This window comes from Neoarius graeffei, chromosome 26 (genome assembly GCF_027579695.1).
Source record: "Neoarius graeffei isolate fNeoGra1 chromosome 26, fNeoGra1.pri, whole genome shotgun sequence".
In the NCBI taxonomy this organism is placed as follows: domain Eukaryota; kingdom Metazoa; phylum Chordata; class Actinopteri; order Siluriformes; family Ariidae; genus Neoarius; species Neoarius graeffei.
Genome location: NC_083594.1, coordinates 6,786,702 through 6,858,790, shown reverse-complemented (window position 1 = coordinate 6,858,790; position 72,089 = coordinate 6,786,702). Strand labels below are relative to the sequence as shown.

The window sequence follows — 72,089 nt, the reverse complement described above, 5'->3', positions numbered from 1 at the left end:
GATATCTTAGTAGTAGAATAACCAATCAGAGTGTGCGATTGCTCATATCCAGTGAATGTGAATAGAATAAAACTCGATGTAATGTTAGCCTACTATAAGGCAGGCCGGCTATTAGGAATATGGACAGGGGACAAAATTTGGACCTCTCTTCCACACCCACTCCAGCACCACCAGTAGACCACAGACCTTTGCATGCTTTAAAAAATAATAATCTTAAAATTTTAACTCCTTTTAGTTGATTTGTATGTTGTACAGTAGCAGCGCTAACAGTTTTCTCTACTTACAGTAGTTTTGTTTGTGTGTGTGAAAATTTTGATTGCTGTTGGCCTGGACATAAACACTACCAGTTAAAAATGTGGTCATATAAGAATCAAAGTATATTTTGATAAAGACTTATAGTTGAAATTTACTTCTTAGGCAAATATAAATACAGAAATGCCCGTGTATATTTTACAGGTCAGGTGGAATTTTTCAACTGAGGTCCCTGTATGACCGGAGCAGGAGTTTGGTTCGCATTGCCGGCAGTAAGTCGGACTCATTCCCGATGCATGTTGGACTCCACCAGGGCTGTCCTTTGTCACCAGTTTTGTTCATAACTTTTATGGACAGAATTTCTAGGCACAGCCAAGGGGCGGAGGGTGTCTGGTTTGGTGGCATCAGGGTCACATCTCTGCTTTTTGCGGATGATGTGGTCCTGTTGGCTTCATGAATCTGTGACTTACAGCGTGCGCTGGGACGGTTTGCAGCTGGGTGCGAAGCAACTGGGATGAGGATCAGCACCTCCAAGTCCATTGCCATGGCGCTCAGCCAGAAACAGGTGGAGTGCCTACTCCAGGTCAGGGGGGAGTTGCTACCTAAAGTGGAGGAGTTTAAGTATTTCGGGGTTTTGTTCACGAGTGAGGGTAAGGGGGAGCGGGAGTTGGACAGAAGGATCGGGGCAGCGTCAGCAGTGATGCAGATGCTAAACCGGTCTGTTGTGGTAAAGAGAGAGCTGAGCCAAAAGGCAAAGCTCTCAATTTACTGGTCCATCTACGTTCCCATGCTCACCTATGGTCACGAGCTATTGGTAGTGACCGAAAGAATAAGATCGCGGATACAAGTGGTAGAAATGAGTTTTCTCCACAGGGTGACTGGGCTCTCCCTTAGAGACAGGGTGAGAAGCTTGGTCATTCTGGAGAGACTCGGAGTAGAGCCGCTGCTCCTCCACATTGAAAGGAGTCAGTTGAGGTGGTCCGGGCACCTTATTAGGATGCCCCCTGGACCAGGGCCGGCTCTAAGTCTTTGGCTGCCCTAGGCGAGATTGAGTTTTGCCCCCCCCCAAGAAAAAAAACCCTCTAATAACATCTAAATAACACTTTAATCTAATCACTCTATTCTCTTACTATTAAACAATGTACGGTGCATGGACAATAAACAAGAAGCCATTTTTATCTTTTTCGTCTCGTCTCGTCTCGTCTTCTTCCGCTTATCCAGGACCGGGTCGCGGAGGCAGCAGTCTAAGCATGGAAGCCCAAACTTCCCTTTCCCCAGACACCTCGGCCAGCTCCTCGGGAAGAACACCGAGGCGTTCCCAGGCCAGCCGAGAGACATAGTCCCTCCAGCGTGTCCTGGGTCTTCCCCGGGGCCTCCTCCCGGGGGGACATGCCTGGAACACCTCCCCAGGGAGGCGTCCAGGAGGCATCCGAAAAAGATGCCCGAGCCACCTCAGCTGGTTCCTCTCGATGTGGAGGAGCAGCGGCTCTACTCTGAGCTCCTCCCGAGTGACTGTGCTTCTCACCCTATCTCTAAGGGAGCGCCCAGCCACCCTGCGAAGGAAACTCATTTCAGCCGCTTGTATCCGCGATCTTGTTCTTTCTGTCATTACCCAAAGCTCATGACCATAGGTGAGAGTCGGAACGTAGATCGACTGGTAAATTGAGAGCTTCGCCTTTTGGCTCAGCTCCTTCTTCACCACGACGGACCGGTAAAGCGACCGCATCACTGCGGAGGCTGCACCGATCCGCCTGTCGATCTCACGCTCCATCCTTCCCTCACTCGTGAACAAGATCCCAAGATACTTAAACTCCTCCACTTGAGGCAGGACTTCTCCACCAACCTGGAGAGGGCAAGCCACCCTTTTCCGGTCGAGAACCATGGCCTCGGACTTGGAGGTGCTGATTCTCATCCCAGCCGCTTCACACTCGACTGCAAACCGCCCCAGTGCATGCTGAAGGTCCTGGTTTGAAGAAGCCAACAGGACAACATCATCCGCAAAAAGCAGAGATGAAATCCTGTGGTTCCCAAACAGGATTCCTTCCGGCCCCTGGCTGCGCCTAGAAATTCTGTCCATAAAAATTATGAACAGAACCGGTGACAACGGGCAGCCCTGACGGAGTCCAACATGCACTGGGAACAGGTCTGACTTACTGCCGGCAATGCGAACCAGACTCCTGCTCTGTTCATACAGGGACCGGACAGCCCTTAGCAAAGAGCCCCGAACCCCATACTCCCGAAGCACCCCCCACAGAATACCACGGGGGACACGGTCGAATGCCTTCTCCAGATCCACAAAGCACATGTGGACTGGTTGGGCAAACTCCCATGAACCCTCGAGCACCCTATGAAGGGTATAGAGCTGGTCCAGTGTTCCGCGACCAGGACGAAAACCGCATTGTTCCTCCTGGATCTGAGGTTCGACTATTGGTCGAATTCTCCTCTCCAGTACCCTGGAGTAAACTTTCCCTGGGAGGCTGAGAAGTGTGATTCCCCTGTAATTGGAGCACACTCTCCGGTCCCCTTTCTTAAAAAGAGGGACCACCACCCCAGTCTGCCACTCCAGAGGCACTGTCCCCGACCGCCACGCGATGTTGCAGAGGCGTGTCAACCAAGACAGCCCCACAACATCCAGAGACTTGAGATACTCAGGGCGGATCTCATCCACCCCCGGTGCCTTGCCACCGAGGAGCTTGCAAACTACCTCAGTGACTTCGGCTTGGGTAATGGACGAGTCCACCTCTGAGTCATCAGCCTCAGTCTCCTCAGTGGAAGACATGACGGTGGGATTGAGGAGATCCTCAAAGTATTCCTTCCACCGCCCGACAATGTCCCCAGTCGAGGTCAACAGCTCCCCACCCGCACTGTAAACAGTGTAGGCAGAGTACTGCTTCCCCCTCCTGAGGCGCCGGACGGTCTGCCAGAATTTCTTCGAAGCCGACCGATAGTCCTTCTCCATGGCCTCCCCGAACTCCTCCCAGTTCCGAGTTTTTGCCTCCGCAACTGCCCGAGCTGCAGCGCGCCTGGCCTGCCGATACCCGTCGGCTGCCTCAGGAGTCCCGGAGGTCAACATGGCCCGATAGGACTCCTTCTTCAGCTTGACGGCATCCCTTACTTCCGGTGTCCACCACCGGGTTCGGGGATTGCCGCCACGACAGGCACCGGAGACCTTGCGGCCACAGCTCCGAACAGCTGCATCCACAATGGAGGTAGAGAACATGGTCCACTCAGACTCAATGTCCCCCGCCTCCCTCGGAAGCTGGGAAAAGCTCTCCCGGAGGTGGGAGTTAAAGACCTCCCCAACAGAGTGCTCGGCCAGACGTTCCCAGCAGACCCTCACCATACGTTTGGGCCTGCCAGGTCTGTCCAGCTTCCTCCTCCGCCAGCGGATCCAACTCACCACCAGGTGGTGATCAGTTGACAACTCAGCCCCTCTCTTCACCCGAGTGTCCAAGACATAGGGTCGGAGATCAGATGACACGACTACAAAGTCGATCATCGACCTCCGACCTAAGGTGTCCTGGTGCCACGTGCACTTATGGACACCCCTATGCTCGAACATGGTGTTCGTTATGGACAAACTGTGACTAGCACAGAAGTCCAATAACAAAACACCACTCGGGTTCAGATCGGGGAGGCCGTTCCTCCCAACCACGCCCCTCCAGGTGTCACTGTCATCGCCCACGTGAGCATTGAAGTCCCCCAGTAGCACAATGGAGTCCCCAGTCTGAGCACCCCTCAGTACCTCTCCCAGGGACTCCAAGAAGGCCGGATACTCTATACTGCTATTTGGCCCGTAGGCACAAACAACAGCAAGAGCCCTCTCCCCAATCCGAAGGCGCAGAGAGGCGACCCTCTCGTTCACTGGGGTAAACTCCAACACATGGCGGCTGAGCTGGGGAGCTATAAGGAAGCCCACACCAGCCCGCCGCCGCTCACCACGGGCGACTCCAGAGAAGTGGAAAGTCCAGCCCCTCTCGAGGAGCTGGGTTCCAGAGCCCAAGCTGTGCGTGGAGGTGAGCCCGACTATCTCTAGCCGGTACCTCTCAACCTCCCGCACAAGCTCAGGCTCCTTCCCCCCCAGCGAAGTGACATTCCATGTCCCAACAGCCAGCCGCTGTGTCCGGGGATCAGGTCGTCGAGGCCCCTGCCTTCGACTGCCACCCAATCCACACTGCACCAAACCCCTACTGCTACCTCTGTGGGTGGTGAACCCACAGGAGGTCGGGCCCACGTCACCTCTTCGGGCTGAGCCCGGCCGGGCCCCATGGGCAAAGGCCCGGCCACCAAGCGCTCGCATACGAGCCCCAACCCCGGGCCTGGCTCCAGGGTGGGGCCCCGGCTGCGTCCTACCGGGCGACGTCACGGTCCTGGATTTTTTCTCCATAGGGGTTTTTTGGTGAACTGCTCTTGGTCTGGCCTGTCACCTAGGACCTGTCTGCCTTGGGAAACCCTAACAGGGGCATAATGCCCCCGACAACATAGCTCCTAGGATCATTCAAGCACACAAACCCCTCCACCACAATAAGGTGGCAGTTCTAGGAGGGGATCTTTTTCATTATTGTTATTATTGTTATCATTATTAACATAAAGTGTCACAAAGTAAAATGACCACACAAATTCAATACATATCTCCATATAATGGGCAAAAAAAAACTCTTCCGCACCCTGTTCAAAGTGTAGTGCATGGACAATAAACAAGAAATTATTTTTAGTTTCTTTTTTGCTATTAAAAGTTAAGTCATCTCTGAAGAATTAACAAATTAAATGAATAAAAAATTCTACAATTCTAAATTGTGCAAACTTAAGCACCCTGTTAGGACATCAATGGGCTGTATTTTCAAACAAAAGTGCTATTATGGGTACTTTGTTATTGAAGTCTATTGCTGTTTGCATCTAGTTAGCTAGGCAGACATTGATTCAGGTGTCTAAAATATTAATTTGCCACTATAATGGTTGATATGAGAGATTAGATCAGACTTACCTCTATACTTGGCTCTATTTGTTTCTTCCTGTAGCCTTCGTTTGCGCCCTTGCGCACCCGAGAGTTTGGATTTCTTCATTTAAGCACTTGTAGTCTGGGCTACTATTTGCAGTGGATAGCCATTCTCATTCCCCGATGAACACCGCTCCCCCCGCCCCCCTTATAACCTATCATTGTGCATTTTTAGTAGGCATAAGGAAATCACCGACCACTACTGCGTAGGCTACACTTGTTTTTCAACCTTTTTGAGCCAGGGCGCACTTTTTTCAATGAAAAAATCTCAAGGCACATCACCAATAGAAAATGTTGACTGAAACTAAAACGCTGTTGCCAATATTTACAATATACAGTCATTCTATAATTTTCCACGGTACACTTGGTGATCTCTCATGGCACACTAGTGTTCCGCGGTACTAGAGTTCGGCAGCACAGTGGTTGAAAACACTGTACACCACTGATGCACTTGGTAACATCTCCATTCAATAACTCCATCCCTCCTTTTTGGTGGGGTTTTGGTCGCCCTTGGCGCCCCTGGGCACACTTTGCGCTCTAGGCAATTGCCTAGGTCGCCTATAGCAATCGCCGGCTATGATTACATGGCCAAAACAGAGAATAGCCGCGGATGCGCACTTGCGCGCCCGAAGACACACTATAGACAGGGCGAACCACTGTTGAGCGCTTATTGTTTCATGATTAACAACCATCACCCCACCCCACCCCGCTTTTTTTGACAAATCGCACCCTGACTACATGCTTTGCTGTACAATTAAATTAGGCTAAGACATTATAATGCTGACTCATTTTCAGAATAGTGGAAGTCATAATTTTTCTCCCCCCATTTCTGCACCCCTGGATGGACGCAGCGCCCTTAGCATTTGCCTATATTGCCTATGCCACGGGCCGGCTCTGCCCTGGACACCTCCCAAGGGAGGTTTTCTGGGCATGCCCCACCGGAAGGAGACCCCGGGGCAGACCCAGGACACGCTGGAGGGATTACATCTCTCGGCTGGCCTGGGAACACCTCGGTATTCCCCCGGAAGAGCTGGTGGAGGTGGCCAGAAGATGGATGGATGGATGGTTAGAATTTTTAACCCACATCATAATTTGTTACTTGTATTAGGGAGACTTACTATATGTAGGGTTAGGATTTGGGAAGACTTATTACTTGATGTAATAAGACTGGACTCATTAATAAATTCAAAATATATATCACGTGCAATCTCCATTGCAATCTGTAGCGGTTCACTATTGGTGGGTGGAGCACAGAGGACGGCAGGACAGAGATCAGGTTCACAATAGCGTTTATTGCTCGACTTTTCAGTTTCGCAAACACACTCTCCCAGCCACACGCATACACACACATGCAAGTCATCTGGTGCGGGAGAGAGCTCCCTCTGCTCTCGCTCTCCCTCCTCATATAGGGCGCGGTCACTGGGAAGACACACAAACACAGGTTAATTGCTCTCAGGTGTAGTGATTCTTGCCACTTACCTTCCCTGACTCCGCCCTCCTGTCACAGACCAGCGCTTGACCACGCCCCCGCTGCCACACAATCATTGCTGGTTTAGTGGTTAAGGTATTAGGTTAAGCCTCAGTAGGTTCTGAGTTCAAGTCCTGGTTAAGTATGAAAAAAAGATATGTAGAAAAGTGCTAATGAGGTAGATAGGAGTAAGTAGACAGACAAGAGGAAATACTAGGTAGGTGTCATACATGTCAACCTTTGGTCAATCAAACCTGTATAACCAACCTCCAAAATCCGTATTTCCCTTATAAAATCCGTATAAGATGCAAATTAAAATAATTTACCTAAAATTTGAATGATAATTAACAATGATATATCCCAGTTACTTTTTATTCAATATTAATAACAATAAACCTTCAGAATGAATACAAAGCTCCAATGTTTGACAAAAACACAAAGTGTTATCACCGTAGTTACGAAGGAAATACTTCGTTGTTTGGAGACAGGTTTCACCGAGCGGCTATTATGCACGAGACTTCATATTAGCCACAAAGTCAGGAAAATCTGTTTGTAAAATTACGTTATAATGACCAAATACAATGAAAAGTATTTTTCCAGTCTCACCTGTGAAAGGTAATCCCATGTGATCTCGTTTGGACGGTAAACCTGTTGGTACAGTTAAACGCAGCACATGAATGAGGCATCTTTATTCTCGGCTACTGTCTAGACGCTATACTAGAGACGATTGAAGAATCTCCACTTTGCCACATCCAATATGGCGGCGAGGATGACGTATGATTCTACGCAGAAGGCGGCGTCTATGTTTATATGTCTATGACTTCACGGTTGGCGGGATTCTTGCAATGCGGTGTGCGCATGATCAAAAGTGGAACGAAGTCTCGCTACCACAAGATAACGCGTGATTTCATAAAACTCTTTACTGGCTGGCTGTTGTGTACAGTACGTTTGTAAATGTTATGCGCTCTTTTATCATCGTGGGAATTGATTATAGCTCTAAATAAATATTGAAGTTTTTTTTAAAGAATCCGTATAACTTTATTTATACGCCCGTATACTACGTTTATTGAATCAAATCCGTATAAAATACGGACATTCCGTATAGGTTGACATGTATGAGGTGTAGATAGAGAGGAAGTAGATGGAAGAAAGAGAGACAAAAGAAGTGATGGAAAATCCCTTTTAAGAAGCTTCAATAATCAAAATTTTACCTAGGTTGGAAATTATGAACTAGGTTAAAATTTTAAGCCAGGTCAAAAAAAAAATCACCTAGGTTGAAATCTTTTGACCTGTAACGTGTATATTACGTAACTACTGATATCAAAGTGTATTTTTAAGAAGTAGTTTTTACTGAAGATTAAATCATTTCCCTAAACATGTTGCTTTTATTAAGAACTTGTCTTATTTGGGAAGTTTAAGAAAAGCCTTCTAAGTGAAGCTCCTCATGAAGCTGGTTGAGAAGATGCTGAGAGTACGCAAGGCATAGACAAGAAAACCGCTGAGAATTAGTATCAAGTATAAACCCTTTTTCTTAAACACAGCATATGTGTTATTCCAAATCAGTAGTAGGAAATAGTGAAGAGTAGAAAATGCTAAATCTGACATTTACAAAAGTGTCATTTTTCTTTTCTAGATTTGACCAGCCTTTTTTTTTTTTTTTTTGCTCGATCTGTTATTTGCTTTCTAGTCTTCCTTTTTTCCCTTCTTCTTCTTCTTTTCTAGATTTGGCCTTTAAAAATTGTTTTCTAGATTTTGAGCTTAAATTGAAACAGACTCATGTAATGCTGAGTGCAAAAGTTTGCATCCCCCTTTTTTCATGGTGAAAGAAATTGTAAATATACCTCTATTTCGCACTTTATTAATTCAAACATTAGTTCATTTCTGTAATTACAGACTAAAACCGATGCAAAATCTACAGCGTTTCTTTTCATTATCACACTCCCTTGATGGCATGTCACTGATTCTATCTTGATTTGTTCACTTAAAACTGTTACACTCACCAGCCACTTTAATAGGAACTTGTTCTTGATTCTAAGATTCCTGTTCTTGGCTGCAGGAGTGGAACCCAATGTGTTCTTCTGCTATTACATGCTGAGATGCTTTTCTGCTCATCACGGTTGTAAAGAGTTGCTATGAGTTGCTATATCCTTCCTGGCAAAAAAGCTTGAACCAATCTGTCCATTTTCCTCTGACCTCTCTTATCAACAAGGTATTTGTTTCCACCCACAGAACTGTCGCTCACTCAATTTTTTTTGTTGTTTGTTTTTCGCACCACTCTATAGACTGATGTGTGTGTGTGTGTGTGTGTGTGTGTGTGTGTGTGTGTGTGTGTGTGTGTGTGTGTGTGTGTGTGAAAACCCCAGAAGATCAGGAGCAGTTTCTGAAATACTCAAACCAGTCCATCCGGCACCAAGAAAGTCACACTTTGAGATCACAGTTTTTTTCCCATTCTGATGTTTGAACATTGTGAGCATTAACTGAAGGTCTTGATTTGTATCTGCATGATTTGATGCATTGTGCTGCTGTCAAGGGATCAGCTGATTAGAGAACGACATCAAACCGCTGCAGGTGTATGGGTGTATCTAATAAAGTGGCCGGTGAGCGTGCACTTTTGTCCAGATTTTTTTAATAAGCAAGGAACGTCTGTAAAACCCTGCATTAGCTGCTTTGTCGGCAAACCTTTGCTCTCATCTCTAGATCTAGTCAATATTTTCTTGAACTTTGCAGAAGGTACGCAAAATCTTCATCCCTAAAACCTATACAAGCCCGATATTAGCACAAGAGCACAGAGAGTGCTGCATGCAGAGTTTGGCTCCTGTTAGTGTGTCTCGGCTTCTTTTTCTATTATCAACACCAGAGGCAGGAACAAGAGACGAGATGCGGAGAAATGTCTGATAACACATAGTATTTACTGCCTTACATTGTTGGACATGGAGTGGAAAATATAGGAACGTTCTGCTGTACTGGGCGTTTGGAGTTGGCGTACTGTTATTCAGTAGCATTGTTTATATCAGGGGCGATTTCTCAGAGACAACAAGGGAAGCCGAGCTTCCCCTAAAATTCTCTCCCCAAACTGCAGCATCTATGACGTTGAATTCTCATTAAAACAATAACTTGCATAACATAATATATGCCCAAGATTGTATTTACGTTCATAACTATCCTGTAACTTATTTGAGTGATGTCTGACGAACTTGCAGTTCGCTACGAGAATCACCTTTGCTGCCAGGCTGTAACCAGTGTTGCCAGATACTGCTGACGTTTTCCAGCCAAAATATGTTCAAAACCCGCCAAAATGCACTTAAAACCGCCCAATCTGTCAACACTGACTGTAACCTTTCTTATTTCAATGGGCTCTATGCACTGGCAGCCAGGTTTCCATTGCAGTCTATGAGAGGGCTCTGAACAGCCAATTTCAGCTAGTTGTTATTGGTTAAAATCGACAAAATCGTCACTTCCAGGGAACCCGGGCTTCTCTGGGACTAAACGAGACAGTGGGAGGGACAAGAAGCCGGGCTGATGAAGGATTATTGGAGGTAGTGTTGAAAGACATGAGGAGGGTGGGCTCTGTACTTCGGCGTCGGCGAGGAACACGGTAAGCGCATGATCGGTCAGTCCCCAGCGGATGTCGAGAAAGTGTAGTCGTGTGCCAAAGTGCTGTCCGAATTTCTTTTCATATAAACGGTTCTTCTCATTGATGTCTCTGTACATTACTCTGTAAATAAATGTAAATATTACTCATTGTGCTCCATTAACTTTCATCCATTCTATCAGTTTGATCATTCGTGAATTCACTCATTTATTTCATTTGTAGTTCAATCTGGTTGTCGGCTAGCTTGAGCCTTATTGGGATCTGCAGTGCTAGCTGCTAACAGAAATTGGTGAAGTCTCTGGAAAGCACAACCAGCTGGTATGACAGGGTCACAGACCATTTTCTGGAAAAGGAGCGGAGGGCAGAATTTGTGTATAAATAGTGTGCATCATATAATGTTCATGAATCTGAAGTGTGTATATTGTTCAGTAATGTTAAGAGAATGGTGGGCTCTGTGTTATAGGTTATACCTGGGTATAATATTCAAGGTTCTGTGTGTTGCATAGCCTACCTGGTTATGAATTTCCAGACTGTGTTGCGGAAGATGTTCAAGGATGTGTTGCACAGCTGGGTGTTGTGTTAAAGACTGTGTTGCATATCAGGGTATGATTGTTCAAGGCTCTTCGTTGAATAGCCAGTGATTTTTGGATGTTTGATATTTTTGATTAAGGATATGAGGCACTAGCCTGGCAAGCCAGACTATAACATGAAATGTACAAGCAAAAATACTTTCTGCCACTAGGTAGGGTTGTCTAGTTCACTATGCTAATGGGGCACACCTTTCTATGCTTTGATATCCGGCCTACAGGTTTTACGATGAATGCGTAAAATGGGCTTCCCCTGTTTTAAAAACCAGCAGCCGCCACTGGTTTATATACGTGTTTGTGTATTTTTGATCACTCCAAACACTTTGCTCCAAATTGTCCCATAAGTGTTCGACTGGATTGAGATGTGGTGACCCAAGCATATGGTTTATATTATTTTCATCCTCATTAAACCACACACTCGGCCCTTGTGCCCTGTAGATGAGGGTGGAGTTATTGTGGAAGAGATAGAAAGGGGAAAAATGGACAGTCAGAACAAGTTGATACTGATATGCAGTGACACTTCTCTTTTTTTTCCCAAGGTTTCTTTATTGATTTTTCCAAGAGTAAATACAAAGGTATAGGATATGTCCAAAGCACAATAAGTGATGCAATTTGTGGAGCTGACATTAGGAATGATACCACACCTTGATTATAAAGCAGCAGATCAACGATAAAAGAACAAACCCTACCTTGCCCCACCACCCCCCACCCACCAACCATATATGGTACACAGTTTAACATAAAATAACCAAAACATGACATGAATAAATAAATTAATAATAATAATAATAAATCTATAATAAAACCTAGATAAAATAAATAATAATAAAAAAACACAAAACAAACAAAAAAAAAACAGCAATAACAAGTACATACACAAAGCCTGCAACCTTGAAAATATATTACCACAGTAGTCTATTGTCTGTAAAGTGTACTCACAGTTCTAGTCTGTCACAGAGGGGAGGTTCAACTCGTCAATGTAGTCAGACAAATATCCCCACGTTTTAGTGAACTTGCGGGTAGAGCCCTTCATGCTCCATCTTATTTTTTCTATTTTCATAAAATAAAGGATATCTTTAATCAGGGAACTGAATGAAGGGGTGTTAGGAGACTTCCACCTCAGCAGAATTAGACGCCTTGCTACTAGAGTGATAAATGCAACAAAATCAGCTTTATATGAGGATAGGGAGATTGTAGAGGGAAGAACACCAAACAACGCAGTAAATGGAGAAGGAGGAATTGTTTGTTCGAATACGTATGACAGGATATCAAATACCTTGGACCAGTATTCAAATAGTTTGGGACAGAACCAGAGTGTATGTGCCAGTGTCGCAGGTGCTGAGTGACACCGCTCACATGTGGGGTCAATGTCAGGAAAAAAACGGTTCAATTTAACCCTAGTCCAGTGAACCCGGTGGACAACCTTACATTGAATGACGCCATGTTTAGCACATATTGATGATGAATGTACTCGTTGCAAGATTAATTCCCATTCGACATCCGGGATCTCCTCTCCAAGATCCTCCTCCCATTGAGTCTTAATTGGATTGAGAGTGACAGGTCGTAAGGCATACATTCTATTATAAATAGAGGATATCATTCCCCTTACATTAGGAAGAGGTATTACAAGGGAGTCAATGGGGTTAGCAGATGGCACATTAGGGAAATTGGGATATAAGGATTTCACAAAGCTGCGTATCTGTAAATATCTAAAGAAATGTGATGCAAGTAAAGAATATTTTTCAGACAATTGTTGAAATGATGCAAATACCCCATCTATATACAGATCCTTTAAAGATTTGATACTTAACCTAGTCCATAAGGACCATGCTCCATCAATCAGTGAAGGTGGAAAAACTAAATTTGAAGTGAGAGGAGAGAGGATGGAAATATCACACAGATTGAAATGCTTTCTGAACTGGTTCCAAATTCTCACTGAGGTTTTAACACAAATATTTTTAGTGTATGGAGACAGAGAAAAACTGAGAGGGGAGTACAATAAGGCCTTCAAAGAAGTGGGTTTACATGATAAAGCTTCCATCTGAAGCCAGGTAGGCTGTGGACTGACAGTGTCTAAATGCAACCAGAAGTGCAAGGTTCTAATATTGGCAGCCCAATAATAGTACTGTAAATTAGGCAATGCCATGCCTCCAAGTCTCTTAGGCCTTTGGAGAAGCGCTTTACGAATTCTGGGTGTTTTTCCGTTCCAGATAAATTCTGTTATTACGTTCTCAATCTTACGAAAAAATGTTTGCGGGAGGAATATGGGGATGGTCTGGAAAAGATAGGAGAACTTAGGTAGGGTGTTCATTTTAACAGAATTAATTCTAGCTGGCAGTGATAGGGGTAAAATTGACCACCTTTCAAAGTCATTTTGTACACGGGATAGCAAACTTGCAAAATTAAACTTAAACAAGTCCTGAAACTTTTCTGGGACCTGCACTCCCAGATAAGTAAATCTGTGATTTGCTATCTTAAATGGAAAAGTGTGAGTAGGATATGCTCGAGCTGCAGCATTTATAGGGAAAAACTCACTCTTACTAAGATTTAATTTGTAGCCTGATATAGAGCCGAATGCTGTGAGGGACTGAAGTGCAGCAGGTATGGATGTGGAGATGTTTGACACATAAAGCAGAAGATCGTCAGCATAAAGTGACACCTTATGTTCTATACCTGATCTAGACACGCCCGCAATATCTTGGTTGGATCTAAGGAGGATAGCCAGAGGTTCAATTGCTATAGCGAACAAAAGTGGGCTTAAAGGGCATCCTTGTCGAGTGGAACGGTGTAGGCAGAAGTATTCAGAGAAGTTATTATTAGTCCTGACAGAGGCCTTTGGAGCAGAGTATAACAACTGAACCCAGGTGGTAAATTTTTGTCCAAGACCAAATTGTTGCAAAGTGTGAAACAGGTACGGCCAGCCCACTCTGTCGAATGCTTTCAGAGCATCAAGAGAAATCAGGGCTTCGGTGGTGGTGGTGGATGAGGGTTGACTATAAATAATATTATAAAGGCGCCTCAGATTGTAAAATGAATGCCTATGTCTAATGAACCCTGTCTGATCTGGGGATATGATGGTCGGCAGTATAGGGTCTAAGCGAAGTGCTAACAGTTTAGAAAGTAGCTTTAGGTCCACATTCAAAAAGCTGATGGGCCGATATGAGGCACAGTCCAGTGGGTCTTTGTTTTTTTTAAGAATCAAAGCTATAGTGGCATGATTGAGAGTGGGTGGGAGAGTATGGTTTTCAAAAGATTCATTGTACATATCGAGAAGCAAAGGGGCCAATAATGGAAAAAATGCTCTATAAAATTCTACTGGGTAGCCGTCAGGCCCTGGACATTTACCGCCCTGCATTGAAGCCATTGCAATCTTAAGTTCTTCCACAGATAGAGGTTGGTCCAAACTACTGGCTTCCTCCTCATCCACCTTTGGAATGTCCAAGGAATCAAAAAAGAGATCAAATTCAGAAGAATCTGGTGTATGCTCTGGAGTATATAGCAAGCTGTAGTAATCCTTAAGGCAATCATTAATTTCTTTTGGGTCCGTTGTTGGCCCTATAGGGGTCCTAATTTGGAGTATTTGGTGGGAAGATGCTTCTTTTTTGAGTTGGTGCGCAAGCAGCCGTCCCGCCTTATCACCCTGTTCATAATACTTACATTTAGACCTAAATAGCATTTCTTCCTCCCTCTGTGTAGAACAAATGTCAAAGTTTGCTTGTAAGGTAAGGCGTTCTTTATATAAATCAGGGGAAGGATTGGCTGCATATAGCCTGTCAATTACCCCAATTTTCGCTATCAGCTTAGACAGTTCGTCCTCTCTTGTTCTCCTCTCAAATGCAGTATATGAAATAATATTCCCTCTGAGATATGCTTTCAATGTCTCCCAAAGAGTGGATGCAGAGATATCAGGAGTTTTATTAATTTCTACAAACATTTTAATCTGTGCAGATATAAACTGGAGAAATTTTTCACTAGATAACAAGCGTGTGTTTAATCGCCAAGGAGGACGAGTAGAGTTAAGTCCCTGAAAGGCTATTGTTAAAGAAATTGGTGCATGGTCTGATATTACTATGGGATTGTAGGTTACAGATTTGACAGAGGGCAGTAAATTATTTTGTATTAAAAAGTAGTCAATACGTGTAAATGTCCGGTGGACAGGAGAGAAAAATGAATATTGTTTACTATTTGGATACAGAAAGCGCCATGGATCAGATATGTGAAGTTCCTCCATAATGGATTTAATTAATTGTGCAGATCTGGATGAGGAGTGTGTTTTGGTTGAGGATCTATCAAGGGCTGGGTTGATCCAGCAGTTAAAGTCCCCTCCAAGAATGAGAGAATGTGTTGCAACATCTGTGAGCTTAGAGAAAAAAATTTTGAAAAAATTATGATCGTCCCAATTAGGCCCATAAATATTTGCAAGGATAAGTGGAGTATTATGTATTTTGCCAGTGACAATAACATACCTCCCATTTGGATCTGCTAGAACATTAGAACAGATAAAAGGGACTGACTTGTGTATGAGAATAGCTGTACCCCTCGCCTTGGCCTGAAATTTTGAGTGATATATTTGACCTATCCATTTTTTTCTCAATCTAATATGGTCCACCACTTTTAGATGTGTCTCTTGTAAATAAACTATATGTGCCCCTAATTTACGAAGATGACCCAGAACTTTGTTACGTTTCATTGGTGCATTTAGACCCCTGCAATTCCAGCTGACAAAATTAAGCTCAATCCTATTGAACTGTTGCATATGACATGTTTGATAAGGCATTGAAAAGTAGGCTACTGCAGGTTGTCAACACAAGTGAAAAAAATATTTAAGCAGGCATAAAGAAAAACAAAAACACACAAGATTAACTTTGGTGACTGACCCCTTGAAAATGGTTCCTCCAGGAACCATGACGTTTCAGTTGTCAAGACAACGGAAAAACTAAAATACAAATACAAGAGCATTTTGTTTTGTGCACAAGAGCATTGTGACGTATCTTTCTGTTTTTGTATTTTAGTTTTTCCGTTGTCTTGACAACTGAAACGTCATCGTTCCTGGAGGAACCATTTTCAAGGGGTCAGTCACCAAAGGGTTAAAGAATAAAGGAAAACACAAACAAAAAATGTTAAAATACACCCCTCCCTTGCTAAAGCGTCAACTGAACATGACGCGCGCTTACCCCCCCTTAAACTCGACGAACAAACTGAAGTAGCACAATTGCTCATGCTCACTCCAGGGCCGCCTACGTGCCGTAGAGGCCAGTGACTTCACTTAAATGGGTAATTCAAACAAGTGGCAAATAAGAACCATAACAGCATTTCAGTATATAGACTGAGTTATGACATAAACCAGATAACTTAAATAAATTAACCTGTCGCATATATTGGAAGAAGAAAATAGTTCACTCGGTTATTTCCTCACCATCGGCAGTATTATCTGTGTCGGGTAGTCCAAGGGGTTTAATGGACTTGATAAACTCCTCCGCGGCCGAGGGGTCGTCGAATTTGTGCAAAGTTCCATCAGGCAGCGTTATTTTCAGCAGGGCTGGAAACACCAGCCTGAATTTCACCTCCTTGATGGAACGAAGCAGGCGTTTTGCCTCCCTGAACTCTCCACATTTGCTGGCCACAGCAGCTGTGTAGTCAGGGAAAAGCAACACTCTCCTGTCTTGGTAGACGACTGGGGAAAGCTCTACGGCCTTGCGTAGAATCCGGTCCCGATCTTGATAGTAGTGTAGGCGAATGATGAACGGTCTGGGAGGATCATCTTTCTTGGGCTTCTGGCGTAAACTGCGGTGCGCTCTGTCCACGATAGGTTTATGGTCGAGTTTGAAAATATCCTGCAACAGTCCAGAGACAAATTCGGTCGGGTTTGGGCCCTCCACATTCTCCGGTACTCCAACCAGTCTAACATTATTTCTTCTCGAACGCCCCTCCAGATCCTCGCATTTAGCAGTCAGCTGCGACACTTGCGTTTTCAGAGTTTGCACGACATTCTCCAACTCGCTTAAGCGATCACCCTGGTCTGAAGCAGCATGTTCCAACTCCCTGATAGTGCCCTCGTGTGTGTCCACTTTTTGTTGCAATGGTGTTATCGCACTTCTCAGTTCGGTTCTTACTGTTGCAATCTCCGATCTCAGTTCAGTGGACAGCGAGTCGATTTTACCACATATGTCGTCCCTGATAGCATTCATCATCTCCTGTAGCGAGCTAGCATCCGCCTCGCCGACTTGTGAAGGGCTCTTTTTGGATTTCCCCGAATCTTTCTGTCGTGAAGTTGCCATAACTCAGTCGAGTGATCTCTAAACTTGTTAATAATACGATAGAAATAGCTGTACAGTCGAATATTCCGCCGAAATAAGTTACAAATAGGTCACATAGCCTCAGAGCACTGAAGCACACGTCCTACATGTTCTGTGTCCATGTGCGCCCCCCGCAGTGACACTTTTCTCAAGCCATACCAGCAAAATATCCCTTCCTTACATTTCACATTTTATTTTTACTTGTCTGTACATATCGTAGCCTATAGTTCTGCTTTCGGCTTGTTGTTCCTGAAGTTACACTGTAAGTTCCAGCGTTTATGTTTCACAATCTCGGCTGAATTGTTTTGACCTCAAGCATAAGTTAACGATAAAGATCCTGCGTAATGTAAATTATATCTTTTTCTGGGGTTGTGTGAAAAAGGCTTGCAATGAAAACATCTGCTTTGGATAGAGAGTGATTTACTTTATTGAGCACGAATGAAATTCCAGATTCAGAACAAAACCCTGTTTCTTATCAAAATTCTTTTTCTTTGACTTAAGAAAACTCTGTGTACTTGGGCTGAAAACTAAAGCCTGAAGAACAGAGTTCAGCCTCTTTGTTTTTTTTCTCCGTTTTATAGTCCGCTGTTGAAGTAAGTGTGTAATAACTGTCTTTTTATTAGTTACAATCCAAATTAATTATACACAAATATTAACTGTGACAGTCAGTGCCACTTTACACACATTATACAGTGCAAAGTTTTGGGATCTTACAAAAACTGGCAAACAAGGAACGATGAAAATGTAAAGTCTAGCCAGCAAGCTGTGGTCAGTTATATTGAGCTATTAAGACAGAAATGTTTCCATGAGTTCATGTTGAGTTCTTTATAATAACACATACTGTAAATTGAGTAGCACTGTTCCAACATTGTTGGCATGAAAGAAAACCCTTCAACTCCTAATTCCTAGTTTACATCAATTTATAACTTGTGTGCAGATGTTTCAGTTAAACTTTAATTAGTGTTATTTACATTTCATTGCCAGTTCTGAGCAAATACCTACACATGATGATGAAAATAATGAATGATAAACTGGTGCAATACAGCCCAGCGTAAAACAGAGTTACTGGTAACCACAGGCGATTGCTCTAAGACAACGAGGGAGGCTCAGCCTCCTCTAAAAATTCTGGATCTGAAATAGCAATGTTATAAGTTATAACATTGCTATTTCAGATCCAGAATCATAGAAATATATGTGCTCAACCCAACTACAGTGCGAAATCATTCCGTTATAACTTTCCCCAGTTCGCCTAATGTGTGCGTGAGTTTTTCCCCCTCGTGACAGCACGATGCAGCCCAGCCTCAGTGGACTTCAATGGCATTTGGGAGCTATGCGCTTTCAATATCAAAATGCAAGACGATTATTGGACAAATACTGCGAAAACGCCCGCCCACGGAGTCCCACGGACTCCCAGCCTCAATGGACTTCAATGGCATTTGGGAGCTATGCACTTTTCAATATCAAAATGCAAGACGGTTATTGGACAAATACTGCGAAAACGCCCGCCTACGGACTCCCAGCCTCACAGTGGGAGGGACATGGCAGTTTCCGCGAGGAGACTGGTGATTGGTGAAAGCGGCCGGATATTTTCTTTGATTGACAGCTCGTTTCAAATATAGACAGGCAGCAGTGAATCTCAGTTCAGTCCCATGCGGATTTGCAAGTGCTGTGGTGTATTGTAAGAGATCAGCTTACATTTCGATTTCATTCATTACATACGGTTTCTACCAGCTTTTTTAGTTTGTATATATTTTCATTATAAATAAAGTGTAAATACAGTGTTGTCAAGTTTGCTATCTTAGTTCCAGAAATTTCGTTTATTTGAGTGACTGAACTTGAACTTGAGGGGGCTAGTCAGCTAGCAAGAAAGCTGTGCACGGAGGCCAAGCATTGCTGATTTAATTTTGGCAAAGCCATTTGCCAGTCTTCCTTTCGAGGAAAAAATTAAAATTAAAGAGCAGGGTAGACCAACGCCTCAAATTGACTTGGTGAAAAAGGTAGGGAATAATACTCGTTCCTTTCAGCTCTCCTGGTACGAGAAAGTGAATTGGCTAACAGCAAGTGACCCACATCAACAACAGTAAATAGGCTACTTTAGTAATATGTCATGGATGGACCAAAAATATAGAATCTATTTAAAATGTTTATGCTGAGTATATTATATTGGAATATATATTTTTCTGGATATTAATTAAACACAGCTACAATTTGGAAAACATTTTTAAACAAAAACACAGCCAAGAACATTTCACACTACAGACCTGGATTAAAAGTGAAGGGTTATCAAAATTGTCAATAAAACATTTCTCAGTCAAAATAAGTAAAATATAGGGAAAGTGTCATTGAATGAAATGTGTGGCACCCAGCTCTATGTTTGGCTCCCCAAGGTCAGTGCTTGTGCCTATTCCAGAACACTCTGCTGTTACTGCTGAGGTTCCTGACAAAGAGCTGCTTTCAATAATGATCAATTTTTAAACACATGCCACAATTTTAAAATATAAAATGTTAAAATATACCCCCCCAACACCACCATCATGTATATTGGACAGTAGGCTAATGGGCCAAGAGAACCTGTTATTTCACAGTTTGTGACCCTGCCAACAATCAGCCAGATCAGAGGCAAGAGTATGGGCAAAATTTATGTGTTTTTTCTTTTTTCTTTTAAAATCTGGAAATATCGTAACCGACCAGCCTCCCCTGTTTGAAAGACTACTAGCCGCCACTGCTGGTAACACCCCAGAGATAATTACAGTGTTTTCCTACAGTATAACAGCACATCCTGAAGTTTTTTATTCCACTTTTACCACAATTACAATTTTCCACTTATTAAAGAACACATTACACTATCCATTTACGGTTGCATTTAATGACGTAAAATGTCCTTGAAACAAATTAGTTCCACTCACTTGTTCTCACTTACACTCCAGAGGCTACACCGATCAGCCATAAAATTAAAAACACTGACAGGTGAAGTGAATAACATTGATTATATTGTTACCACTAGCGCAGCGGCTACAATTATCGATACCTTAATGATCTTTTGGCCGTTGCAAAAGTAGAAAAGACTTTCAATATGTAAATTGTGGATGAATAATTACGCAAAATTCCACTGGAAAAAATGAGTTGATTCCCGATTACTTAGCGTATCAAATCACGTGACAACATTCCACAATTATCAACACCTTTGTCCACAGTTATCAACACCATTCCACAATTATCCACACCTTTGTCCACAGTTATCGACACCGTTCCACAATTATCGATACCTTTGTCCACAGTTATCGGCACCGTTCCACAATTATCGACACCTTTCTCCAGTTATTGACACGTTCCACAATTATCGACAACTTTCTCCACAGTTATCGACACTGTTCCACAATTATCGATACCTTTGTCCACAGTTATCGACACCGTTCCAGTTATCAACACCTTTGTCCACAGTTATCGACACCATTCGACAATTATTGACATCTTTCTCCACAGTTATTGACGCCATTCCACGATTATCGACACCGTTCCACAATTATTGACACCTTTGTCCACAGTTATCGACACCATTCCACAATTATCGATACCTCTGTCCACAGTTATCGACACCGTTCCACAATTATCCACACCTTTGTCCACAGTTATCGACACCATTCCACAATTATCCACACCTTTGTCCACAGCTATCGACACCATTCCACAATTATCGATACCTTTGTCCACAGTTATCAACACCATTCCACAATTATCGACACCTTTGTTCACAGTTATTGACACCTTTGTCTACGGTTATCGACACCGTTCCACAATTATCGATACCTTTCTCCACAGTTATCGACACTGTTCCACAATTATCGATACCCAGATGATTATTTATTTTTAAAAAAAAGGTATGTGGCATTAAGTTCACAGAACATAGTTTTTATTTAAAATTTGTTTTACATAGACTTATATTTAGTACAAAATATCTTTTATATAACTATCTGGGGCGGCACGGTGGTGTAGTGGTTAGCGCTGTCGCCTCACAGCAAGAAGGTCCTGGGTTCGAGCCCCGGGGCCGGCGAGGGCCTTTCTGTGTGGAGTTTGCATGTTCTCCCCGTGTCCGCGTGGGTTTCCTCCGGGTGCTCCGGTTTCCCCCACAGTCCAAAGACATGCAGGTTAGGTTAACTGGTGACTCTAAATTGAGCGTAGGTGTGAATGTGAGTGTGAATGGTTGTCTGTGTCTATGTGTCAGCCCTGTGATGACCTGGCGACTTGTCCAGGGTGTACCCCGCCTTTCGCCCATAGTCAGCTGGGATAGGCTCCAGCTTGCCTGCGACCCTGTAGAAGGATAAAGCGGCTAGAGATAATGAATGAATGAATGAATGAACTATCTGGATGTCGGTGTTTATGTAAATGAGGAAGTAATTCTAATGTTTGTAAACAAATGAACTGATAATGTTTAACCTGCGTCAGAAAATCTTTTTGTTCCACTTTCTACCCGCCTTCTAAGTATTTTCGTAGATCACATTTTGTTCATCATTCGTTGTTGTTTGTATTAATTTCTAGTTTTGTAGTTTACCAATAAATGTCAACAGGGAATTGAGGTTGTAACCACATGAAAATCCAGGTCAAAGGTCGCATGTCATTCCTCGAACCAAAATATAAAATGTCTACCGATATTGTAATATGTGGTAGATATTTACAACAAACTGCAAAAAATATTTTCTGAATGGAATAGAAAAATCTGAATATTTCAAGCAGGTAATTTTTTTTTATATGTTAGGAATTTAATTCTGGTCTAATTCTATTTACTGCAATTGGATTCCAAATACTCTATAAACATTACATTCTGTTATGAATCAGAAAAAATATATAAATCACAGCACTTTTATTTTTTAAAAGTACTTCATCTGCTTCAACAATGTGACACAAAGATCGATCCATAACAGTTGTAAATGTCCCTTAATGCCACAGGGTGTCGATAATGGTGGACACTGGTGAAAGTGATCACTATTATCGACACCTCACGTGACTTCTCAAACGCGCGTTTAGATACAAAATGGCAACTGTCAAATGAAAGAGTCAGAAACAAAGTAGGTTTCGACAAGGAGATCCTGAAATATCAGTGAATGTGATCAGTAAAAACATGTCCATGATCTTTCCACCATGCTTACCTGCGATGATAACGTCCAGGTTTTCCGAAAAATTGCTGATCGTGCTGAAAAAATTTCATCTCAGGTGACGAGCTGTGTCATCAGACGACAAGCTCAAAGGGCGATGGGAGGTCTTTCGGTTGATTAATTAACCAATAATAACTGTTGGAACTGAAACTCACCTTTGTAAAATTGTTTTTTATTGGTAAATCTGAAAAGGCATCGATAATTATGGACTGTCGATAATTGTAGCCGCCGCTCTAGCAGTTATTGCCTGTCACTGAGGAGACATAGACTTGGCCCTAGTGGAAGTCTCCAGCGAGGAGAGCTGGTACTATACAATCGAAACTGACAGGCGAGTGGGGGAGGGGATTCCCCACCGAGGCTGTGTGCAGTGTGTTAGCATGAGCATGTAGCCTATGGGAAATGAAGAGTGTGTTGGATTAGCATTGATCCCATATTTTGGAAAATTGAAAATGCTGTCTTGGGCCCCTGTGGGGTGTCACCAATCCATGTGCAAAGTATGGAGTATGTGCATCCAGCCATGTCGATTTGCATAGGTGAACAGACAGAGAGACAGACAGCCTTCATTTAGTAGTCTAGATGGCACCTGTCAAGGGGTGGGATATATTAGGCAGCAAGAGAACAGTCAGTTCTTGAAGTTGATGTGTTGGAAGCATGAAAAATGGCTAAACATAAGTTGCGACTTTGACAAGGGCCAAACTGTGATGGCTAGATGACTGGGATTGAACATCTCCAAAACGGCGCATCTTGTGGGGTGTTCCCGGTATGCAGTGGTTAGCATTGAACAAAAGTGGTCCAAGGATCTAAAGGACAACCGGTGAACTGGCGACAAGGTCATGGATGTCGAAGGCTCATTGATTCGCATGGGGCATGAAGGCTAGCCCATGTGGTCCAGTCCAGAAGAACAGAAGAGCTACTGTAGCACAAAATGCTGAAAAAGTTAATGCTGGCTAAAACAGAAAGACATCAGCATTAACTTTTTCAGCAGTTTGTGCTACAGTAGCTCTTCTGTTCTTCTGGATAGGATCATATGGGCTAGCCTTCATATCCCATGTGAGCCTTCGACATCCATGACCCTGTCACCGGTTCACCGGTTGTCCTTTAGGTCCTTGGGCCACTTTTGTTCAATGCTAACCACTGCATACCGGGAACACCTCACAAGATGTGCCATTTTGGAAATGTTCAGACCCAGTCATCGAACCATCACAATTTGGCCCTTATCAAAGTCGATGCTTATGTTTGCCCATTTTTCCTGCTTCCAACACATCAACTTCAAGAACTGACGGTTCTCTTTCTTGCTGCCTAATATACCCCACCCCTTGACAGGTGTCATTGTAATGCAATAATCAATCAGTGTTATTCACTTCACCTGTCAGTATTTTTCATTTTATAGCTGATCGGTGTATATACAGTTGTTCAGTTTTTCATCTCTATTTTCTCTCTCAAAGCTAAAAAGAAAAAAATGCACCTTGTCATGTTACTGAGACACCAGAATGTGTAAACGTGTCACTGATTGTTACAAAGTGCTGACACTGGAAACTTCTTCCAAAAATGTGAAATGAATGTCTCCTTACAGAAACTTTCCTGATATCCAAGACTCCATGGGATTTTAAATCCATTCATAATCCGTGAACCCTGTGAATGAGCTGTTACTGCAGAAACGATAACATATTAGAACAAGCGCATTAATACTGTATAAACCTTTGATTTGCAGCTGTACTCCTGTCAAATTAATCAACACCAATTGGAATCCATACTTCAACAGCCCTGTGGTCTGAATACAGTTAGATAGTTCAGCGGTAAACATGAACGGTCAGCTCAAAAAGCACATCTGTGGCTTAGCAGTTCATCTCACAGCCCTGCCAAAAAAAGACTGAACTGTAAATGTGTTGTGTGTTCTGCAGATGCACTGGCACGTCAACAAACCAACGTGATACAAAAGAAAAGGAACATCAAACCTGATGACTCACGCATAAATCTCATGAATAAAGCCCCTCGGTTTATCCTGATCCCACCACACCCTGGGTTCACATCAAGCTCAGTCTTAATTTTTATTGACATTTCTTGCAGTTATTCAGACTGTACTGTAACGCTATACAGCTTGCTGCTACATTAATAACTTCGATGGAATGCTTACATGTAAAAGTATGTTGAACTTCAGAACCTCAGAATTGTTGACTCGGGTTCAATCTAGCCTGTCAGTACTGATTTACAGTTATAAAACCCTATTTTATCAGGAATATATATATAAAAATCTCCTTCTCACCCCCGGCGGGGGGGTGGTATCCATGTCATCCTCAAGCTCGGGTCCTCTACCAGAGGCCTGGGAGTTTGAGGGTTCTGCGCAGTATCTTCGATGTTCCTAGGACTGCGCTCTTCTGGACTGAGGCTTCAGATGTTGTTCCTGGGATTTGCTGGAGCCACTCTCCCAGTTTGGGGGTTACTGCCCCAAGTGCCCCCACTACCACGGGGACCACGCAACCCTTGACCTTCTACATCCGTTCCAGCTGCTCTTTCAACCCTTGATACTTCTCAAGTTTCTCATGTTCCTTCTTCCTGATGTTGGCGTCAGCTGGGATCGCCACATCTATCACCACCACCCTCTTCTGCTCTTTGTCCACCACCACTATGTCCGGTTGGTTAGCCAGGATCTGTTTGTCAGTCTGGAAGCTGAAGTCCCACAGAACCTTGGCCCTGTTGTTCTCAGCCACCTTCTGTGGTATGGCCCATTGGGACTTGGGTACTTCTATTCCATACTGGTTGCAGATGTTCCTGTATACTATCCCAGCCACTTGGTTGTGCCTCTCCATGTACGCTGATCCAGCTAGCATCTTACATCCTGCTACTATGTGCTGGACTGTTTCAGGGGCTTCGCTGCACAGTCTGCATCTTGGGTCTGATCTACTCTGGTAGATCCTGGCCTCTATGGCTCTTGTGCTTATGGCCTGTTCTTGTGCTGCCATGATTAGTGCCTCTGTGCTGTCTGTCAGTCCTGCATTATCCAGCCACTGGTAGGATTTCTTGATATCAGCCACTTCCTCTATCTGACGGTGGTACATGCCATGTAGGGGTTTGTCTCTCCAGGTTGTCTGTTCCTCCTCCTCCTCTGCGCTCTCATCAGGGTTCTGCTGCCTGAGACATTCACTTAGCAGTTCATCCTTTGGGGCCATCTTTCTGATGTATTCTCGGATTTTCGATGTTTCATCCTGGACCGTGGTCTTGATGCTCACTAGCCCTCGGCCTCCCTCTTTCCGCTTAGTGTATAGTCTCAGGGCGCTGGACTTGGGGTGGAACCCTCCATGCATGGTGAGGAGCTTTCTAGTCTTGATATCTGTGGCTTCTATCTCCTCCTTTGGCCAGTTTATGATACCAGTGGGGTATCTGATGACTGGTAGTGTGTACATGTTGATGGCTCGGACCTTGTTCTTACCATTCAGCTGACTTTTCAGGACCTGCCTTACTCTCTGGAGGTATTTGGCTGTGGTTGACTTCCTTGTGGCCTCTTCATGGTTTCCATTAGCCTGTGGGATGCCAAGGTACTTGTAGCTGTCTTGGATATCACCTATGTTGCCCTCTGGTAGGTCAGTCCCCTCAGTCCGGATCATCTTGCCTCTCTTTGAGACCATCCGGCCACACTTGTCCAATCCGAATGACATCCCTATGTCATCACTGTAGATCCGGGTGGTGTGGATCAGCGAGTCTATTTCTCACTCGTTCCTGGCATACAGCTTGATGTCATCCATGTAGAGCAGGTGGCTGATTGTTGCCCCACTACGGAATCGGTACCCGTAGCCGCTCTTCGTGATGATCTGACTGAGGGGGTTCAGGCCTATGCAGAACAGCAGTGGTGATAGCGCATCTCCTTGGTATATGCCGCACTTGATGTTGACTTGGGCAATGGGTTTTGAGTTGGCCTCTAGGGTTGTCTTCCACATTTCCATTGAGTTCTGTATGAAGGTCCTTAGGTTCCTGTTGATCTTATACAGTTCCAGACATTCCAGTATCCATGTGTGTGGCATCGAGTCGTAGGCTTTCTTGTAGTCAATCCAGGCAGTGCACAGGTTGGTCTGTCTCTTCTTACAGTCTCGGGCAACTGTTCTATCGACCAGTAGCTGGTGCTTGGCTCCTCTGGTGTTACTGCCAATTCCTTTCTGTGCCTCGCTCATGTATTGAGCCACATGCTTACTCATTTTTGCCGCAATGATGCCTGACAGGGCCTTCCATGTTGTGCAGAGACAGGTAATTGGCCGGTAGTTGGATGGGATGGGTCCCTTCTGGGGGTCCTTCATGATTAGGACTGTCCTGCCTTGGGTTAGCCATTCTGGGTGGGTTCCATCCCTCAGCAGCTGGTTCATCTGTGCTGCTAGGCGTTCATGGAGTGCAGCTAGCTTCTTAAGCCAGTACATATGGATCATATCGGGGCCTGGTGCTGTCCAGCTCTTCATCTTTGACACTCTTTCTTGGACGTCTGCCATTGAGATGGTTACTGGTTCTTGTTCTGGGAGGTTGCTGTGGTCAGCTCTTAGGTCCACTAACCATTGGGCATCGGTGTTGTGTGATGCCTTTCTTTCCCATATGTCTTTCCAGTATTTTTCCACCTCAGCTCTTGGTGGGTCTGACCGGTTGTTGTTCCCCTGCCACTGAGAGTACACCTTGGCTGGTTCAGTGTAGAACAGCTTGTTTATTCTCCTGGCCTCTCCCTCCTTGGTGTATCTCTTCAACCGGGTGGCCAGAGCTGTTAGTCGCTGTTTGGCAGTTTCGAGTGCCTCTGGTATGGAGAGTGAGTTGTACTTCCTGGGTGCCCCTTTATTCACCATGTTCCCTTTCTGTAGTTCAGCTAGCTGGCTAACTTCTCTCCGTGCTGCCTTTATCTTGGCCTCTAATCGTCTCTTCCATGGTGGATACTGTTTGTTATGTCCCGAGCCCACCTTGTGTCCAAGCATCTCCATGATTACTGTTGCTGTACTGTGTATCAGCTTGTTGGTCTCAGTGATGGTTCTTGTGGAGATTGTCTTCAGAGCAGCATTCACATCTACTAGTAGATCTTCTGAAGGTACTTGGCAACTCAGCTTCGGTATTCGTCGGGGGCTCCAGGTTTCCAGTTGGGTCACGATCTTCCTTCTCAGGTCAGCAGCTCTTGTGTTGAGGTTGTTAGCTGTTGGGGCTTGGTACCCAATCTCTGGTTGTGGGGATGATGACATCTCCCTGCTGACCTGTCTTCCTGGCTCCCCCTTGCCGTAGCATCGTTGTTGTATTTCATTAATCTCTAGTTGTGATAGTAGATTTCAATTACGGCTGTTGGAACACTGGGCTAATAGCTGTTTCTTTGTTAGCCTTGATTGTGGGTTTCGAAGTATCCAATGGTCCCACATTCACTGCATGTATCCCCTCTCTCTGGGATTGCTTGTATAGTAGCATTCCAGCAAATCCGTATTTTCTGTCCTCGTCCATCAATGTCTTGTTCCAGTAGAACATTTCTCATCAGTTTGCCCTGGTTCCCTAGCAACTGACACAGACGGGCGACGTCTGAGCCGGTATGACTCTATCAGTTATATCTTCACTCATTCCTGAGGTAGGCTGATATATCATGAGGGGTTTTGCCTAAGGACCCTTACTGGATGATGTTTTGCCCCGACCGGGATTCGAACCCCGATCTCCTGCGTCGTAGTCAGTGAGCGTTACCACTGTACTATCCAGCTGATCCTAATTAATATATATATATATATATATATATATTAGTGCTGTCAAGCGATTAAAATATTTAATCGCGATTAATGTCGCGACTGTCATAGTTAACTCGCGGTTAATCGCAATTTAATCGCACATTTTTGTCACATGAAAAACCATTATAATTCTCTTATCAGCATAAAAAAGTGAATGGGCTTGCTTTGTACCAATGTTTTTTTTTTTATTGCAGAGCATAACACGTCTTGTCACAGCCACTGACATCCATAACTTCCATATTAGATGAGAAAACCAAGGGATGAAAAATAAAGTGCATATCACTGTGAAAATAAAAAAATGTTTTATTTTACTCTTCATTAGTTTCTTTTGAAGAGAAGTATTTGCCATAAAAGAAGAAAAAAACAGATAACAAAAATAAAAACATTCATCATACGTTCAAAAACGTTCATCATAGTGTGGCACTGTATTATCTAATTCTCACTGCTTATAACTCTACACCTACCCGGTGGAGATGAGCTGGGAAACTGAAGGCTGAAGGAACAGTATTGAAAAGTATTTTTCCAGTCTCACCTGTGAAAGGTAATCCCATGTGATCTCGTTTGGACGGTAAACCTGTTGGTACAGTTAAACACAGCACATGAATGAGGCATCTTTATTCTCGGCTACTGTCTAGATGCTATACCAGAGACGGTTGAAGAATCTCCACTTTGCCACATCCAATATGGCGGCGAGGATGTTTATATGTCTATGCCTTTCTCCATCACTCACACGTACTCTTATTGAAGCAGCGCGCGACAAGCCTCAACAGGAACTACGGGTGACTCGCAGGGCCAAATTAGAATTTGCGTTAACGGCACTATTTTTTTTAATCGCGTTAAATTGAGATCGCGTTAACGCGTTATTATCGCGTTAACTTTGACAGCACTAATATATATATATATATATTTTATTATTATTTTTTTTTTTGGGTGTGGGCGGCACGGTGGTGTAGTGGTTAGCGCTGTCGCCTCACAGCAAGAAGGTCTGGGTTCGAGCCCCGTGGCCGGCGAGGGCCTTTCTGTGCGGAGTTTGCATGTTCTCCCCGTGTCCACTTGGGTTTCCTCCGGGTGCTCCGGTTTCCCCCACAGTCCAAAGACATGCAGGTTAGGTTAACTGGTGACTCTAAATTGAGCGTAGGTGTGAATGTGAGTGTGAATGGTTGTCTGTGTCTATGTGTCAGCCCTGTGATGACCTGGCGACTTGTCCAGGGTGTACCCCGCCTTTTGCCCGTAGTCAGCTGGGATAGGCTCCAGCTTGCCTGCAGCCCTGTAGAACAGGATAAAGCGGCTAGAGATAATGAGATGAGATGAGAGATATATTTTTTTCAATTCCAAGGGGCTACAGTTTTGCTTTGTAGACATTTACCGAGCTATTTCCTAAGCAGTTAAAAGGTTTTATTGCCAGAAACTTTCACCCATCTTTAGCACATGTGCGACTAATCTCTGAAGACTTTTTAAAAGGTTTCAGATGAGACTGAAAATTCAGACAAGATGCTTAACAACCAGAAAATTGTGAATTAATTAAATAATGTTACACTCATGCACTCTTGGAAAATAGGTTCCTTGAGGGTTCTTTGGATAATTAAGAGTTATTAGAGACTCGTATGGGTTACAGCTGGACTCATCGGGGATAGGAAGGTCTGTGTTGTACTTGTTTACAAATTGAGGAAACCTTAATGTTTCTAGATTTAAACATTTTAATTCTGTGTATCAGATTCTGCCAATTTTGGAAGGTGCTTTCAATAAAAGCCTTGGTCAAATGATTAAATCTAACTTTTGAAGGTTTACTTTGTGCTAAAGATAAAAAGCTAAGGTTTTATTTTGAAAAAAAAAATCTTTAAAAAGATAAATAGAACCAGTAACATCCAAATAACTTTTGAGGAGCAATTTTTCCCCAAAGAGTATAACTATGCTATTTTTTTAAAGGTTCTTTATGAGTTCTTTGGATCAGTAAAATCAATAAATGTTAAAGTGAATAAATTATATAAAGTGAAAAAATATATATAGATATATATCCAAAATTTTTCTATCCACATTCACTGGATATGAGCAATCATGTGCTCTGATTGGCTACTCTACTACTAGGATATCAGCTCATATACCATGAGTAAAGAAAAACAAAATGGCGGAGCGTGTTGCTGAACCAACCGAGGACGAAATAAAAACTCTACTCAAAAACCAAAACCCCAAAAATACAAAAAAAAAAAAAGCGACAAAATATGGAATGAAAGTATTTGATGGTAAGGACATATCTTTTTTACTTTTCAAGAATAATTATTATTATTGCATTTTTCACAAATTGCTCCTATCATTTCACTGGTTTGTTTACATTCTAAGCGGAAATGATTTTGTCAGGCGTTTTGTATAAGGTTTTTATTTATCAAATTTGCTAAAAATAAAAATGCTCTTTTTCTCAAAATACAATGAATGTGGATATAATAAAACAGTTATTCCACTCAATCTCGTTGTACATGGCTTATAGCCAATTTGGTGCTACACGTCTCATCAGCTATCAGCTCATGTACAACTCAGTTTCATGGAATAACTGTTAAGTATGTGGACCATCACATCCATATAATCCCCCTTTGCTGCAATAATAATTCTCCCACTCTTCTGGGAAGGCTTTCCACTAGATTTTGGGGCGTGGCTATGGGGATTGGTGTTTATTCAGCCACAAGACCATTAGTAAGTTCAGGCATTAAAGGACATGGGACATGGATTTTTACCTGGGCATAATTATGCATAAAGGACATAAGAAATGCCATCTAAATCACTGCAGGGCGTCAAAAATGTGAAAATCATCACATTATTCAAGTTTTTCTATACATCAGCGTAAAACAAGGATTCGTTAATGAGCTAGGTGGTCACGTGACCCGTGACGCAACAAAAACTTTCCAAGGAGCCAGCGCTTGGGAATCTAATGTAAACAGGTTACCGAAATGGACACCATCGACAGTGATATTCCCGATGTTTCACAGAGATGTGAAGTTAGACCCTATCAATTCGACCCGATAGCTGGAAATTCACATGAACATGAAGCTTGTCTTTACTCTGACGGGTCAGATGATTCTGAGAGTGAGAGTTCATTCAGCCCTCATGAAACTGAAAGCGGTCGGCTCGATAACACTTCCTGGTAAGTTAAAAACAATTCTGCTCAAAGGCTAATGATCTGTTGAAAGAAGTATTATTTTTGTATCATACATTGAAAGTTCATCATAGATCTAGCTAAAGTCCGTTGCAAGCTAGGTTTTTTTTGCTGATATTTTTCGAGATTGATTGAGATACAATGCTTCCAGAGTCCGAGATGAAAACATTCAAAATGGCGAAACGAGTCAGAATTATGATAATCAATAATTGATACACCCAAAATTATAATACTAATCCTTACCTCAGCTTTCAGTCGCTTAGCGCAGAGGTCTTCAACAGGGGGGTCGCGAAATCGCACCGGATCACTCATATCAACAAAAATATTCCTGCCCTGTCCCCTGGCCTCCGTGCAGGGATGCAAACAGCGCGCCTCTCGGCGGATGCCGCCTTTTTCACGACTGAATCACGCAGATCCGATTTAAAAAAAATTTTAAAATAGCGATGTTGGTTCATGGAGCATGAGGCATGAAGTGTAAGGATGAGAGAGAGGCGGTTTGGGTCGGGAAGCTGTGCGCATTTGTGCAGCCTGGCGCAAATGTGCGCGGCTTCCCGATTTGAACTGTTTTTTTTTCTCATCCTTATGCTTCCTGTTTCATGTTTCATGAATTAATATCGCTCAGTACCTGAGTATTAATGTTGAAAGAATCCTCAGTGAAATGGTCCGAATACAGTTTGTGGGAAACAGTAGGTGCAAAGTTTTTTTTCAACAGGTGTTCTGTAAAGTTGTCCTACCAAGCCTACTGCGCATGCGCGAAGCCTACTGCGCATGCGCAGGTGAGCCCACACTTTCCTCAGCTTCGGGTCCTTGGGGAATGCAAAAAAAACTTACTCCAGGGCATTTCCCATTGGAATTATTGCAACCATAAGCAGCACAATACACCATGATGTCCAATGTATGATGTCCAATGTACTTTAAAGACTATGAAAACAATTTTCTTGTCATCCACTTCTCCATTCATCTACCCGCTTGTGCTGTGCCCGAAAGTTTTTGTGACGTATGCTCACGTGACAGCGGCTCTTCCGGTTGCAAAAAATGCATATCGGAAGTCGAGCAGAAATGCCATATAATCATCACGAATATAACGATTTTGCTGAATTTAATAGATGATTTTGTATTTGTTGATGCAATTAATTCATATTTTTAATGGAAAGAAACTGATATAGCGTGCTTTTATGTTTCATGTCCCATATCCTTTAATGTAATGTGAGGAGGCCTGGGGTGAGTAAGTGCTCCAGTTCATCCCAAAGGTGTTCAGTGGGGTTGAGGTCAGGGATCTGTGCAGTACCAGGACACTCAAGTTCTTCCATTGTACCAACCTTGGAGAACCATGTCTTCAAGAACACTGTGTGCACAGGGGTGGTGTTATGATGGAGCAGGTTTGGGCCTGGTAGTTTCGGTGAAAGAAAATTGTAATGATTTAGCATAAAAAGACATCCACATTAACGTTTTTCCAAATTTGTTGCAAAAAGTTTGTTGAAGAATTACACATGGGTGTGATGGGCAAGGGGTTCACATATTTTTTGGCCATTTAGTATATAGATGTGAGTAGGGAGTCAAAGTCTAGCAGTTAACAAAGAAATAGCCCCCCACTGTAACCCTAGCTGTATAGGCGAGAGGCTGAGGGCTATAGAAGTGGAGATTGGTGCTGCTCAATGTGCCTTAAGGGCCTGGTTAGTACTGGGACGGGATACTACCTGGGAAGACCAGGTCCTTGCACAGGAAGGACTTTGGCTTTTTTTAGTACACAGATGTGAGTAGGGCATCAAACTCTCACGGTTACCAGAGGACTAGCCCCCCACTGTAACCCTAGCTATGTAATAGGTGAGAGGCTGAAGGCTATGGAAATGGAGAGCAGCACCACCCAATGTGCCTTAACCTGGTTAGTACTTGGTGGGAGACTGCCTGAGAAGACCAGGTGCTGGCATGGGAAGGGCTTTGACTTTTTTTTTGATAGTATATTTATATTTTTTTGTATGAGGTTTTTTAAAGGTTGCTGGTTATTTTAAAGTTGGGTGGCACAGTGGTGTCGTGGTTAGCACTGTCGCCTCACAGCAAGAAGGTTCTGGGTTCGAGGCTGACGGGGGCCTTTCTGTGCGGAGTTTGCATGTTCTCCCTGTGTCTGTGTGGGTTTCCTCCGGGTACTCCGGTTTCCCCCACAGTCCAAAGACATGCAGGTCAGATTAATGTGGGGGCAGCCTTGGGCTGAAATGCTCTTGATTAAGGCACCTAACCCCTAACTGCTCCCCGGGTGCTGTAGCATAGCTGCCCACTGCTCTGGGTATGTGTGTGTTCACTGCTTCAGATGAGTTAAATGCAGAGGACGAATTTCAATAAGCTTGAGTGTGCATGTGACAAATAAAGGATTCTTCTTAAGTATGTTTGAAAAAGAAGGTTTGATTGATTTGGGGCAAGTATTTAATTCTGTTCGTGAAATATAGAGTACTGTACAAAAATCTTAGGCACCCCATTTTTTTCGTATGAACTTTGCTATAGATTTCCATTTTATGACTTCTACATTATCGAGTCAGTACAAAAACATTTTAGAGTCCAAACGTTCGTATTTTTTCCAGCGCAAAATTAAATGTTACAGAAAAAAAAGTTTGCATCTGAGCAGCATATTGTATAAAAGAGCACTTTTCAGATTACAAAAGAAAACATAATTGAAGGCTGCTGGGTTTTGGGGCAAAATGAAGAAGCAAGTGTGACATTCAAAGTGTCCAGAAGAACTGCAAAGGGTCGTCTAACATGAAATATTGACTTTATTTCATTTATTATGGCTTACTGATGACTGTTTATAGTATGTTTTTTAATGTTGAAACATTTAATTTCATTATTTTTAAGCCATTTTTGGTCAACAGCTTTTCTTTACATGTGCCTAAGACTTTTGCACAGGACTGGATATGGAGGATGAAGCTCCATCTGGTCTCCCAGGTAAACTTTTTATAAGCAAAATTATGATTGCATTGCTACTGACAAAGTTATTATTCCTTATCTTGTTATTTTTTTGGACATCTAATATTGCATGAGAATAGCATTTTAATTCACAACATATCTGAAATGCCCTTTCAACATTTCATAATTTTATTAGTTAAATGGCAGGGGGTAAATTTGGGTTTACAGTTATCAGTCAAAAATTTGCTTACAAATGACTGACATTTAATAGCAGCCTGTTAACAAAGCAGAAAGACGGGAAACAATGATAATGACGACTCGTTGTGTTTACAGTCATTGTGGCAACGTCAAAGGCGAAATCTCGTGTCTGTTAAATCTCCCTGTGCCTGAAATCCTCATTGTCCTGATGATGTATCCCTGTGGAACTCCAGTGACTGTGAGAACACAGCTTCATACAGTCACACCCTGTTTTCTCTGCTTGAGAATATTTTAATCTTGTTTCTGGAGGAAGTACATTCATTCCTTTGTGTTTGTTGTACATATCGTTGGGCATTGGAAAGGTTTGGTGTTAGCTTGGATAAAAATGCAGCCAGATGTTTCATTGGTGGGACAAGGTGGCCTGTAAGTGCAAAATACATTTACAAACCAAACATGCAGCAGCTAATTGGAAAACCCAATACCAAAACAAAAATTACAACAGTACATTGAGGAACACAAAAACTCAAAACACAAAGAGTTGGTCCTTAGTGTTGTAATGTAATACCATGGGGAAGTTGTGGCCTAATGGTTAGAGAAGCAGCTTTGGGACCGAAAGGTTGCTGGTTTGATTCCCTGGACCAGCAGGAATGGTTGAAATGCCCTTAAGCAAGACCCCTGGCTGCTCTGGGTACATTGTACATCACTCTGGATAAGAGCATCTACTAAATGCCATTAATGTAATGTATCTTCATATTGGTACTTGGTGTTAAACCTAAAGTAGGTGTGGCTTAATCTGGAAGTGTAAATGGGACCACAAGGTAGGAATACATCTCAGATGGGATGTCAAGGCACCGTACACACTTCCATTCAGACCTAGGGACAGTATAGCACAGCTGATCTACATACATACATACATGTATTTTTGGAAGGAAACTAGAGAACCCAAAGTAAACCCAAGCTGACATATTGAGAACATACAAAACTCTGTACAGACTTCATTTAGCTTCTTATCTCCTCTTACTCTCAACATCATCCAGCTCTTCGTCTTCTTCTTCTTCCAGCCAATCAGCAATGAGCATGTGACACTCAAGGACCGCCCATTTCCGTTTTGAGTTTATGCTGGTGTGTTTTTGGTTTTACTGTCATGTTTGTGATTTGTTAATATCTTTTGCACTTGTTTTTGCAATACATTTTGCCACCATAGTCTCATCGGTGTATAGTTTTATTCAAGTTCAATCACTAGTTTCCCCTCATCGTCGCTGCTGCTGGACCTCTCCTCCTCCTCCTCCATGTAGGTGTGTGGAGCATTAGGATCTGTGGGGTTACTGTGTATGCTAGATGTGCATGTTGGATTTGGATGTATGCAAGAGTTATTGGTCTGGTTTGAACATGAAGGACGTTTGTACTCTGGTGTGCTTGTTATCATCTGACAGCGTTCTGTGTTGCAATGTGATCTCATGCTGGGTTCGTTCATGTTGATTCGTGCTGTTCCATCTGTTTCTCGCTCTGGCAATGGCTTGAGCACTTGCACGCTTGCTGAATGAGTCAATTGCTGTGCAGAGTTTTCAGTTTGTGTCTCTCTTTGGACCTCCTTCTGGATGGCATTCACCAAAATTGGATGAGCCAAAAGATGCCTCACGTCACCTCTTCCTCTGGATAACGTCATAAACCTTTCACAATGTCCGAGAGGAACGTGCTCCTTCACTTTTGTGTTACTTTGGTCGGTTTGTTTTGGAGTCACATTAGCACTGGGACTGTTTTCTCGAACATGATTTTTGTTGGGGTGACACTTGTTTTCTAGTGAAGGGTTGGTTATTCCACAAATTGTTGCTGGTGTGCTGATGGAAACAGGCTCAGGCAATGGCGTGTTGACATTAGTCATATGTTGCGATGTGGAAAGGTCTGGATGTGATTTCACTGCTGTGAGGCAACTTTCGGTGCATTTTGTGTCCTGCTTGAAATACAGATATGTGAAAATACAAAACATTTATTATTATTATTCACGTCATAGAGTAAATAGTCGAAAGAGAGGAGCATTTACACCTTTAAACACACACACACAAACTTGGCAGCATTAGCTAAGCTACCTAAACATAGCCATGTGCGAGAGTATTGTAGTTAGTTACATTTCTAGCACCTAATTACATAAAACTAACTACATAAGTAACTACAACCAAGTTCTAGCCATTTAGATAACATTATGGCATTCTGTTATGTTGTGTAATTCAAACCAATTAACTAGCTAGCTAAGTCAACAAGTTTGCAGACTAGCTAACATTAGGCTAACAATTAGCTTATGTGGCTAAACTAGTTTGCTAGTAAGTGTTAGCATTCACCCTTATTCATGATAATAAATAAATATATATATATATATATATATATATATATATATATATATATATATATATATATATATATAAGGCATTTTTTACACATTTCTAGTTTCTCAAATTACTTTGTATATTTCAAGCATTTATCTATAAAGAAGCAAAATAATCAAAATAGGCTTTATATATATACATATATATATATGAATAATATTAATTATTCTATCCACATTCACTGGATATGAGCAATCGTGTGCTCTGATTGGCTACTCTACTACTAGGATATCAGCTCATATACCATGAGGAGAGAAAAACAAAATGGTGGATCGTGTTGCTGAACCAACCGAGGATGAAATAAAACCTCTACTCAAAAACTAAACCCCCAAAAATACAAAAAAGCAACAAAATATAAAATAAAAGTATTTGATGGTAAGAACGTATCTTTTTTTTATTTTTCAAGAATTATTATTATTATCGCATTTTTCGCAAATTGCTCCTGTCATTTCGCCGGTTTGTTTACATTCTAAGTGGAAATGATTTTGTTGGGCGTTTTGTATAAAGTATTTATTGATCAAATTTGCTAAAAATAAAAATAAAAATGCTCTTTTTCTCAAAATCCAGTGAATGTGGATAGAATAAAACAGTTATTCCATGAAAACGAGTTGTACATGGATTCTAGCCAACTCAGTGCTATGCGCCTCGTCGGCTATCAGCTCATGTACGACTTGATTTCGTGGAATAACTGTTAATTATATTTGTCTGATTTCAAGACATTTTTCATGAAAATGACACCACTGAAAGAAATAAATGCACAACTCATACGCAGTCAGGAGTTAATTCCAAAAAAATTGTGCACACCGTTATTGAGACCTCAGATACAGCGTGTGTTTTGAGGCGGAGTCTGCTGAACACAAAGGTGTGTTTCAGTTACGACTGAAGTTAACTTAAGTAGATTTTTCTTGTGTGATGTTAGCTTTAGCAAGGAGCATATTTTCATCTTTTGGGCTGTAAATATATTTAAATATTATGGAATAACATTCATGGGCAATATTATATACATAAACATGACAGTGTTAATTAATGAATTGTATCATCCCTAATGCTATTGGAAAAAAAAAAACATCTCAGGCACCTCTAGTCATGAAAAATCTGGCACTATCAATGGTATTTCGATAATCTGGCTGGGTCGGAGAAGTTATAGATGTGTGGTCAGTGATGGGAATAACGGCGTTAGAAATAAACGGCGTTACTAACGGCGTTACTTTTTTTAGTAACGAGTAATCTAACTAATTACTTTTTACATCGTTATAACGCCGTTCCCGTTACTTACAATAAAATACTATGCGTTACTTTATTAAAGCTGTTCTCATCTGGCACGCTGCTCGTTCAGCCTTTCTTTCCTCTGCTTTAGTGTGGGGCGGGGAGACACGAGACAACAGCACAGTAAGCCAATCAGAGTAGATTTGGACAACATACGTGGGTAGGCCACACCTACTGCACTACTGCGTGCTCTTTCAATCGGAAGACACAGCGATGGCGAGCGGTCAGCCCAGCACTGCGCTTTCACATTGGAAATACAGCCATTACTTTTCATTACTTGAAATAAAAGGCAAGAGTGTTTACGTGCAATGCACATTATGTCGAGGAACAAAGCGTTTGTCCTCGTCAGTGGCCAGTAATTAGTAACATAATTTTAATAACTACAAAAATATATTACATTTGATAGATGTCTTATCTCACATTGTCCCACAAAAATATTAATATAGTGTAGATAACATTACTAATTGGTTCTGTTAAGTGTCCATTTCAGTCATTAAACACATTTAACATTCACTTTTATTATGATTACACTAATTGAATTTGATTTTTTTTGAGGGGGAACAAAATGTAACGGAATAATTACTTTCTCTGGTAATTAGTTACTTTTATGACAAAGTAACTCCGTTAGTAACTCAGTTACTTTTTGGGAAAAGTAACTAGTAACTATAACTAATTACTTTTTGAAAGTAACGTGCCCAACACTGTGTGTGGTTAAGTCATTGACTTGACAGGAACTTGCCTGTCTTTTGACTCACCTCTCTTTTATTTTCCATGGCATCCTCGTCCTGTTTTGTCCATGTGCTGTTTGTGTCCCACGTCCCCACCCACTCTGTTCCTTCTCCTCCTCCACTCTTCGGTTCCATGGGTATCCACTTCGGTCTCCCTGTCCCAGCCTCCCGCTGGAACTTTAAGCTTTGGAGAGAACAGCTCACCGGAGGCCCTGAGGGGAGAATAAATTAATTCCAGTTGTTTCAAACTTGTAGAGTTCTGTAGCTTAAGCGTGGCCTCGGCTTGCCTCGCAGGTTCCCTGAGGTATCAGTGAGCAAGCTTCAAAGATTGAATTCCACAAACTTAAATGCTTTCACTTATCGAGAGCAAAGACATGTTGAAGTATAAGTGTCTTGTTTTTAACACCTTCTTTATCCAAGAGCAAAGTGTAATTCACAGCTAGAGCAGGCTGGTGACCGAAATGAAGTCAGTAATAATGAAGATGGATACAATTTTGTTGTCTTAATCTTGCCTTAACCTCCTAGGGCTTAGCGGTCACATGCGTGGACAGCACTTTATGGAAATTCAGAACAAGAATCCACATATGTGGACATACTTTTTCTCGAAAAGTACATCTTATCAAAAGATGATGCTTAGTTTTTATTCTAATCAGGTTCTAATAAGCCCAAATAGCAAAGAGAAATAAAAAATGCATGTAAAAAAAACAGCTTGGGCCTTAGGAGGTTAAAAAAGATTTCAAACATCTTCTACACACAGAAAATATGATACAACAAAGTATGGTAATAGTGTAACTTGAGAAATGATTTCACACCTGAAGTGTTTTACACCCCAGATGCCACAACACTTTTCCAGTGGTTACATATTTTCATTCATTAAAAAACAACATACTTTTTAGCATTTATTCTTACATGTGGATTTGATTTATTTGGAGCATTGTCCACACAAGCCCCTGTGAAAGTGTGATAATGAATTACATTCCATGGCATTTAGCAGATGCTCTTATCCGGAACAACGTACAAGAAGTGCAAAAATCAGGTCTATGAAGTGCTGAACTTCTAGACAAGAAAGTTCTAGTGCCGACTGAACAAGTGACAGAATAACACTTATTATTCGATCCACATTCACTGGATATGAGCAATCACATGCTCTGATTGGCTACTCTACTACGAGGATATCAGCTCATGTACTGTGAGTAAAGAAAAACAAAATGGCTGAGCACATCAAGTCAGATATATCACTTTGCTATCAAGTATTTAAAGGAAACAGAAATAGCTAAAATAATATAGTTTCCGGGTGGCACGGTGGTGTAGTGGTTAGCGCTGTCGCCTCACAGCAAGAAGGTCCGGGTTCGAGCCTCGTGGCCGGCGAGAGCCTTTCTGTGCGGAGTTTGCATGTTCTCCCCGTGTCCACGTGGGTTTCCTCCGGGTGCTCCGGTTTCCCCCACAGTCCAAAGACATGCAGGTTAGGTTAACTGGTGACTCTAAATTGAGCGTAGGTGTGAATGGTTGTCTGTGTCTATGTGTCAGCCCTGTGATGACCTGGCGACTTGTCCAGGGTGTACCCCGCCTTTCGCCCGTAGTCAGCTGGGATAGGCTCCAGCTTGCTTGCGACCCTGTAGAACAGGATAAAGCGGCTAGAGATAATGAGATGAGAATATAGTTTCCTCCCCCAGCTCCTGTTTCACCCTCCAGCCCAGGTGGTGGCAGTAATGCACCTTTAAGTTGGTTTGCCAACCACCAAAAAAACCCTAAAGACGAAGAAGAAAATGGAGGAGCATGTTGCTGAACCAGGCGGCACGGTGGTGTGGTGGTTAGCGATGTCACCTCACAGCAAGAAGGTCCGGGTTCGAGCCCCGTGGCCGGCGAGGGCCTTTCTGTGTGGAGTTTGCATGTTCTCCCCGTGTCCGCGTGGGTTTCCTCCGGGTGCTCCGGTTTCCCCTACAGTCCAAAGACATGCAGGTTAGGTTAACTGGTGACTCTAAATTGACCGTAGGTGTGAATGTGAGTGTGAATGGTTGTCTGTGTCTATGTGTCAGCCCTGTGATGACCTGGCGACTTGTCCAGGGTGTACCCCGCCTTTCGCCCGTAGTCAGCTGGGATAGGCTCCAGCTTGCCTGCGACCCTGTAGAACAGGATAAAGCGGCTAGAGATAATGAGATGAGATGAGATGTTGCTGAACCAACCGAGGATGAAATAAAAACTCTACTCAAAAACAACACCCCAAAAAATACTAAATAAAGCAACAAAATATGGAATGAAAGTATATGATGGTAGGAAGGTATCTTTTTTAAATATTTTTCAAGAATTATTATTATTATTATTACAGCATTTTTCACAAATTGCTACTGTCATTTCGCCAGTTTGTTTACATTCTAAGCAGAAATTATTTTGTTGGACGTTTTGTATAAAGCTTTTATTTATAGAATTTGCAAAAAATAAAAATGCTCTGTTTCTCAAAACCCAATGAACATGGACAGAATAAAACAGTTATTCCACTCAATCTTGTCATACATGGCTTATAGACAACTCGGTGCTATGCGCCTCATCAGCTATCAGCTCATGTACGATTCGAGTTCGTGGAATAACTGTTAAGTGTAATATTCTGTTGAAGTACCAGCACTTAGCAAACAGCCAAGGAAAACAATTCAATCATGGAAATTAGCTGACAAAGTACAACTAAATAGAGAAACATAAAGCTCCAACAGCTAACCCCAGGCTAGGCAGTACACGAGGGTGCATCAGTTTCCCCCTAAAAATGAAAAGTTCCTCCGATCATGATGCATTTTTGTTTTTATGTTCCTTTTGGTAAGAAAACACACTGGGTGAAATATTTTGACAAAATTCAAAAGTTTAATGGTGGCACCAGGAGCTCAAAGTTATGGAAAAAGCTGCTATTTTATGACTTTTATGACAAAATTTCAATCACTTTTCATGAAACATTATGGCACCTTATAGAGTATACCAAATATCTTAGATATACATTTTTAGTCCATATTCTAAATATATTATCAAGCACAGTTTGAGTTTTAGCTGTTCATTGAATCATTGTTCAACTACTTTTAAACAATACAAATGTATTATGAATCACATTAATGCTTCTCAATCCCTTGCAAAGGTTCTTAACATGATCTCTGGGTCACAAGAAACCAATAAATGGAGTCCAACATTGTGATTCAAACCTTACGCCAAAACATAAGCGGTTTTTTTTGGCAAAAAATGAACCTCATGGTGCCACCATTAGACTTTTGAATATGGTCAAAACATTTTACAGGATGTCTTTATTGGTGAAAAGGAACACCCAAACAAAAATGCATCAGATTTTATGAAAGTGAGGGCAACTGATGCACCCGACAGTACACACCCTGGGTTGGTCAAGACCGATACACAGTTAATTTGTCAATTAGGATGCATGCATCAATATAAACTTGTGATTTGAATTACAATCTAAGGTACACCTTTCTGACCAATCAGATTCGTGAATTCAGCAGCACAGACAGAGAAATAATTGTCTCCTCAGATCATTGATGTCATGATTGGTTTGGCTGAACTCTTACATGTGCCTCTGTGCTCTAAGCGTAGGCTCAGGTCATGTCAGTCATTTGTCATGGAGCCAGGCAAAAAAAAAAAACCTCCCTACCCTAAGGCCAGTGTTCAGTACAGACCTCCATGCTGGACCGTCTGTATCCTCCTTAATAATATCTAATCCAACAAACTCACTTCACGGAGGCTGAAAGGCAATAGTGGAGGCTGGTGCAGAAATAAGAATGTCTCCTCACACATTTAAAAGTCCGTAAACCAAAACCCGACAAGTGTAGAATGCTTGAACTAATCAGGCTTATCAGGAGAAAAAGGGAGAGGTTTTGTTTCTTCTTCTTATCCCTTCTGATCATCCTTTGACCTTTCTTATTTTTGTTGCGGTGACTAATTTTTGTGGCCTGTGACCTACGGAAAGGGAATCTCTTTGGAACTGCCACAGGACAAGTCAAAGCTGTTAGGACTTAAAAGGATTGAATGTTTTTCTTCAACAAGATTCTGATATTGAATGACTGTGAATGGTCAGGAAGAGGTCATTGTAGGAGCACATCAAGGAAAAAGACTATAAAAACTATACGAGTCGACTACAAAGGAAGAGAGAATAAACAGCTCAACCTGACATTCTGTTTTGATGCCGTGATATCCGAGTGTCGTCCAAAAACACATGGATTTCTTTAGCTTTAGAAGTGTAATTAAGAATGATCTGGATAGCAGTTCAAGAGGTTAGCATTGTAATCGCATTTCTATTATTTGAGTTAAGATAAAAATGCTGAAATAGTGAATAAATGTGCAGTGTTTCTCACTTGAGAACAAGATTTATTGAAACTAAAACTAGTTCCATTCACCCACTTTGATTAGTTTTCCTAAAAGCATCACGAATTAAGATTTCAATAAGTTTATTGTCATATGCATAGTAAAAACACGGAGGTTCAGACAATGCAATGAAATTCTTACTTTGCTGCTCTCCTTACACACAACAATAACACATATATACATTCAAACACATGACAAAAAGGTGTCTAAATTAACTCAGGTTAATTTGTATATATATATATATATATATATATATATATATATATATATATATATATATATATATATGAGTGTTTAGTCTATGTCTGTTTCTTACTGTATCTAGAGTGTTTATACTGTTTATATTGTTTATTTCAATTATTCTATTTTTTATTTATAAAACAGAATGTATTTTATTTGGCACGTCACCCACGTCAAATGTTTTTACAACAAATTTTGGTACTCTGGCCCCCTTTTTTAAACCATTTGTACAAAATCTTGGGGTAATGTTTGACAGTGGGCTTAAATTTGCTAAACAGATTAGTTCTGTTGTTAGAACGAGCTTTTTTCAACTTCGTCTCTTGGCCAAAGCGAAGCCGTTTCTCAGTCGGCAGGATCTCGAGAAGGCAATTCATGCATTTATCAGTTCGAGACTGGACTATTGTAGTGCCCTGTATGTTGGCCTCAGCCAGTCTTCAATTTTACGTCTTCAACTTATACAGAACGCTGCGGCCCGATTTTTAACAAGCACGTCTAGACGTGAACACATTACTCCTGTGTTGTCGTCACTCCATTGGCTTCCAGTCCGCTTTAGAATTGATTTTAAACTTCTGTTGTTTGTTTTTAATGCCATCAATGGCCTGGCTCCCTGTTACTTGTCTGAGATTTTAACTATTCGTGATCATGGTAGGGCCCTGCGTTCTTCGGGTCAGCTTCTGTTAGAAGTTCCAAGGTCGAGATATAAACAATGGGGTGATCGTTCTTTTGCTGTCGCTGCTCCCAGACTGTGGAACAACCTGCCCCCCGACATTCGCACCACTATTGATCCCGGCCTTTTTAAATCAAAGTTGAAGACCTACTTTTTTAGATTGGCATACAATCCTGACTAGGGGAGTCTTGTTTTTGAGGGGTGCTTCGTTTCGTCTGTTTTATTTCATGTACTTCTGAAAGGCTTTTGGTAATCTGCAGCACAGTGGCACCTTCCGCAGTCAAAACCTGTGTTTTTATGTGTTTTGGTGTTCTGTTTTATGGCTTTGATGTAAAGCACTTTGGGTACCTTTTGGTTATTGTAAAGGGCTCTATAAATAAAATTTGATTGATTGATTGATTGATTGATTGATTGATTGATTGATTGATTGATTGATTGATTGATTGATTGATTGATTGCACCGTGGGTCAGAGAGGACTGAAATTTCATCTGTGCTGTATGTTGAGCATGTATAGCATATTTGGCAATAAAGTTGACTTGACTTGACTAAAAAGGGAATAAAAGTAGTAAATGTAGTAAAACTAAATAGGTAAAAGAAGTGCCAGAAAAACCTGAGTTAATTTGTAAAGTGACTTTGTGCAAACGGGTAGCTGCGGTGAGGATGCTGGAGAATGGAGAGTGCAGTATTTAGTGTGTTGTGCTGTTCAGGAGCCTGATAGCCTGCGGATAGAAACTGTTTGTGAGTCCTGTAGTCCTTGATTTGACACTCCGGTAGCGTCTCCCCGACGGCAGGAGTGTAAAGAGACTGTGTTGTGAGTGTGTGTTGTCCTTAATAATGCTATGGGCCCTCCTGATGACCCTGGTGTTATAAATGCCCTGTAGTGATGGGAAGGCTGTTCCAGAGATGGACTGGGCAGTCTTCATCACCCACTGGAGAGCCTTCCTGTCCTGAGCAGTGCAGTTTCCATACCACACTGTGATGGAGCTGGTGAGGACACTCTCGACCGTGCATCTGTAGAAGTTGCTGAGGATTTTGGTTGGCATGCCAAACGTCCTCAGCCTTCTCAAGAAATACAGTCTCTGCTGTGAGTTCTTCAGAAGCTGCTGAGTGTTGTGAGACCAGGTGAGGTCCTCACTGATGTGAGTGCCGAGGAACTTAAAAGTTCTTACCCTCTCCACCTCTTGTCTCCCCAGTGTATATTGGGGCATGCTGCTCCCTCCTCTTCCTCCTCCTAGGATCAATAATCTTCTCATTGGTTTTATCTGTATTTAAGGAGAGATTATTTTCCTGGCATCAGGCCACCGGTCCTGCCATCTCTCTCTTATATGTTGTCTCCTCTCTGCCGGTGATCAGTCCAATGACTGTGGTGTCATCCGCAAACTTTATAATGCTGGTATTGGACTCAGAGGCCACACAGTCATAAGTGAAGAGGGTGTACAGCAGAGGGCTCTGTACGCAACCCTGGGGGGTCCCTGTGCTCACAGTTAATTAGAATAAAATAACTATTACACTACTGTTCATAAGTTTGGGGTCACTTTGAAATTTCCTTATTTTTGAAAGAAAAGCACTGTTCTTTTCAATGAAGATCACTTTAAACTAATCAGAAATCCACTCTATACATTGCTAATGTGGTAAATGACTATTCTAGCTGCAAATGTCTGGTTTTTGGTGCAATATCTCCATAGGTGTATAGAGGCCCATTTCCAGCAACTCTCACTCCAGTGTTCTAATGGTACAATGTGTTTGCTCATTGCCTCAGAAGGCTAATGGATGATTAGAAAACCCTTGTACAATCATGTTAGCACAGCTGAAAACAGTTGAGCTCTTTAGAGAAGCTATAAAACTGACCTTCCTTTGAGCAGATTGAGTTTCTGGAGCATCACATTTGTGGGGTCGATTAAATGCTCAAAGTGGCCCGAAAAATGTCTCGACTATATTTTTTATTCATTTTACAACTTATGGTGGTAAATAAAAGTGTGACTTTTCATGGAAAACACAAAATTGTCTGGGTGACCCCAAACTTTTGAACAGTAGTGTATATAAATTTATGTTGCACAAATTTACCCCAGCACTGTTGAATTCTCGATTCTGATTGGTCAGAAAGTATTGATTAATTTTCTATAGCAGTAGCTCTTACAGTAATTCATCCATTATCCGTAGCTGCTTATCCTGTGTAGGGTTGCAGGCAAGCTGGAGCCTATCCAGGCTGACTATGGGCGAGAGGCGGGGTACACCCTGGACAAGTCACCAGATCATCACAGGGCTGACACATAGAGACAAACAACCATTCACACTCACATTCACAGTCAATTTAGAGCCACCAATTAGCCTAACCTGCATGTCTTTGGACTGTGGGGGAAACCGGAGCACCCGGAGGAAACCCACGCAGACACGGGGAGAACATGCAAACTCCACACAGAAAGGCCCCCGTTGGCTACTGGGCTCAAACCCAGAACCTTCTTGCTGTGAGGCAACCGTGCTAACCTCTACACCACCGTGCCGCCCACTGTACCAAAATGCTGCCTTTCATTTTTTTTTTAATTTTAGGATATTCATCAGCAATCAGTCATTTATCAAGTGTGATCAAGATGCCAATGTAAACTATAATGGAACTATACAGACTGGTATAATGTTTCTGCTGTAATATCCATGTGATAAGAATGCACAACCCCAATTCCAAAAATGCTGAGACGTTGTGGAAAATGTAAATAAAAACAGAATACAATGATATGCAAATCCTTGCCAACCTATACTCAATTGAATGAAATAGAAATACAAGATATTTAATGTTACAACTGATAGCCTTTATTGTTTTTTGTAAATATATACACACATTCTGAATTTGATGCCTGCAACACATTCTGAAGAAGTTGGGACAGGCACAATAAAAGACTGTGAAAGTTGTAGAATTATTTAAAAAAATAAACCTGTTTGGAACATTCTCCAAGTAAACAGGTTAACTGGTAATTGGAAAGGTTCAGTTGTTCACAAGCAAGGATGGCATGAGGTTCACCACTTTGTGAAAAACTGCACAGGCAAATAGTCCAACAGTTTAAGATAATATTTAAGTATTCATTTCCTTATGCAATTTATTTAGTTACTTTTAAAATCAACATCAGCAGCTACACACAGCGGAGCGACCTGGGAGCCTGCCGCTAATCCCTTGCAATATCCTTTGCCCTAGCTAAGTTTTGGCTGAGCTCAAGTCCCAGCTCTGATAGTAACAGTATTCGCAAATGATGTACAGTACATGTAATTTTCCACATCAGATTCATTTCACTCTTTGGAATGTCCTGTCTGCCAAAGAATGTCATGAAACGTTTTCTTTACATAATTTAATGCACTATAAAACGATGTGAAGCAATATTTGTGAGCAGTTGACTCAGTAGGAGTCAGTAGTCTTAGTGTTCTGGGAGAAAAAGGCTATAAACTCCAGCACCAGACTCTATAAAATAAACCAAGGAAGTGTTGGAAAGGAAATTTGTTTGTGGTGCATAGTAGAAGTTGTGAATGTGCAATAAATGGCTAGTAAATTGTGTACAGCTGTCCTGATATTTAGTAGATGCCCCACAATAGATGCAGACAATTTTACCAGTTATGATGGAAATATGAGGGGAAGTCATGGCCTAATGGTTAGAGAAACAGCTTTGGGACCAAAAGGTTACTGGTTTGATTCCCCAGACTAGCAGGATTGACTTAAGTGCCCTTGAGCAAGGCACCTAACCCCCAACCGCTCTGGCAAGAGTGGTGGCGTACCTTGTGTCTGATTAGCCAAAGAAAAACTGATGATGTGATCATCAGTTCGGGCATTGAACCCGACCAGCTGACTGAAAAAAAAACAAGATGAGCAATTTATTAATTTTATACACCTCTGCCCTCCCTACAGTCTAGGTTGCTTAAAAAGCTGAAATCATTTGATGTTTTGTCTTGATTCAATCGATACAGTATTGTGCAAAAGTCTTCAGCCCCCTATTTTTTTCATACAAACTTTGTTATAGATTTCTATTTTATGATTTTTACATTATGGGGTGGGCGGCGCGGTGGTGTAGTGGTTAGCGCTGTCGTCTCACAGCAAGAAGGTCCGGGTTCGAGCCCCGTGGCCGGCGAGGGCCTTTCTGTGCGGAGTTTGCATGTTCTCCCCGTGTCTGCGTGGGTTTCCTCCGGGTGCTCCGGTTTCCCCCACAGTCCAAAGACATGCAGGTTAGGTTAACTGGTGACTCTAAATTGGCCGTAGGTGTGAATGTGAGTGTGAATGGTTGTCTGTGTCTATGTGTCAGCCCTGTGATGACCTGGCGACTTGTCCAGGGTGAACCCCGCCTTTCACCCGTAGTCAGCTGGGATAGGCTCCAGCTTGCCTGCGACCCTGTAGAACAGGATAAAGCGGCTAGAGATAATGAGATGAGATGACTTATGGGGTCAAAACATTACAAAAATATTTTAGAGTTCCAAACGGTCGCTTTTTTTCCAGCACAAAATTAAATGTTAACAGCAAAAAAAGAAAAAAAGTTGTATCTGAGCAGCATATTACATAAGAGAGCACGAAGACTACTGGGTTTGGGGGCAAAATGAAGAAGCGAGTGTGACAGTCAAAGTGTCCAGAAGAAGTGTGTCTGGTTCTGCAAGATGCTCAGTATCTACATGCTACAGCTCATTTCCTTATAAAACTGCCCTCACTGTACCTGAGACTACTATTTTTTTTTTCTTCTAAAGCAAAGGGAATTTCATCTCACACCAAATATTGACTTTGTGTCATTTATTATGGCTTACTGGTTACTGTTTATAGTACATTTTTAATGTTGTAAAATTTCATTCCATTATTTTTAAGCCATTTTTGGTCTACAGCATTTCTTTACATGTGCCTAAGACTTTTGCACAGCATTGTATGAACTGCAAGAGCAAAATTGTTCTTGTGTGAGAAAGAACTTGTGGAAAGACACAAGTTGTGAGTTGTCTCCACCTTGTGGAGTCATGCAGTTACAGCTTTCTATGTATAAAGGTGCATGCTAACACTTCATCCATCCATCCATTATCTGTAGCCGCTTATCCTGTCCTACAAGGTCACAGGCAAGCTGGAGCCTGTCCCAGCTGACTACGGGCGAGAGGCGGGGTACACCCTGGACAAGTCGCCAGGTCATCACAGGGCTGACACATAGACATAGACAACCATTCACACCTACGGTCAATTTAGAGTCACCAGTTAACCTAACCTGCATGTCTTTGGACTGTGGGGGAAACCGGAGCACCCGGAGGAAACCCACGTGGACACGGGGAGAACATGCAAACTCCGCACAGAAAGGCCCTCGCCAGCCGCTGGGCTCAAACCCAGGACCTTCTTGCTGTGAGGCAACAGTGCTAACGACTACACCACCGTGCCACCCTTGCTAACACTTCATGTGTCTATTATTCATTATTAGCTTGAAAATGGTTAATAGTTTTACATGGTTAACCACATGCTGTTTCAGACAAGACAAGCATCCTGCTCCAAGCATTACCATGAGCATGTGCACCCATGACTGGAACGTTTTCTTCCTTCTTCTTATAATATTTATCACTTTTTTTTTTTTTTACATTGCATTAGTTTGTCTCATCTCATTCTCATTATCTCTAGCCGCTTTATCCTGTTCTACAGGGTCGCAGGCAAGCTGGAGCCTATCCCAGCTGACTACGGGCGAAAGGCGGGGTACACCCTGGACAAGTTGCCAGGTCATCACAGGGCTGACACATAGACACAGACAACCATTCACACTCACATTCACACCTACGGTCAATTTAGAGTCACCAGTTAACCTAACCTGCATGTCTTTGGACTGTGGGGGAAACCGGAGCACCCGGAGGAAACCCACGCGGACACGGGGAGAACATGCAAACTCCGCACAGAAAGGCCCTCGCCGGCCACGGGGCTCGAACCCGGACCTTCTTGCTGTGAGGCGACAGCGCTAACCACTACACCACCGTGCCGCCCCATTAGTTTGTCTCCTGGTAATTATTAGTTGTAGTATATCCAGTGGTGTGTACAGGTTTTGGGACTGTTTTGGTGCCTGTCTTATTGACGTGGTTTTATTTTCTGTCTTTTTATCCCTTTAGTGGTCCATATTAACTTGTATTGTTTTGCATATGGCCACAATGATCACATTTTCTATATCGTTAAACAGCTATAAAAAAACGTCCGCTCTGGCCAAAGTCTATCAAACGTTTTGCTTCCAGAGATCCCTTTCAATGTCAAATACAGCAGTTTCCACAGATCTACTCAAAGTGTACAGTAATTTTTTGGCTATTTATTTGAGTCGTACAACTTTTTATTCAAATACTTTCATGTTTTTGTTTCCTAATTGTTATTAGACTGAAGATGACATTCTTTATAGACCTAGTGTTTTGTTGAACTGATAAGAAATTAATAATAATAATTAGGATAACTTTCATAATGTTGGGTTGTGATATCCAAACCCAACATCCCACCAGGACCAGTGACGTATAGAATATACTTATAGTTGTATAGAATATCCGATCTCTTCCTTGGTGCAAAATAAATGATCACATAAAGACATTAGGCTTCATAGTTGCTCTGTAGTTCTTAACTAGTCACAAAGCAGTCAGTCAGGCACATTATAAAGTAGAGAAGTTTGTTTAAAAGATTCTTAGAATGATTTAAACAAACTTCTCTAATTTATAACAGAAAAACCCTGCAGTGAGTTACTTTCCCTCCCAGAATCAGTGATGAGAAAATTGATTCGGTTCACCGTGTGGATTCTTTGACACTGGTAGGCCCGATGAATCAAACATCCAAACCAACCCACTCAATAGGTGTTAGGAATGGGAATTCGGACTCTTTTTAGGGAATTCTGGATCATGTTTAAGAGAATTCTGGATCATTTTAGTGAGTCAGTTCAAATAAGAACCGACTCTTTTGGTTGTTTCTGAAGTGTGAAGCCATATTGTGGAGGTTAAAGAGGTCCCGCATACTTAGATGTGATTTTTGAGCTGTAAACTAAATGATAAGACTGTACTCCGATGAAACACATCAATGCTGGTGCTAATATTGACGAAACTAGTAGTTATTGCCCGTGAACCTGATTTCCTCTGAATGGTGCTCTTCACAGGAGCTGTGTTGGTCCTAGGGTTTGGTCATACAGCTGCTTGGAATTGGGTTGATATATACTGTATGTTCTCACTGTGTTCTGTCAAAATGATGTAAATCGCTCCCCATGTCTCCTCAGTGACATGGACTCAGCCCTAGCGGAAGTCTCCGGCGAGGAACGCTGATTGCGAGGTCCCGTACAATTGAAACTCTCAGGCGAGTCGGGGAGGGGATTCCCTACCGAGGCTGCACGCAGTGTGTTAGCGTGAGCATGTAGTCTATGGGAAATGATAGTGTCTTGGATTAGCACAGTGTGTTAGCATGAGCATGTAGCGTATGGCAAATTAATAGTGTGTTGGATTAGGACTAATCCCATGTTTTGGAAAATCGAAAATGTTGTCTTGGGCCCCTCTGGGGTGTCACCAATCCATGTGCAAAGTACGGAGTATGCGCATCCAGCCGTTTCGATTTGCATAGGTGAACAGACAGAGAGACAGACAGACAGCCTTCCTTTAATAGTCTAGGTCAGGGGTGTCCAAACTGATCCATAAAGGGCCGTGTGGCTGCAGGTTTTCATTCCAGCCATGCAGCAGCACACCTGACTTGGCTCATTCAATCAACTGAACTGTCTTCACATAGTCAAATACTTGCAGCCACACCCACCCTTGATTAAAGGGTGGGTGTGTCAGTTGATTGAATAAGCCAAATCAGGGTGCTGCTGCATGGCTGGAATGAAAACCTGCAGCCACACGGCCTTTTATGGATCAGTTTGGACACCCCTGGTCTAGGTAATGAAGGGATTATTTTAAATAATACGAGCTGGATATGATTCATGAATTGCAATGAATTAATAAACTTCTCAGAGATTCAACTGGCTACACCATATGGTACGCCTCATTATTAAATGTTGGCGCCCCCAGCTACTGAAACTATACACCAATTTATGGACATTCTCAACAGAATCATGAATGAGTTTTTGAACTCACCTGTGAATGAATCCTGATTGACCTGAAGCAGTCCACCAGGACCCAGTGCACATTTCATGTTGTCCTCTTTAACACAGTTGGACACTGGTCCATGCGACTCAAAGTGAGCACTGGTCATATGAGCAGTCCTGGTTGTGATTGCCTTGACTTCCTCAGCGTTAGACCGGACTAAACGTTGTCCGGATTGACCTGAAGCAAAGGTTTGATTTTCTTCATCTGTTGACCAGTCTCCACTGCATGCACCTGTTTGGTTTAAAGGTTGTTGAGGACCTACCCGGCACGCTAATACACTCCGTGAGCTGATCGCTCTTGTCGTGGCCAAGGAGGCACCTGATGCCTGACATGAACTGGGTTCATTTTGGTTTGAAGCTGAAATGGGGGTCATTGGTAAACCCAGAAGTGAAGATGTCACAGGGTTGCATGATGTGTTTGTTTCAGGTGTTTGTTTTTCGACAGATTTTGTTAAGACAAGTGATTTGTGCTGTTGAACAGTCGTTTGCACAGGCTGCTGGCTTCTTTCAGATATTTCTGGAAAAGTTGCAAGTTTCACTTGCATCGATTTGCCCTCACAGGATGTTGCTGCATTGTTGCTTGAAGCCACCGTTGTATGAATCGTTCCATGGTTGCTTGTGCTGTCTTGACAACTTTGCTGAATGCTGCATATTATGGTTGATGAATAGTTTCTCAAGATCTGGTCATGCACAGAAGATTTGCTTACCTCTGACTCATTTTTTGCAGTGGTTTCATCTGCTGAAGGTTTGCTCGATTTCTCGCTAGGCTTTTGTTTAAGATATGCTCTAGCACTAATACCACACCCAACATTCTCTGAGTCTTTTGGAACCATACTCCCCTCAGTTGTTGAACTTAACAATCTGCATTGTTGTCCCAATGCCCTGCTGTCCCGTAAAGCTGAAAGGTCGTGCTCTGACTTGGAAGGTGACCTTGAAATAACCCCTTTAGCACCGGTGTTTGTTAAATAAACATCTTGAGCACTTGTTGTACTCTTTGCCTTGTGTTCTGTAACTGCTGACCCGAATGACATGAGTGTTATGTCTGGGATGTTGCTGAGCACACTACTGTTTACATTCCCCTGTTCAACAGCTAGCTTTGTTCCTGTATCACCAGGGCATTGTTTATGTATTTCCTGTGTAACACCTGTCTGGATTGTGGCAGTCCCAGACGTTTCTGGATCTTTGCTGAGAAAACAATGACTTCCAGTAGTTTTGTAGTTCTGCGTTTCAATCTGTGGTTCTATCAGCGCAAGCTGCTCATCTGAAATGAGTTGCATGACTATCTGGAGATCTGCTGTTTGCATGTAAAACGTGTCCTGAGATCCCTGGATCTCACTGCTGTTTATCTGCAAAGGGATGCCATCTGTAGCGCTCTTAAGTGCCGGTGCAGCTGTAACTCCAGGTGATTGCATTGGAATCACTACAGATGGAACAGGATTGTCTTGTACAGGTGCCACATTTTCAGCATAGACCTGGCTGTTTTTTGTTGATGTTGATGTAGATGAATGAGTAAGTGGTGAAATTGAGCTATGTGTTGTGCTAACGGTGACTTTCAGGTCTGTGAAGGCTAACGGAGATGCTAATGAGACTGACGGCATAGTGGTGTAGGATGATGTGTAGGAATTAGCATTCTGGCAACTGTACACAACAGATGTCATAGACGTTGCCTTTGTTGTGGCTGTTATACACAAAGTACCTTGCTCCTGTTCATTGGACATAACGGCCATAGTTGTCTGGGTTTGTAATGCGGATGGTGAAGTTGTTGTAGGTTGCTGATTCAGACTAACATTCTGTCTGGGTGAAGATGGATTCAGCGAGGAACTTTTGCCAAGACAAGGATCTGACGTGCCATCTGTCAAAACAGGAATCTTCAGCTGGTACTTGGGAAGAAAGCTGGTCTTGGCTTGAGAAACCGAAGAGATGCTGGAGGAGGCAGAAGGAGACGCAGATGTCCCGCTCATGTTGGCCATAAAAAGCGGAGAACTGTGCCTCTTGTAAAGGAGGTGTCTCTGATTTGAGGAGGAAGACAGATTGGTGAAACTGCCTTGCCTGTTAAGACTTAACCCATTGTCCCTGTCCAGTCCCTCTGTATTTTCGACAAGGGCTGAAAGATGTTCGTCTGTCTTTTGCTTTTTCCTCTCTGAAGGTATTGGAGTTGAAAGTTGTATTTCTGGCGCTCTGGCTTTTTCTTCTGTGCCTTTTATTGCATTCATGACAGTACTCAAATCTGAGCTTGGGACATTAATTTGCTTGGTCAGACTTTGCTGCGGTTGCCCAGTTGATTGATTCAGTGGTGTATTTTGTACAAGTAAGTAAGAGGAAAGAACCGGACTGGATGTCTGTGCTGTGAGGACATTAGCAACAGGAGACAGACTCGGAGCAGAGCAGGAAGTATAGCTCACAGATACAGATGCAGATGAATTGCTATCTTTCTGTTGGCTTATTTGAATCCCCTGGCTTTCAGTTTGCTCAGGGCTTGAAAGTGTGGACTTTCTGCTCTTCAATACAGAGTCTTTCTCTACATTGTAAAGCTTCTTGAATGTACCACCTCCATACATGTACCATTTATTGTAGGCAAACTTTTGTGCCTTTTTCCTACGACATCTTTTGACAGCCAATTCTGATGCCATGTCAGTGCAGTCCCCATCAGAACTCAGGCTATTAAGACTGCCTCTTTCCATTGGAGATCCTTCTACTGCAGATAAACCATCCACCGCTACTTGTCTGACTAGTGAACGATGGCTGGGTGTGTGTTGATCTACTGACTTAAATGGGTAGACGTTTCCTGCACTACACCTCCTGCTCAAAGGAATGTTGTCTACTTCATAAGGCAAAACCGTCATGTCACTGTTCTGAACACCCACACTAAATGGTAAAGAACTGCTCCGGGTTAATGGTGCATGTTCCAAGCTGGTAGAATGTTGTGTAGGCATAGAGCTGTAAAAAGCCCTACCTTTTCTGTCTTGCTTTTGTGAACCGGTTACTTGGTGTTTGCTGCTTCTTATTTCAAAATGGAACGAGTCTTTGTAAGTGTACGGCATGGGAAGGTCGATGCTGCCCTGTTTCGACAACACCGTCTTCCTCGGCCGCATGTTCACCAGGTGTTTGTCGTCCATTACCACGCTGTTTTCAGAGATCAGCTTCAAAATGTGTTTCTCTAGTTTTTGTTTCTCGTGAAGTGACACTTTGCTTTTGATGTCATCAGTACCCATATCTGAGGGCTTCTCAGAGGGTTCAGGTTCTTCCAGTTCCATGCTGGGATCGTGTACAGTAGTGCCAGGACTAGAGGTCGAGTGTTGTTCATTGCTTTCACTGAAGCCTGAGTCTGTGCTGTCATGGCTTTGAGACTTAGGGAAGAGCGCCTCCTGCCTCTGAAGAGGAGTGCGATTTGGAGTCAGTGGAGCATGTCCATCTCCATTTGGACTTTTTGCCTGTATTAGTGTAGCATCAGGTGATAACTGTGATACCCTCTGGGTTATAGTATGTGAAATTACTTGTTGCCCATGTGCTGGTGAAGCAATAACTCCAACCACTGCAGCTTTGCATAAAGCCCACTCTGTCTCAGAGCCTGTCTTGACGTCTTCTGAACTACTTGTGCTCGTTGCCACAGTCAAAAGAATACCATCATTCCTGTTCATGTCACATGAATCTTCATTTTGTAATTCCAATGAGGGACTAGAGCAATTCTCCCTTGAGCTCTCAGTGCTCTCCTGGCTGCTGAAGGTTCCCTTCCCAGATTCGCTGGAGAGACGAGCATGGGCCTGGGTGCGCTTGTGTTTGTAGAGGTTGCTCTGCGTCTTAAAGGAGATCCCGCATGTGGTGCAAGGATATGGCCTCTCACCAGTGTGGCAGCGCAGGTGCTTTTCCAGTACGCTAGGTTTCAGGCAGTCCCTTCCGCAATGTGGGCACACATGCTTCCCTGCAGACTTGGGTCTTGGAGAAGATGCTGGAGGTTCAGGCCTCTGCTGCTGGAGACCCACCCCACTGGCTATTTGCAGAGTCAGAAAGGGCAGAGTCTGGTTGGCATACATCATCGGCATGGACAGAGGAATGACCGCTGCATCCTGCACGGCTGCTGGCTGGGCCTGAGGGTAGGATGGCAGGCCGGACACCGCTTGAATGTACATAGTTGGTGGTGGGGCCTGAACATGCGTCTCTTTCTCTCTCTGTACGGACACCAAATGCTGAGGCTCGGTAGCTCTCACAAAGCCTTGCTTGCCAGTTGCCATGGTAACAGCACCCTCTTAATGTTCAGAGACTGAGCCTGCTAATTACCTGCAAAAAGGAAACAGTTTTTATGAGCCCCCCATGTTCCAATGGTTTAAAGTATCACTCCCTTATGAATAGGAATGCAGTTAATGTGTATACAATTCCCAGAAGAACATATTGTGTATCAGCAGAAGCATCATTGCAGAGAAAAGGAAATGTTCATCAGGATAGAACAGTTTGATTATGAACAGCTGCAAGAGAGACAATAAAATATTAATAATAAGCAATTATTAACATGAAAATTATTTACAAACCATTTGTTACACACAGGGTAGCTCAAAGTGCTATAAAATGAAGTCAAAGATTTTTTAAAATAAAGACATAAATATTGACTTTAATAACATATTAAAATATAAAGATGTAATTAAAATAAAATATACACAAAGACAGATACTTTATCAAGTATTTAAAAGAAACAGAAATAGCTAAAAGAATATAGATCATCGTTAAATGGTAGCGCGAGCAGCACAATGAACACTCTCTCTCCTAGTTAAGATGCTCTTAGCGTTAAGAGGCTTTTGGGAAACCCACTCCAGCTTGGTTATTCATTTATTTCTTTATTTAACCCATTGCACATATTCCCCTCTTCTTACACATTCATGTTATGACTTCATTTTCATCCTGTGACCTGTTTTTGCACATTCTGGGACATACTATACAGCTTGGACTTCTAAACAACCCCATGCACATACCCCATAAATATGTCCATTTTTCAAATTGTATATTTTAGATTCCTACTTATTTTTATTCTACATTTTTTACTACTTTTGTCTATTTTAAATTATTTTATCTTAACTGTTCAAGCACTAACCACCAAAGCAAATTCCTTGTATGTGAGAACTGACTTGGCGATAAACCCGATTCTGACTCTGATTTGAATGATTTGAAACTAAGATCCAGAGAAGCATCTTGAAAACACCAGAAGATCAGAAAGAGAAGAACCGCCCGTTTGCAATGAAAACATTTTTGCTATTTGCATTCTGCAAAAACATGCAGATGAGATGTAATCAGAGGCCGTACAGATCGTGGTATAGTTATGACTCATCCTGAGGCTTACAATTAGAGCTAGGCTCTTTAAAGATGTCCTGGAATGTGCAAGCTTTTTTAGCATCTCTATGGCCAGGGACTGTCATTATCTTAATCATCAGACTGTATTTAAGCAGGTGGGGAGTAAACAGATGGATTTAATATTTAATTTAATTTAATTTAATTTAATTTAATTTAATTGGCCAGTAAAATACTTTAAATGTTTACTATGCACTGAAATTGTACTGTTACTGTTAATATTAATATTAATAAATTAGTACTGTAATTACAATAATCTAAGCCGAATAATAAATACATTTGAAACGTCCCATTATTTAACGAAGAAAAACATCTAATTGTTGATATGGTGACATTTTCCTGAAGGAAATGTTTACTTAACATTTATGAAGTGTATCTGAGGGTTGGGGTTTTTTTGTTTGTTTGTTTTTTTGAACAGTCATGGGAAAATCTTTAGGACTTTCCAGTTTCTGTTAAAGGAACAAGTGTTTATAGCTGCTATAACATAGGAATTAACAGGAACTAACTTGTTTCACAAGTTATCCACGACATTAAAGGAAATGAATCATAAAATATGAATTTACATGTAATTAAGTACTTTGACATGAAATTCAAAGTAGCACTAAGTTGAGATAGTAATTCTGAAAGGATACTGATTATTTTCACATTTAAAAGTAGCTAAGTTAGGGCATCGGTCAAAATACGTGTACACTGCCACAGTGTTATTGTCGAGTCACTAAACCTCGAGTCCGAGTCCAGTCTCGAGTCCCCAGTGTTCAAGTCCAAGTCATTACAGAAAATTTTGAGTCAAGTCCGAGAACAAGACTCCAACCACACCATTTGACGGTGGCTGTTTCAGCGCCATTAACATTAGTTTGTTCCTGAACATGACGTATGAACAGGTGAATGTGCTTCTCTTTGTCAGGGAGTGTGAAGTATTCTGTCAGAGATGGTTGGGAGGTGGATGTAAGTGCAGAAGGTGTGTTTATTAATACAAGTGAAGACGGTAAACGATCCAGAACGGCAGGCAAAATCGCAAAACAGTGAAACAGGCGACAGGTCGAGCGAGGCACAAACAGGCTATCATAGACTCGGCAGAACCAAAGACGAGAAACAGGAAATAAGGGATCAGGAAACCAAACAAGGAAATAAGGCTCAGTAATGTGTCAGCCACACAACTCAGTACTTCGCAAAGTAAGTGTGTTTTCACAGTTTTTATATCGGCGCGCTGATTGCGCCTTAATCCTGTGCAGGTGTGTGCCGCCAGGCCACCGCCCACACCCACGTCGCCGCTGCCGCCTTCTTCTTCCTGCCCCCCCTCCCCACTGCTGCTGCTGCTTGTGGTGCTTGTGCATGAGTTCATGCACCTGTAGGCCGCCACCGCTTTCCGAGGCCTTGCGAGCCAGCTGCTCCCGCTCTGCCTTTTCCCACGTGTACTCTTTGTAGACCTCCCGAAAACAAACTCACAGCGAAATGATCTACTTGCAGGGGTCGAATGAAGAAGGGGAGATATCGGCCTTCTTCAGGGACTTCAACAATCCGAAAGTTCGGGAGTACGAACCCGCCTTATGTCAAGTGCCATACGGGACCAATGTTAGTCATGTTAGTTGTTCTCAATGACCAAGAACCGCACATTGGAACGATACAAATCGCTCCTTTCCAGTGGCGTACTGGACACCTGCACCCGAGAGTCAGTTTGGCAGACTTGCTATCCGGAGCGAGCCCAAGAGTCTATCTGATGCACACACCAAGGTGCGCAGGTGTGACACTCTTGCACGAAATTAGTATAAAAATTTATGTAAATATAAATATCTTATGCCAAATTATTATGGCATGCTACAAAAAATAAAGAAAAAATCCAAGTCCTCATCTCCAGTTTATGAGTCCGAATGCAGTTAATGTTTATCTGCGAGACAGCATGGGTCGGAGATGTTCCCAGGATCAGGATGAGAATTTAAATGAAAAAATTCCTGGATGCTGAGATGGTTTTTAAAATCACATCTCATGACATCACTCTTGTGGAGGACGGCCCCATATGGACAGTTGAAAGTTGCACTTGGAAGGTGTTCTGGACATTTACAGTAATGCTTTTATGGGTGAGGACTACAGTTGAATTGCTAACTTTAGGACTGCACTTGTTATGAATAGTTTTGCACTCAAGTTTCCATCAGTGAAGAGTTTATAACTTCAGCAAAACAGACTTCATGTTAAAACTCATCTCATCTCATCTCATTATCTCTAGCCGCTTTATCCTTCTACAGGGTTGCAGGCAAGCTGGAGCCTATCCCAGCTGACTACGGGCGAAAGGCGGGGTTCACCCTGGACAAGTCACCAGGTCATCACAGGGCTGACACATAGACACAGACAACCATTCACACTCACATTCACACCTACGCTCAATTTAGAGTCACCAGTTAACCTAACCTGCATGTCTTTGGACTGTGGGGGAAACCGGAGCACCCGGAGGAAACCCACGCGGACACGGGGAGAACATGCAAACTCCACACAGAAAGGCCCTCGCCGGCCACGGGGCTCGAACCCGGACCTTCTTGCTGTGAGGCGACAGCGCTAACCACTACACCGCCGTGCCGCCCTAAGGATACCGTGAAAAGTCAAAATGAGGCTGTGGGATTGATGATGGAGAAATTGCTGAAGCCGGATCCAGCAAACCCATGGCTTTGCTACTTTGAACTGGAATAATTGTTTCCTCGTCACTATTGGATTCCATGTTATTGAGAGTATTTTACTTTTGGCTTCTTCATGCAGTAAAAGTTAATGTTTTTATAGTCTATACACCCACTTTCGCGATAAACGGATACATGCGCACTCCCACGGGAAGCAACTCTGACATCATGATGGCTGCACCAGTTGAACGAAAGAGTTTCTTCATTCATCTCATCTCATTATCTCTAGCCGCTTTATCCTGTTCTACAGGGTCACAGGCAAGCTGGAGCCTATCCCAGCTGACTACGGGCGAAAGGCGGGGTACACCCTGGACAAGTCGCCAGGTCATCACAGGGCTGACACATAGACACAGACAACCATTCACACTCCCATTCACACCTACGGTCAATTTAGAGTCACCAGTTAACCTAACCTGCATGTCTTTGGACTGTGGGGGAAACCGGAGCACCCGGAGGAAACCCATGCGGACACGGGGAGAATGTGCAAACTCCGCACAGAAAGGCCCTCGCCGGCCATGGGGCTCGAACCCGGACCTTCTTGCTGTGAGGCGACAGCGCTACCCACTACACCACCGTGCCGCCTGAAAGAGTTTCTTTTTAGAGAAAATTATGCATTTTCTCGCTGTTTATTCCACTTTAGACACATAAACACATTACAGAAAAACATTGTCCTAGAACTGACATGGTGACTAGACATCGGTTAGTTTTCACTGATCATTTCCTTTAAACGTAACTAAATATAAATGGTTTAAAAAAACAACACTGTCATTCTTTCTTTCTTTCATTTATTCATTCATTTCATTAAAAATGTATTTCTTGGAAAATTGCTGTAGTACAAGTGGAATAAAACACTTCAGGATGTGTTGTTTTGGAAAATAATCAACGTCGGTGTGATCACAGTTTCTCCGCTTTGCACTGTGCTACATCACTTTAATTTCCTGTAACTAGCATGTCGTTAAGTGTTTAATTCCTTAACTAAGTGTTTAAACCTCAGTAGTAGTGCTGTAGCTGAACCACTTGTGCATGCACCACACCCACACACATACATGCACACACACATACATGCACACTCTACCATGTGAGTCTCATAGCTGTACTTGGAACGAACCACCACCTGAATAACGTCAATGATTTCTCCACCCATGAGGAAACAATATTTTGTTTACAACCCCTCCAGGACTTTAATTCATTTTTAAAACAAGTGTATTCCTATCTAACATTTGTCTTTTTAATTTCACGAACTCCTTTATGTCTTACTTCCTCTGTCTGCAGCTCTGTTGTTGACTCTTGTCACTTGTCTTTTTTTTTTCTGCTGAGCTAGAAAAATGTCAAAAGTTTTTTGTTTTTTTTAATTTTAAACATAAACTTAGGAACTGTTGCATTGTGCCATATTATTTCCAAATGGAAGAATAATGGTATGATGATAAAAATAGATGAAGATAAAAGAGATAAAGATGGTTAAGCAAAATGTCACGACATCGCTGAACTTAAAATTCGTCAAGCCACATTGCATGACACGCATCAGTCAGTTTAATATCGAGAGACAATTAAAGCATTCTCCCTTTTAGATCACAAGACTCTTCACATATCTCTCAGTTCTAGTTTGGATACTATCTGTTTCCCATCAACCCACCACACACACACACACACACACACACACGAAGGACTTCCTTATCACCAAATTGCCAAAATTTTACTACGGATAAGAGTAAAGTAAGACAAAGAGAAAGACACTCACCAAAACTTATTTGAAAAGCTCCTCCAGGTTTCATCCATGCGCCGAGGGAATCTGATAACTGACCTCGGAGTGCGTAATACTAGCGTGCCACCCTCTTCTGCTGAGGCCCTGTTCCTCTTTTGTCTCAGTCGTTTGTTTTAGTGATGGAGGAAATACAGGACGTCATTCATGCAAATGCGAGGAGATGATGGAGACACCATAAAGTGATGAACAAAGAGACAAAGAGGGTGAGAGAGACAGAAAGAGAGAGAGAGAGAGAGAGAGAGAGAGAGAGATCATGCAAAGAGACCGAGAAGTAATCATGATGATGATGGAGTGATGGAGTGATGACCATCAAAAAAAGCAGTAGAGACATGGAGAGAATACAGAAGCGAAAGTGGCTACAAAATCCACATTTAAAAAGAGGAAGTGAGCTGACATGCAGACTTACCTCGAAGTGAACAAACCTCCCCACACACGTTCACTCACTCACACACACACACACACACACACATTGGCAGTCACACTCAGCACTATTAGTCAGAACCTGACTTCTGGCTCTAGTTCCCTCTCTCAGTCACTCACATACACACATATACACACCCACACATTCATACACACACACACACACACACACAGGGAAGAGAGGAGGACTGTAGCTAGCCATGTGTGGATGTAGAACATGCGCGGGAGTATTTTTCACCTCTTTCTGTCAATTTTTTTTCTTTTTCATTTTTCAAACAGGCGTCCAAATTCATAATTTTTATCAAGTCGAAGAAAGGCACCATCTGTCATGATGACAAACCTATTGAATGTTTATAAAGCATGTAATCTCTTATGACAACCCTACTGAATGCTTAAAAATTTTAAATGAGGACTTGTGTTGAAATAATTGCTGTACGGGTGCAAATAATTTTATGAGAAATAACGTGTAAACATACGAGTATAGTGGAGTCCAAAAGTCCGAGACCATTGAAAATCTAAGAATAAACAGAAAAAATGTAGAATTTTGGATTGGATCGAACATCAGGTTTTAGACAAATATATGGAGTCCATGTGGATCAAGTTGAAATTCTGAAATTCATGTAAAAATTTTCTGATTTTCACTCAAGCTTTTGCTCGTAATGCAATTTCTAATAAAAGCTTTGTATTAAATTATTAAAGAATGTCTTAGATTTTTGGGTTCCACTTTGTATCCTTATCTTTGAGGACATTTTTTACCTTTAAACTCACTGTTATAGTATTGAGGTTCTTCACCTGATGTCACAAGGTCACGTGACGCCCCGGTGTCTGCCATTTTGAAGGTCAAGCTACATACTAACGCTGCAGACAGAGAGGGAGAACCAGCTTGAAAAAAAAACGTGTTACAGACACCTGATCCAGTGTAAATAGCTGCCGGAGCGTGCTCCGGCTTGCTCCCCCTCAAATTAAGCAGCGCGCTCCGGCTTGCTCCCGGAGTGCTCCGGCCGAGGTTCCGGAGCGCGCTCCGGCAGCTATTTACACTGGATCCGGTGTAAATAGCTGCCGGATCATAATTACAGTAAACTAGTAAATACAGTAAAGGAAAAACTTGAGACTGAAAGGTTTTAACAGTCATCCAAATGACTGAACGTAAATACTAGCTACTATGTTGTTGACATTAGCTAGTGCTAACAGCTAGCTGCTAGTACACTGCTACAACACAGACACCGACCCTAATAATACAGTTCTTGGTCATTGCCTGGTAACAGCAAATTTATAACGGGCCATGTCTCAACAGACTAAGAAGTTATTTCAATGACATTTAATAACATTTTGTTTATCCTGAGGACCGAAAGTAAATGAAAATGTGAACAAACCTTAGCTGTAATAAGATGGCGACCACCGGCTCCAGGGACGACCCGCTGATGTAGGCATGTTACCCAGCCTGACACAAAATATTTGTAGGCATCCAAACTCTTATACGCTTTCAGATCAATACCTGTGTATGGCGATGGGTTTTTAACGACATAGGTATACAGATCATGTGGGCCGAAGTCAGGTAAAGACGAGGGCTTCGTGTACTTCCGTACGTCAGTGAACAATCCTGGTGGAAGCAGGTAAACGTCGTTCTCTGAGGCCCTGTCCACACGGCAACGGATTCAGGTGACTCCGATACAATTGCTTATCGTTTAGGCCTGGCGTCCACACGGCACCGGCCCAAAACGCAATCTTTTTGAGAACGGGTTCCAGAGTGGAAAGATCTGGCAACGTTGCCGTTGTGAAGTCGTCTGGATGAGTAGAACGGATTTGTTTATGATGACGTCACAACCACATGACTGTCAGTGCTTCACGCTGGGTAGAAGTGTAATGAACTCGATGCGAGTTGTCAACAAATCCTATAACTTGGTTCATGAAACGCGCTTACAAAATATTTTCACTGTGAATATTTATTGTGTAATGGTGCAAAGTGAGAGAGAGAGAGAGAGAGAGAGACTCTGCCCTTAGGGCAGAGTCAATCCCGCCAGCAAAAATAGGGAAAAAAAAGGAGCAATCTCACCTCTTCAGATGTTGGTTTAAGTCCTACAATACATTCCTCAAAAAGGGTGTAAAAGAGCAAATTAATCCATCAACGTGTAGCATTCAATTTATTCCGGACCATTAAAGACGCCGCCTTCCGCGTAGAATCATACGTCATCCTCGCCGCCATATTGGATAGGTCAAAGCGGAGAATAAAGATTAGCTGCGTTTAACTGTACCAACAGGTTTGCCGTCCAAACGAGATCACATGGGATTACCTTTCACAGGTGAGACTGGAAAAATACTTTTCATTGTATTTGGTCATTATAACGTAATTTTACGAACAGATTTTCCTGACTTTGTGGCTAATATGAAGTCTCGCGCATAATAGTTTATGCGCATGTGTCCTTACTTCTTCTATTGTTCTGGTGTCTCCGAAGGGACCGTCTTACAGCGCCCCTAGAGGTGTGGCATGTGTATTGCATCGTTTTCAGCAAGTGTTGCGTTGCCATATGGACCTGATATTTTACTGATCGTTGCCCATTTGGACGCGATATATTTTTAAATAACATCTTGTTGCCGTTGTCGTGTGGATGTAGCCTAAGCCTGCTAACCTCAATTTTTGCAAATACCTCTCCCTCTGCTCGCCCTGTAAATGCCCTACATCGCTGGATGGTGAAGGTGTTTTCTGCATCTCGCTCCTTTTTCTTTTATGTTTTTCGTTTGTCGCCTTCCTCGCATTCAAACTGATTCGAGCCGTGATGTCCAAAATGGCAGCCTAACAATGCATCACATGACTTGGTCACATGGGTGAAAAACCTCAATTCACCTGTTATAGTACCATCTACGCTCACTGGCCACTTTAATAGGAACTTGTTCTTGATTCTAAGATCCCTTTTCTTGGCTGCAGGAGTGAAACCCAACGTGGTCTTCTTTCTGCTGTTGCTTTTCAGCTGAGATGCTTTTCTGCTCACCACGGTTGTAAAGAGTGATTATATGAGTTACTATATTCTTTCTGGCAAAAAAGCTCAAAACAATCTGTCCATTTTCCTCTGACCCTCTCTTATCTACAAGACGTTTGTTTACTTTCCACCCACAGAACTGTCGCTCACTCACTCACTCGATGTTTTTTTTGTTTTTCGCACCATTCTGTCTGTGTAAACTCGTTAGCTCAACGTTAACTGAAATTCTTGATTTGTATATGCACGATCTGATGCACTGTGTTGCTGATTGGCTGATTAATTAGATAACTGCATAAAACAGCAAGTGGATGGGTGTTCCGAATAAACTGGCCAGTGAGTGTATTTCGGCAGATTCTTGACATGATAAGACGAAACAGTTTTCCGTGACACGTCCCCTAACCCTAACCCCATTGATAAATTGTTGTGGTATAAGAGAAATCAAATGCTTCAAGGCATGCCATTGGAGGAAAATAATCAACTTTGAGGCAGTTTTATTTTCCTATAAAATCAAGTCCCATAGTGTTTCATTCCTTATTTATTATGTCAAATCCTAAATTAGGATTATCTTCCAATATTCATCCATCCATTATCCGTAGCTGCTTATCCTGTGCAGGGTCGCGGGCAAGCTGGAGCCTATCCCAACTGACTATGGGCGAGAGGCGGGATACACCCTGGACAAGTCACCAGATCATCGCAGGGCTAACACATAGAGACAAACAACCATTCACACCTATGGTCAATTTAGAGCCACCAGTTAACCTAACCTGCATGTCTTTGGACTAAACCAGAGCACCCAGAGGAAACCCACACAGACAACATGCAAACTCCACACAGAAAGGCCCCCATCAGCCACTGGGCTTGAACCCAGAACCTTCTTGCTGTGAGGCAACAATGCTCACCACTACACCACCTTCTGATATTCAGTAGCCATGACATTTCCTTCTAAAGGAAAAGACAGAAAAAAATGCTACATGCTTCATCGTGGCCTCTACTGACTGACTAGCACTCACTGACTCTTTCTTCTTTATCAAGCGTTGCTTGGCATCAATTTAATGACACCATTTTGAAAACTACAAACTATGCCAACTGCCAAGCCACAGTTTTGCTTCAGTAAATATGTTTGCTGTCATGAGTCATTAAATTCATAACAAATATTCAGAGTGCATTAATTAATAGCTGTGAATCAACAGTGGTGAATAGAAAAATGATTATATCATCAACTTCAAACCGATTACATAATCGCTTTTATTTTCCAAAATGTTATTTCAAGGACTCCGGTGTCTTGCACGAAAGCAGACCACATCGCCTTCACTGTAAAGAACTCGTGTAAAGCACACACACCAGTTCAATACTACAGTATTCTGGGAAAAATGTTAACAGTGCTAGTAGATTACTCTAGTAAAGGATTTTATATTGTATAGTTAGACTAACACTGCTGTTAATATATTGTAATAACTCATTAAAACACCTAGTATCATTATATATATATATATATATATATATATATATATATATATATATATCTTATCATCTCTAGCCACTTTATCCTGTTCTACAGGGTCGCAGGCAAGCTGGAGCCTATCCCAGCTGACTACGGGCGAAAGGCGGGGTACACCCTGGACAAGTCGCCAGGTCATCACAGGGCTGACACATAGACACAGACAACCATTCACACTCACATCTACGGTCAATTTAGAGTCACCAGTTAACCTAACCTGCATGTCTTTGGACTGTGGGGGAAACCGGAGCACCCGGAGGAAACCCACGCGGACACGGGGAGAACATGCAAACTCCGCACAGAAAGGCCCTCACCAGCCACGGGGCTCGAACCCGGACCTTCTTGCTGTGAGGCGACAGCACTAACCACTACACCACCATGAGGCTCCCAAACATTTTGTTCAAATTATCTAAAATGGATATTTGTAACTTGCTGTAACCCCAAACCATGCCAGATTTAAAAAATTTTTTCCTGAAGAACTCCTATGCCACTGCACCGTAGCAGGAGTTTAAAAAATGGCATGTACTCTCTAAATTTAAATATGGCTTTTAGGAATGTGGGTCCTAAAAATATTTCAAAATAGTGGCACTTTAAAAAAAAAAGTGTTTTCATAGTTAAAGCGATAATCCTAATATAGTGTCAATTTGTAAAATGAATGAAAATAAACAAGGAGTGTAAGTTTCTCTCACAACCTCCATTTGTAAATCAAGTAAAACCACATGAGGTCTTAGCCAATCACAGTCATCTGCCATGCTCATGTCTGTGAAGAGCCACGGAGTAAAGTTAAGTGGAGTCAAAACAGAAGATATGACCCATAAAGAGGTCATTTTGACTGTTAGTTGCTAACGATCGCCAGCAGGCTAACGTTAACATAGCCAAACGAGCTTGATAGCTAGAAAGTTAGCTAAATAGTTATGCTTGGGCATCCTGTTTAAACATCACTGTAAGGCTACATCCACACGGCAACGAGATTTTTTTTTTTAGCGGGTAAAAAAAATATTGCGTCCACATGGGCAACGGATCAGTAAAATATCAGGTACATGCACATGCCACACCTCTACGTGCGCTGTAAGACGGTCCCATCGGAGACACCAGAACAACAGAAGAAGTAGGACGCATGCGCATAAACCCAAGAGTGATGCTTGTTCTAGTCATGTGGTTGTGATGTCATCGTAAACAAATCCATTCTATTCATCTAGATGACTTCGCAACGGCACAGTTGCCAGATTTTTCCACTCTGGAACCCGTTCTCAAAAATATCGTTTTGGGGCACCCAAAACGCCGGTGCCGTGTGGACACCAGGCCGAAACTATAAAAAATTTTATCGGATTCACCTGAATCCGTTGCCGTGTGGACAGGGCCTAAGTGACATTCTGATTTGAGTCAAACATAAATATTTATTTGCTTAGCAAAATTCTTTACTGGGAATCCAGGAAGTTGCACCCTTGGCCTATTTTACATAAAATCTGTAAAATTCTGTGATTTTTTTTTTTCTTTTGAGATTTTAGGGATCTGATTTTTTTTTTCAACCTCAAAACTGTGACCTGTAATTTTCAAATGTTAGCCCTAGCAAGTTTACAAACAAAGAAAATTTTAATTTCTGTTAAAAATGTAAGCTTGTCAACTGGGGAAGCCATGGCTTAATGGTTAAAGAAGCTGCTTTGGAACCGAAAGGTTGCTGATCCAATTCCCTGGACTAGCAGGAATGGCTGAAGTGCTCTTGAGCAAGGCACCTAACCCCCAACTGCTCCTCAGGCTCCTGTGGGTATGTTGTACATCGCTCTGAATAAGAGTGTCTGCTAAATGTGTGTATCTATACATTTGTCAAGAATTCATTGCAAATCATGATCAAAATATTTTCTTTTTTGTCCAACTGCTAATTCAGTGAATGTATGAATTAGTCACATTATTTTAAACTACATTAAAAACTAGAAGGACACTCGGAGAGTGCAGACCTCCGCCAAGATCAATCGTCGACTCTTCTATGATATGCAAATATGCAACTACATCCACTTTATATATCTGAATATATTTCTAAAACTATTAGAATTATGTGCTTACATATGTATCCCAGAGGATTACTGATACCTGTGAATGTGGGTTGTGATATGGAGCCATCATATTTCTACACTGGCTATGTTTTGTCACTGTTACTGCCAACTTTACTGCCATCTACTGGGTTTTAAGATGTATGGCATTCTTGAGTGCAGACTTCCACCAAAGGCCAATGCCGTATCTCGCAACGTTAGCCAAAGTGAAATTAAGATCGTGGATCCACCCTGTGGCCCAGGTCCACTCCAAAATTTAAAGAGTTCTTCCTTGGTCCATGCTACTCCCTTCCACCAAGTTTCATGGAACTCGGGTGAGTAGGTTTTGCGCAGTCCTGCTTACAGCCAGACAAAAACAAAAAACAGACAAACAAACCACCTGAAAACATAAGCTCCTTGGCAGAGGTAACAATCAGATCTATACCAACAACCAATTAATTCTAAATTAACTCAGAAGAAAGCTTGAAGAGATTGTGTATAAGGGACAGATATGTGACTGCATGTGTACCAAGATTTGATCAAATTCTTCCATCACATGACTTCAGAGAGCCTTTCTGTGCCATTTCATTCCCAACTTCAGTGAAATGAGCGTCTATCATCTCTTTCGAACTCGCTGCACTCTGAATAACAGACAGTACAGAGTTATTAATGACTCAGGTTATTTTTCAGCTCTATTAAGCTCATGTTCTTTGTCTTATTATTCATGTCATTGCAATTACACTCACCCCCACAGTTACCTCATGAGCTATTTCAAACATAAAATTATGCACAATGGGGTTGTTGTTGTTGTTATTTCTCTGTGGACTACAATGTGTTTATAATTCCTATTGCCAATCTCAGACATATTGGTTGACTTCTTAATCATTTTTGAGGTGTCTGTGAGGGACAATTTTATAACTTTTTTTAAATTTGTTAGTAAAATAGTGGTAGCAGTGTCACATTTTTATAACACATTCCCAAGTCTTTCGTAATTTTTTTAAAATCAAAACTTTTATCAAATAATTTGCCAAAAAATATCCCAGAGGATTACTGGTACCCGTGAATGTGGGTTGTGATATGGAGTCACCATGTTTCTACATTGGCTATGTTTTGTTGCTATTACTGCCAACTTTACTGCCATCTAGTGGATTTTAAGATGTATGGCATTCTTGAGTGCAGAATTCCACCAAAGACCAATGCCGTATCTCGCATCGTTCAGTAAAATGAAACTAAGTTCATGGCTCCACCCTGTGACCCGGGTCCACTCCAAAATTTAAAGAGTTCTTCCTTGGCCCATGCTACACCTTTACACCAAGTTTCATGGTAATGCGGTGAGTAGGTTTTGTGCAGTCCTGCTTACAGCCAGACAAAAAAAACAGAGAGAAACAAACAAACCACCTGAAAACATGACCTCCTTGGCAGAGGTAACAATCAAATTTATCCAAAGAGGGAGGTTTCTGGTTCATTCCTGAGATCAGGTTACTGTTTTCCTCCACCTCTCAAAAAACAGGTGACTGGTGACCCTAAATTGCCCCAAGTCTGAATCAGTGTGTGAATGTGTATGCATCGTGTCCTGAGATAGACGGGCATCCCATCCAGGTGTATTCCTGCCTCACGCCCAGGAGGCTTCAGATCCACAAGGATAAAGTACTTACTGGAGATCAAGGAACGAATCCAAAAGCAATGGAAATTGTACAAGACAGATGAATTTTGCCATTTATTTCAGCATCACCTTTGTCATAGTTTGATGCTAAGGTAACTATCCGGGACTGTGTGAGTATAAACAGCATAAGAACAACAACAAAAAAAGAAATGAAAAGAAAGAACTCAGTCATCTCTATGTGATACAATTCCAGGCCTAGATTCTTTGGATTTCTTGTCTCCAAGGCAACACCAGAGTAGTCCTCTGAAGAGATGAAGGTTTGTGTTGGCATGGTAACGGCAAACCGGACTTGTTACACACCAGCTCTACTTTTGGCATCGGATAGAATCCGAGTCCGCCACAATGATTCCGATATGAATGTACCACCATCACAAAACAAATTAGCAATCCCCTCTCAAATGTCATTAATCTAACCTGGCTGCTTTGTATGACTTCAAGAGCCCCAGGCGAGGGCGGTTTAGTGTGCAGGAAGTGAGAAACTCACAAAGAGTGTGTGGGCGGGTGTTTGCTGCGATGCTCACTATGGAGCCCCGCATCAAAACATCTTTTTTCTTTTTTTCTCCCCATCAAAGTTTTCTACTACAGTCTTGACAAAATGCTCTACGACTCTTACATGTGAGACTCTGAGAATAAGGACGCACTGTAAATAAGAGCATAAAGTCCAACAACATTTCAAAGAAACTGTAACATTTATCTTATCTCATCTCATTATCTCTAGCCGCTTTATCCTGTTCTACAGGGTCGCAGGCGAGCTGGAGCCTATCCCAGCTGATTATGGACGAAAGGGGGGTACGGTACACCCTGGACAAGTGGCCAGGTCATCACAGGTAACATTTATGATATTAATAAAAAAATACAAACCGGAAATGTGTAATTAATTAAAAAATATTATTTCTTAGAAAGAAAGGTTTTAAAGTTTAAAGTGGCTTTTGGACATTTTATGTTTCATACCTTTTCACATTTTTTTTACATGATTCACTTATTTTTGCAGATGATTCTTTACATGATTCATTTCTTTTCACCTGATTCTTTACATGATTTTATCTTCATGTGTAATTTTTACATGTTTCAAATATTCTTACCTGCAATTTTTTTTGAATAACATGAGATTAAGTTCATTTCCACATGCGATTCTTCACTCATGATTTATTTTTACATGTGATTTTTACAGGACTCATTTCAAGTCAAGTCAAGTCAACTTTATTGTCAAATATGCTATACATGCTCGACATACAGCACAGATGAAATTTCAGTCCTCTCTGACCCACGGTGCAAACAGGCAATGCAATAAATAAAAATAGAATAACTGAAATAAACAATATAAACAGTATAAAACACTCTAGATAAGAAAATAGACACACACACACACACACACACATATATATATATATATATATATATATATATATATATATATATATATATATATATATATATACACACAGTGGGGCAAAAAGTATTTAGTCAGCCACCAGTTGTGCAAGTTCTCCCACTTAAAAAGATGAGAGAGGCCTGTAATTTTCATCATAGGTACACTTCAACTATGAGAGACAGAATGGGGGGAAAGAATCCAGGAAATCACATTGTAGGATTTTTAATGAATTAATTGGTAAATTCCTCTGTAAAATAAGTATTTGGTCACCTACAAACAAGCAAGATTTCTGGCTCTCACAGACCTGTAACTTCTTCTTTAAGAGGCTTCTCTGTCCTCCACTCGTTACCTGTATTAATGGCACCTGTTTGAAC

At 42.2% G+C, this 72,089-nt stretch overlaps 1 protein-coding gene across 2 annotated transcripts; it reads right to left on the bottom strand.

Moving 5' to 3' along the window:
• Positions 1 to 34,272: 34,272 nt before the first annotated feature.
• Positions 34,273 to 62,290, bottom strand: znf831 (zinc finger protein 831). 2 transcript variants are annotated; one of them, XM_060910747.1, is made up of 4 exons: positions 61,737 to 62,290; positions 51,991 to 56,276; positions 38,702 to 38,886; positions 34,273 to 36,253 (listed from the first exon to the last, which is right to left on the bottom strand). In XM_060910747.1, exons 2-4 carry the CDS (start codon positions 56,228 to 56,230, stop codon positions 35,522 to 35,524), a joined length of 5,157 nt encoding a protein of 1,718 aa, XP_060766730.1. In that variant the 5' UTR covers positions 56,231 to 56,276; positions 61,737 to 62,290; the 3' UTR covers positions 34,273 to 35,521. The 2 variants fall into 2 exon arrangements, with proteins under 2 accessions (XP_060766730.1, XP_060766731.1); XM_060910748.1 differs by having other exon boundaries at positions 34,273 to 36,250.
• Between the last annotated feature and the right edge of the window lie 9,799 nt (positions 62,291 to 72,089).

Excerpts from the sequence above, each read along its gene's own strand:
- znf831 (XM_060910747.1), bottom strand. The coding sequence starts at position 56,230 with ATGGCAACTGGCAAGCAAGGCTTTGTGAGAGCTACCGAGCCTCAGCAT. Across the intron at positions 38,887-51,990 it reads CAATCAGGATTCATTCACAG|GGCCTCCGGTGAGCTGTTCT; the intron begins GTGAGTTCAAAA and ends TTCTCCCCTCAG. Across the intron at positions 36,254-38,701 it reads CCATGGAAAATAAAAGAGAG|CAGGACACAAAATGCACCGA; the intron begins GTGAGTCAAAAG and ends CTGTATTTCAAG.